Source organism: Scardinius erythrophthalmus (genome assembly GCF_964197995.2).
Source record: "Scardinius erythrophthalmus genome assembly, chromosome: 20".
Lineage (NCBI taxonomy): Eukaryota > Metazoa > Chordata > Actinopteri > Cypriniformes > Leuciscidae > Scardinius > Scardinius erythrophthalmus.
Genome location: NC_138240.1, coordinates 35,265,238 through 35,337,326, shown reverse-complemented (window position 1 = coordinate 35,337,326; position 72,089 = coordinate 35,265,238). Strand labels below are relative to the sequence as shown.

Below are 72,089 nucleotides of genomic sequence, written 5' to 3'. Positions count from 1 at the left end.
AACGCCAGGGAACACAAAGTCTGCAAAAGCCAGGAGAGAGGGCTGGCAAAAAGTAGCAGAAAATTTAAATCTGTTAGAAGTGGCCATGTTAGATGTTTTTATCACTTATTAGCCTTTTTTGTATTTTAATAATTGCATAATTAGGCTACTTTGTTCATTGTAATGTCAGAGTCACCACACTAGAACATGGGAACTAATAAAAGTGAAGTACAAAAATATTCTACACAGCCTAATGGTAATTTTTAGTTATATTATAGTCTCTTCTCTTCTATAAAAGGCACTTAAATAAATGGTGTTCTGTTTATAAAAGCAACCAAGAAAAAGGCTGAAAAAAAGAAAAGATCTTATAGCCTACACTGTAAAATAATTGTACAAATATTGCTGCATTAAATGAAGGCCGCATTAAAAGTAATGATGAATTGCTTTGACTTGTGAAAGTGAAAACTGATAAACTTATGTTAATGTAAAAATATTTTGCCATGAGTTATTGATCACATTTTCCCGAGTGTAGTTCATTGTAATGACATTGTGTTTTCCTCTTTTGTGCACTTTTACATAACACACCAACACTTGTATCTGTTCCCAAGAAAGTGGTGGCTGAAATATGTGCAGTAAGTGGACATTTTCTTTCCAAAGGAAAGAAAGTATAAGACCTTGTAATGTCTTTGTTTCCATTGCACTGGACAGTGAATAAACCCTCTCAGATAACTGTCATATGGAGGAACTAGCCGACCTGCTAGTGCATAAATAACTTTACTTAATTTATACTTGTATGCTTTATGGCTGCAATATAAGTTGCAGGATTCCACATCTACAGAAAGGCCTACAGAAGAGTCTGCACAGACAGAGGAGACATAGGCCTACAGGTGGGCAGTGTATAGACAACTTTTCCTTTTTATTTGTTGCATGAGGCATGTGTCTAATATCTCTTGTTGCAGGCACTTGACCACTGGCTTTTCTTTACAAAGAACAATTGAAATAAAACTCAAGGAACTAAGCATATTTGTCTTTTATTAAACATTTAATGAAAGGTTTTTTTTTTTTTTTTGGCAATGTTGTGTAATATGGCACATGCAACAATGTCACAGGCCCTGTCAGGTGTGCAACCCTCAGACTTTTTTCAGACACTGAAATCTTCCCTTTAGTTAGCTGAAGTTCATTTCATTGTGTGCCCTTGTCCTGGCTATAGAGCTGCATTGTAACTGGTTTGGGTCAGGGAATGGGGTCATAAAACACCTGTCTGCAGGAACATGTCATAATCACCTATGAAAAAATGCAGTTCTGTTAGGATCAATAAGTGTATGTAATACAGTGAGCTTGATATTTAATTGTGGAACTTTCCTTACCACTTTCAAATAATGTGCAGGAATGTGAATCTCTGAAAATTCTTAAGTAATGCACAGATCCTGCCCTTTTTGCTTTCACATTTTGGATTATGGAAGATTTTAGTCAACTGCCTTTTTTTATTTGATATAATATTATTAATCTGGAATATTAAGAATCCCAATTGTAACTGGGCTGCACATTTACATTGTGAGCCCCCTTTCTGTTCACATAATCCCCTTCATTGAGGCCTTGATGGTATAGCCTATAGTCTATTTTACCAATCACGTTAGTGAAGCCTGAGTGACATACTGTAATCGGCATGGTCATGATTGTATGATCTTCATAAAAAATGATGATAGCCTAAAAAAATTGCTTTAAAAAAAACTGCTTTACAACATTGGGTCTTAAGTGGCTTGGAAATGCCAAAAAAAAAAAAAAAACGACAGACAGCACTTTCCCTCAACTTCTCCGCATCTCCAATAGTGTAAAGGAAAGAGCCACTCGCAAATAATCTTAGGGCAATGCAAACAGTTTGTGCTGTATTTAAAGCCAGACTCCGACAAGTCGAAAATAAATGTGCGTTTCCAACAATTTAATAATGTAAACGACAATCTCACGAGTCACGAGAAAAGAAAAAAACATCTCAGAAAGTGCACTATCGCGCTGCGCTGGACTTCCCGTATCAGCTCCGCTTATGAAGCCGCGATCTAATCCTGTTTACATGAAATAAGCCTGCTCCCGAGCAGGTTTGAGCTTGCGCATCTGTTGCTATGACAGCAAGTCCAGGATGAGCTTTGAAGAACCAAACGATCCAAGATCATGCCAAATCGTCAACAATCAAATCCAGCTAACTGAGTTAGCGACGTACGAAGAACGAGCCCCTGGTTTTGTGTTCTAGTGTTTGTTGTGAGCACATGGCTTATCATGCGTTTCCTTGTGCCATGTGCTCTCCTGTCTATTGTCTAGCCCCTCCCATCTTGTTACTAGTTTCAAAGATAAAATATCTTTGAAACTGAAAAAGAATAAATCGCAGGCAAATTTTTTTACTTCGTTTTTAATACACTGCATGTTTTGCTAACTATTTCTCATATTTCAATCGCTGATCTGAACTTACAAATGCGCTTCCAGAGTTTTCATTTGCGCTTCTGAAGTTTTCGTTCGCCGTTCTGACACATTTCTCTCGTGGGGGCGGGGCTAGTGGCAGTGTGTTCTCATTGGCTACTGAGGTTTTGACTGACAGCTGCTTCACCTGGAAGTGAAGACGTCAGTGTTGTGTTTACATGTGTGGATTTAAGCGTCTGTAATCGCAGATTTCTATTTCATTTTAGTGATATTAAAGGGATAGTTCACTTTGAAATTCAATTTTGGTATGTTCTAGCTTACCTCAAGGGCATCCAAGATGTAGGTGTCTTTTTTTCCGCAGTAGTTTCAATTTTGATATTTTTAGGTCAAACCGTTCTTGTCTGTCAGTCATATCATGCAGGTCTATGGTCACGGTCTCAAAGAGCATGCACAGAGAAGTCCAAATTAAAACAATTCCCCATCGTCCAAATTAAACAATTCCCCATCGTAAGTACACATTGATGGCCTAAGACACGAAACGTTTGTGTGAGAAAACGAACAGTATTTATATTGTTTTTATCCTCTTGTACACAACCGCGTCCAAGTGATCTGAAGGCGCGGGTGCTTCGGTCTGCGCAAGCGCCGGAAATGATCTCTCGCGCGTGTATGTCACTCATTGTTTACACAGAGGCCGTTTCTCAATATGCGTTCTTGTCTGTACTTGTGTTCTTGGGGACTTGTGAAACGTCATCAGTCGCTGCCCAAGTACCGTCCCAATACACAAGTTTGCATTTTAGCAAGAACGGTTAAAAATCCCGGAAGTGTTCTTGACACGCCCATTTTACCGAGGATGCATTTGGTAACTTGTGTGAACTTGACGGCAGAAATATCCCAGCATTCATTTCGGCATTCGAGGAAAGAGAGGCGGGTCAATACAGCAAGTCGTTTTTCTACAATTTCGTACGCTATTTCATCACTAAATTCACTTCTGAGAACATTTGATTCGAGAAATCAACTGTATAGATTTAAAATATTGCCATTTTTACGAAAATTTATGGCGAATCGAAAATGTGCTCAAACGTTTTCGGAAGTGAGAATCTCCATAAGCCTAGCTTTATTGTTATGAATATACATTACATTATAGTGTATAGTTGTAGAGTAATCCCTTGAGCTGAGGGTAGGCTTGGGCGATAAAGCCTGGCTGTTATCAATAATTCTCGTTATGTTTGGGCACTGCAGACAGCGTCTGTGCGGGGGTATTATTGCGCAATACCAGCAAGAACACATCGTCTCAAACTGTCAGCGGCGTTCTGTGTGCTCGTCACCTTGTGAGTTCATTCTTCCAAGAACAACTAGCAAGAGCGTTCTCCCCAAGAACACAAGTCCGTTCTTTGCATTCTTGGTTTTGAGAAACACCTAGAGATTTCGGAAGCGTTTCCTTTCACTGTGAAGATCTAAACACAGGAAATGGCAATGGAAGACGATTTCGATATATCAACAGATATAGGGTGTTTCTCAAAACCAAGAACTTGGACTCTGTGCATGCTCTTTGAGACAGTGACCATAGACCTGCATGATATGACTGACAGACAAGAACGGTTTGACCTAAAAATATCAAAATTGAAACTACTGCGGAAACAAAGACACCTACATCTTGGATGCCCTTGAGGTAAGCTAAAACATACCAAAATGTAATTTCAAAGTGAACTATCCCTTTAAGCTAATACGGAAAAGTTATCCTACCATGATACTGTAAAAGTTGCGGCAGCATGTGAGTTATGCTTAACAATCATAAAAGTATAACTCGATATCAGCCGCATTCTGAGTCTGACAATGTAATTCGTTTTCATCCAAGGCCATAGCAAGTGTTATTAGCTTGGGGAAATACATCTAGTGAAAGGAAATTTTAAGTCCATGTCCAGCTCTAAATTGTAAGGAATTTATATCTTTGATTTCATAGTACACTTTACAATAAGGTTAATTTGTTTATTATTCATATTAACTAACATTAACTAATCATGAGCAAAACATTTGTTAGGCTACTGTAGGCCTATTTGTTAATCGTAGTTAATAATAATACAACTTTTAATTGTTTGTTCATGTTATGTCACAGTCAGTGCATTAATGTTAACAAATACAACTTTTGATTTTAATAATGTTTTACTAAATGCTGAAATTAAGATTAATTAAGATTAATATAAATGCTGTAGAAGTGCAGTTCATTATTAGTTCATGTTAACAAAATTAACTAATAAAACCTTATTGTAAAGTGTTACTGATTTCATGATAGCTAACACTTTCATGAATACATACATAAAATTTATAACATCAACATAACTAAACATGAATTCCTCATAATTACCTACTTGATTCTCTGTTTTGTTTGGTAAAGTAAATAATATTTAGTAATATTATCATTATTTCCCTATTTTTGTTTGATGTGTTATGCATTCTAATTGTGTCAACATCTTTTCATTGGGAATGAAGAGGCTCTCTGACCGACTGCTGCTCTCCATCGAGTGAGATATTCCAATTAATTGTGAGGAAGTCATTAAAATATTTTAAAACACAACAGACAGACTGGAACTGCTTTAAATACAGGTGATATATTTAATAAATAAATGTTTTTTTAAAAAGTGCCCTTTTTGGTCCTTCCGCCCCTAACCCGGAGGAGGTCTGTGCACGCCACTGCTCTACACTCACACTGAAGCACGCGTGATGCTCGTGTTGTTTTCAGCGTTTCACTGTATTGAGACATGATGTAGACTACACATGTGAACTTATTCACAGAGCTGCTATGTGTATGGAAGCGGTTTTGTCTCAATTATAATTCACACAAAAAACATGATTCACACATGCACAGACAATTTCACATGCATGAAACCTAATTTACATAGGCCTACACACAAAACAATTGAGAAGAAAAAAAGAGTGTGAAAAAAAATATATATTCACAAAAAGCAATTCACATGCACAAAATAAATTATATATTCATAAAATACATTTCACAAATGCAAAACACAACTCGTAGATATACAACTGTGGACAAAAACCTTTGAATCAGCTCAACAACAACTCAACCTGTAAGAAATCAAAAGGACATAAGTACTCGTTCATTCAACTTTTGACCTATAACTCATGTTGAACTTACAATCAAATCTGAGATTTCTCAACGGCAATCGGTTGAAAGAGAGAGATTTAGCCGTCTAGCTCCATAGACTCCGCAATCGCTCCCAGTGGAACTCTGGTGGAACTACAACCAAAATTCGGTACAATAGGACTTAATAGGGAGTAGCCAGGCTCTCCGTAGACGGGCTCTGGTGCAGTTGATCATTCATTTCTGTGTATTTAGGTTTCCGGGCAAGATGGCATGTTGATTAGTCACTCACTTTAAAGTCGGAAGAAAAGTGTCCCTAATTTTGACTACGTGCTTATAAAAGACACTCCAAATTTCTGTAAAAAGTACAATGAAGTATGATCAAACCAGCTAGAATGATATTCAAAGACGGGAACAGTGAAAGGAAGCAAGTTGCGATGAGTGCTAAGGACGCAAAGATTCTAGAGCAATCTATCGACCACGATTACGCTATGGACGTTAGCACAATCAGCAAAAGAAAAGACTCCATGCCATCAACTCCGAGCAAGATTCCAGTCGGGAAGAAGAGCAAAACTTCATTAAAGGAAAGTAAGGTCTCTAACTTGGCCATACTGGAAGCCATTCAGAGTTTGGAAAAGAACTTGGGAGCAAATGATGCAACTTCGAGAGCAAGCTAAACAGAGTAGAAGCATGGTTGCCAGCCTATAGCTAAAGCTGTGCAGTTCAATGCTGAAGAAGTTAAGGAATGCAAGGGGAAAATAAACGAGCTGGAAAGGTGCAACGAACGTCTGTCCAAAGAAAACAATGAGCTTAAAGAAAGAATCCGGGAACAGGAGTGATAAAAGACGAGATGGTGTCTGAATCTGAGAGGTTTATCAGAAAGAAAAGACGAGAACGTTAGAGCAGACGTCATTCAACTCTTCAGTGAGATCGCCCCTGACATGGAACGGCGGCAACTCGAAGAAGCAATCGACATTGTTCACAGAGTCGGCCGTAAAGAAGATAACAGGAGTAGACACATAGTTGTTTTATTTGTCCGGAGACTTGTCAAGGAGGAGTTGTGGCGTCGATGCAAGGATTCCCTGGTGTGCAGAGAGAAAGTCGGCCGCCTCGCCGAGATGCTTCCGCTAGAGGACAGAGAGGCAAGGAAGAAACTGTGGCCGCAGATTGAACAGGCTCGTCGGGATGGAAAGCGTGCTTATTAACCCTCTGGGGTCCTTCGGGTCCAAATGGACCCGAAGCGTTTAAATAAAAAAATGTAAAAAATCATAGCTTCATCGGAATGGTCCGAAATTTGGTGACTTTGTTGGTACTTGGTATATGAACACCCAAAAAAATTGGGGACAGGATTTGAATAGTCTAAGTGGTTGTAAAAAAAATAGTCACACTCAGGACCTTCGGGTCCAAATGGACCCGCCATAGGAAATGAATGGGAAATTGGCAAAAATGTGACAATACAGAGTTTTTTTGTGCGTACAATCTACAAATCAGCCACGATCCAGAAAAAAAGCACACAACAGTGAAGGGGTGAATCTATAAAACATCAAGAGTGCAAAACAGACACATCCACACACACACACACACACACACAAACACACTTTTATACACATACACACTAATAAATTCAGATTACAAAGATCTGTTTAGAATTTTTAAAAATCACACCTTCATCGGAATGTTACGAAACTAGGTGACTTTTATGGTATTAGGTATGTGAACACACAAAAAATATTGAGGTCATGATCCAAGCATGCTAAGTGGTCATCACACTTCTGCTCTTTGGTTAAAAATGACCCCCATAGGAAATGAATGGGAAATTGTCAAAAATATGAAAACAGTTTTTTTTTTGTGCATACAATCTACAAATCAGCCAGGATGCAGAAAAAAAGGACTCAACAGTGAAGGGGTGAATCTCTAAAACATCAAGAGTGCAAAACAGACAAATCCACACACACACAAACACACTTTTATACACATACACACTAATAAATTCAGATTACAAAAATCTGTTTTGAATTTTTAAAAAGCACAGCTTCATCGGAATGTTACGAAACTAGGTGACTTTTATGGTATTAGGTATGTGAACACACAAAAAATATTGAGGTCATGATCCAAGCATGCTAAGTGGTCATCATATGGAGCGAAATATGTGCCATAATTTAACAAACAAATCCAGCATTTTGCAAACAAACTCAATCTACTTCGCAAAGGAAAACTCGACTCGCAAACAAACTCGATCCGCTTTGCAAAGGAAATCTCGACTCGCAAACAAACAGAAAGCAATGTGCAAGCACAAAGGTCACAAATGCGTGCAGGCAGATTTTCTCACAAATGCGTCCAGGCAGATTTTCTCACAAATGCGTGCAGGTAGATTTTCTCACAAATGCATCCAGGCAGATTTTCTCACAAATGCGTCCAGGCAGATTTTCTCACAAATGCGTGCAGGTAGATTTTCTCACAAATGCATCCAGGCAGATTTTCTCACAAATGCGTCCAGGCAGATTTTCTCACAAATGCGTGCAGGCAGATTTTCTCACAAATGCGTCCTGGCAGATTTTCTCACAAATGCAGTTGAGTAACTTCCTCCTCTAAAACAGTAGATGGCGCTAAACTATAGGCTAATTTAGCGCTAGTCTCCCAGGAGAAGCTCTGATTTGAAACTTACCTTTGCCTACAGCTGAGGAAAATGACCGGTGAACGGGTGTGTTTCTGTCTTATTTGATCTATAATTAACCTTTTTGAGGTTTTCTCTTGCCAAACGTTTATTGCATATCTAGACAGAAATCCACATTAGCACCATAAATTAGTGATTATGTCTACACTTGAACGAATCTATTTCTTTCGTTCTCCATAAATGAATGAGAACATTTTCATTTAATTGAGCGGCGGGTTTCATTTGTGTGTCCAAAATAATAATTTGGGCACTGCATAGGCTACGTCACAGGCAAGATAAGAAACAATTGTATATTATTTTTTTTTTTTGCATTAATTATTTTATTACATTAATTGTTAAGCTGACTGAATTCCAACTAGGCTAAATAAATAAATAAGTGGGAGCCTCCTTTCAATTAAATTAAATGTTCTCATTAATTTATGGAGAACGAAAGAAATAGATTCATTCAAGTGTAGACATAATCACTAATTTAGTAATTTCGCATGAGTCCGATGCAGAAAAAAATGACAAAAAGCAACAAGATGGCAGAGCTTTCAGCTTATAGATTCCCTGATCCTAGAGAGTGAAGTGCTACTAAGTGCTAATGTGGATTTCTGTCTAGATATGCAATAAACGTTTGGCAAGAGAAAACCTCAAAAAGGTTAATTATAGATCAAATAAGACAGAAACACCCGTTCACTGGTCATTTTCCTCAGCTGTAGGCAAAGGCAAGTTTCAAATCAGAGCTTCTCCTGGGAGACTAGCGCTAAATTAGCCTATAGTTTAGCGCCATCTACTGTTTTAGAGGAGGAAGTTACTCAACTGCATTTGTGAGAAAATCTGCCAGGACGCATTTGTGAGAAAATCTGCCTGGACGCATTTGTGAGAAAATCTACCTGCACGCATTTGTGAGAAAATCTGCCTGGACGCATTTGTGAGAAAATCTGCCTGGACGCATTTGTGACCTTTGTGCTTGCACATTTCTTTCTGTTTGTTTGCGAGTCGAGATTTCCTTTGCAAAGCGGATCGAGTTTGTTTGCGAGTCGAGTTTTCCTTTGCGAAGTAGATTGAGTTTGTTTGCGAGTCGAGTTTTCCTTTGCAAAGTAGATTGAGTTTGTTTGCAAAATGCTGGATTTGTTTGTTAAATTATGGCACATATTTCGCTCCATATCATCACACTTCTGCTCTTTGGTCAAAAATGACCCCCATAGGAAATGAATGGGAAATTGTCAAAAATATGAAAACACAGAGTTTTTTTGTGCATACAATCTACAAATCAGCCAGGATGCAGAAAAAAAGGACTCAACAGTGAAGGGGTGAATCTCTAAAACATCAAGAGTGCAAAACAGACTAAATCTGTTCAGGCAAAAATCACTAGATTCGCAAGCCTTTCTACAGAGAGCTGTAAATCCACTAGTGGTAAAAATGTGCTATTGCGTGATAAAAATGCTCAGTGTGTCCACCAGTTGGCGCCCATCTCATTTAAAAAATTGCTTTCATGAGGCCTAGGCTTGACTCTAAAATGAAATACAGCTTTAATAAAAATAAAATAAAAATTATGTATATATAAAAAAATTCTATTATATTCAATGGGAAAAAATGGGTCATAATTATTGCATAAATATTAATTATAAATTATAAAATTATCTCAAAACACCAAAAAAGAAAAGAAAAAATATTATAAAAAACAAGTAAAAAAAAAAAAATTATGATTTCTTTTTATATATATTAATTCCGCCCTCCGGGTCCATTTGGACCCGAAGGTCCCAAGTGTGACTGTTAAACGAAGGACCCCAGAGGGTTAACAGAACTGCATTTTTTCATAGGTGATTATGACATGTTCCTTCAGACAGGTGTTTTATGACCCCATTCCCTGACCCAAACCAGTTACAATGCAGCTCTATAGCCAGGACAAGGGCACACAATGAAATGAACTTTGGCTAACTAAAGGGAAGATTTCAGTGTCTGAAAAGTCTGAGGGTTGCACACCTGACAGGGCCTGTGACATTGCTGCATGTGCCATATTACACAACATTGCCAAAAAAAAAAAATAATTCATTAAATGTTTAATAAAAGACAAATATGCTTAGTTCCTTGAGTTTTATTTCAACTGTTCTTTGTAAAGAAAAGCCAGTGGTCAAGTGCCTGCAACAAGAGATATTAGACAAATGCCTCATGCAACAAATAAAAAGGAAAAGTTGTCTATACACTGCCCACCTGTAGGCCTGTGTCTCCTCTGTCTGGGCAGACTCTTCTGTAGACCTTTCTGTAGATGTGGAATCCTGCAACTTATATTGCAGCCATAAAGCATACAAGTATAAATTAAGTACAGTTATTTATGCACTTGCAGGTAGGCTAGTTCCTCCATATGACAGTTATCTGAGAGGGTTTATTCACTGTCCAGTGCAATGGAAACAAATGGACATTACAAAGTGTAAGGCCCGATATATTGGTCCAATCTGCCGGTTCGCCAATACACGGGGAAGGAATCACGTGTTCTTGTCCTCACTCTTGCAAAGTATTGGTTGGTTAAATTTACAATACATTTAGTTATGTATTCTCTCGTTAATTTCATCTGACTCCATAAATGAAAAGGTTTTAATGATATCTATGGATCATTAATCATGAGTGAATGTTTGACTATTCCGTTTAACTCTTCAATGAAAATAATATCAAAGTCAGTTAGAATAATCAAATGTAACAATTTATTATGTCAGGTAAATGTATCATGCCAATTTCATAATCAATTCAAAGATAATCGATACAAAACATCAAATGCTCTGGAATAGAGAGAACATGCAAACCCAACTTTAAGAAATACGTGAGGCTGAGAGATCTATATCTCTCAGCCTCACGGACCGATCTGAAATACAGAAAAGGCCCTGATCTCCCTGCTACTCCATTAAATAGCCAGACCTCTTTCACATGTAAACATGTGCTAACAAAAGTAAATTTGCATTCGGAGGTACACTGTAGCACCTCTTGGGGGGGTGTGACCATTTGCTTGAGAGACCAACCCCTCCTTGTATGCTAGGTCTCCATAAACCTTCAAAAACCTTATTACCTTGTGTTTTACTTATTCTGAGATGAGAGAATTGTACCAGTCGCACTGTGACCTTTTAAACGATACCAAACATGAATATACTCTGTGATAATCATTCACATTAAACTATACATTTTCTTGGGTGAAATCAGGTAGTCACCTGAGCATGAGAGAGAGGGGGTGAAGGGGAGAGGGAAGGAGATGTAGATTAGATGACTCGGGGGTGAGACCTTTGTCTCGATGGTGCATGAGAGCCAGTTCAAATGCTAATCTCCAGAGAGGTCCTTTTGTTCTCTCAGGGCCTGGTCACTCTCAAAACAGACGGTCTGGAATTTCCTAATTTATCAATTCTTACAAAAGTCTTATACTTTCTTTCCTTTGGAAAGTTAGAAAATGTCCACTTACTGCACATATTTCAGCCACCACTTTTTTGGGAACAGATACAAGTGTTGATGTATTGTGTAAAAGTGCACAAAAGAGGAAAACACAATGTCATTACAATGAACTACACTCGGGAAAATGTGATCAATAACTCATGGCAAAATATTTTTACATTAACATAAGTTTATCAGTTTTCACTTTCACAAGTCAAAGCAATTCATCATTACTTTTAATGCGGCCTTCATTTAATGCAGCAATATTTGTACAATTATTTTACAGTGTAGGCTACTAAGATCTTTTCTTTTTTTCAGCCTTTTTCTTGGTTGCTTTTATAAACAGACAACCATTTATTTAACAGTGCCTTTTATAGAAGAGAAGAGACTATAATATAACTAAAAATTACCATTAGGCTGTGTAGAATACTTTTGTACTTCACTTTTATTTGTTCCCATGTTCTAGTGTGGTGACTCTGACATTACAATGAACAAAGTAGCCTAATTATGCAATTATTAAAATACAAATAAGGCTAATAAGTGATAAAACCATCTAACATGGCCACTTCTAACGGATTTAAATTGTCTGCTAGTTTTTGCCAGCCCTCTCTCCTGGCTTTTGCAGACTTTGAGGTGTTCCCTGGCGTTTTGATTAAACATTAAAATTCCGAATAAACTTCGACTATTAGTTCTTGCTCTGTTGAGGAGAAAAACTGAGCGTGCTCTTTGGCCACGCTGAGCAGCCAATAGCAGCGTTGCTGATCAATGTTTCTACTATCGATACATATCCCCTTTTAACCAGCGCATGAACGCGCAATTATCTCAGATAACTCAATCCAGCGATACTAATCATAAACAACAGGTGAGTTCGAAGAACCCAATTAGCCAGATCATGATTAGCATGATGATATCATCTTGGATGTGTCATTTGATCTTGGATGTAATAAGCAACGTACGAAGAACAGGCCCCGTAAGTGCAGTCTTGGTGTCGACATAAAGATGTTTAATGTTAATTGTGTTGAATTACATTACAACTGTTCTTATCTTCAGCCTGACATGTGGTGCAAGGTTTTGCTGGAGAACTTTGAGATTGAGGGGTATGGTTTGTGAAATGAAAAGTAGTACATTAATAGATACTGTCAAAGTGGGAAAGCATGATGAACATATTTGGTCAATGTCAATTACAGACATGGTCGAAGATTTGCACATTTTACACAGGAAGGCAGGAAGATGGGGGGTGGGAGTCTGCTGCCTGTCTTTCGTGTTCCTAGGAAAGGAGAGGAGACACAGCAGCACTTTGGTAATATTTCAGTAAAAAGTAGTGAAAGTAGCATGTATAAATGTGCAGCTGTTTCTTAAACAATCTGTTTTCTATGTTTTACTTTTTGAAGGTACCTACACTCCCAGCAAAGATTAAAAGGGTTTAACAGGATGGTGGAGTGGCCACTGACATTTTGCAGGCATGTGTTCATATTCACTTTAATGTTGATGAAATGTCTTGCAATGACTCCTCCATATTAAATCATGTTTCATATCTACAGTTGCCCGATGACATTCTCCAGAGGATCCTTGTCTTCGTAGTTCTAGAAGATGGCTGCTCTGCAATCCTGAGGCTGGCTCTGGCCTATGGGCTCAAATTCCCGCCAAATATATAGCGGTCACGTATAAAAAAATAATAAGCGTGAATCAAAAATGAAAAAACACATGTAAAAATATATTGCACAAACTGAAAAAAAAAAGCAAAATGATCAGAATAGCAAACAACGTGGTTACGGATCAAAATATAATAAGCGTGAATCAAGAAACAACAAGCATGAATAAAAACTTTAAACACATTAAAAGTTATTTTGCACAAAACTTAAACTTATGGTCATGCTTTCTTAAAAAGTATGTTTTCCTTGGTTTTATTACTGTGTACTTTCTTGCATTTTCTGCTCATATTTTACTCTTTTGTACGCTTGTGCTGTTTTTCTCTTCGCTCTTCTTTCTATGTTCTGCGCTTGCTTTCCCAAATGTTGCAGTTCGAGTTTCATGTAAATTAGGGCGGGCTTAAGCGTCACCATTGGTCCACTAGTTCTAGATTGACAGCTACTCCTCTAGCCAATCAATCGAAGAGGGGAGTTGACGTCACACCAATGCGACTTGTGGCTACTGATGCTTGTTATACAGGAGAAGACGACCATCAACTCATTTGGCAAATTTTTTTCTGTGGCAGTACACCTTTAAACTGCATGTGTGCCTGCAACTCAACCTGTTGCCGGTATACGTATACCTGGCAATATGTTATCGTTAAATTCGTCATCCTAACGACGACCTGTTACAGTTATGCCTGTCTGATGATCCATCATTCACCTCTAATCAGGCACGTGCACACATATGCTGCGTTCCAGTCCACTTTTAGACACGCACTTGCGAACTTCCCTAAGCACTTCCCCTTGGGGGAATCCCTGCCGCCATTTTGAAGTGTGTTCCACTTCGTGAAGTGGACGAGGGAAGTTTATATGGACAGACCCTCGTTCCCTCGATTTTGACCGAGGGAGCGAGTCTGCTTCAAATGTACACTTCAGGCACCTATATGTCCCACAATGCAGTACGATTGTGACGTCACCACATATCTCATCTAATCACCACCACAACAGACAACTCTATGGTATATTAATTATATATATTTTTTGTTTAAAACAACCCAAACACACATAAACATTTGGATGCTGCATTAAACAAATTCTTAAAGGGAAAAAAAATGTAAATAATAAATCAACTCCACAGCTGATTCCAAGTGATCAAGGGCTTAGGACGTTCCAGTTCAGCCCATTGCAGTTTCCGCCAGTAGTGGGCACTCGCAATGACGTACATCCGAGTGAACGAGACGGAGGGAAGTTTGCGAGTGAAGGGCATGACAGTTTTGGACTGGAACGCAGCAATAGACATCAAAGGGGGCTTGAGCACCTGCCCTTTTTATTCCTGGAGAGAAAGTGCCCTTTTTTCTGGGGTGCTTTTTTCTATTTTTGAAAAATAATATATATTCCTGTTTGCGCACAGCTTCCCTGTCAAACAAATATATTTATTTAATTAATTAATAATAATTTAGCCGTAAATAAAATGACCCACATGATGACCTTTCACCTCATTCCTCACACTGCATTTTTTTTTATTTCGCGCGGCTATGCGCACTACCAGAGGATGTCTTCAAATCTGCGGCTGCTGGTAAGTGGCGTTTCATTCTCAGCGAAGTGATTTTGATGTTCGTTTACTTATTATTATTTTACAAGGACGACGTGAAGAGAGAATGCAGAGATGTTGTTTATATTGCTGTGTGTAACGTTAGGCTATAGAAGTAACTGTTTTCCTGAATGCCATCAAGATTGAAACCGAGACTGATTTCATAGCAGGTCAATAAACAAATAGTTAAAATTAAGTCACTTACATTTTAGACTCAATGACTATTTTTGTTCTGTTTCAGCAGCGAAAATAGTTCCAAACAAAGATCACTGCAGAACCATAGCGCATCTCACAGCAACACTTGTTGCATTACTGAATGATTCAACATTTTGAACGAATCGGTTGAGTCAAAGATTCAATTACCCATTCATAAACTGCCTCATTCTGAATAAATCAGCCGTTTGAATGAATCGTTTGAATGAATGACTCAATGACTCGCTCATTAAGACGGTCGCCTGCCGCCTCCTACTGGCGGTTTAGTTTCATAAAGTATCATTCTTTTCAACATTCCTTATTTGTATATTCAAAAATATTTAAAATAATCCAAATTAATAGTTATAATTTTTCAATGTTAATTATTTAATTTGATTGGTAACAGCCTAGTGTCTTATTATTTTAATTGAATATATTGATCAAATTTGAGAATTTGAAATGAAAGATGGAGCATACATTTAATAAAAATAGTGGAAAAATGCCCTTTTTAAAAGGTACAAAATATTAGTGTTTTCAAAGTGATGTAATGAAACATTGACAATTTAAGTTTGAAGGGAGAAAAGCCTCTGTTTAGGCTATTAAGGAAATGTAATTTTGCCAAAAGAAGAACTTTTATTTTAAATAAATGTTCGTTTTAAATCAGCCTACTTCAGTGTGATATGTTACCATATTAACATGCTTAACACTGAGAATTTGAATAATTGTAATGTGATGATCAGATGCAGATATCTAAATCAGAGAATATGGGCGGTTTTGCGGGTGGATTATTTATTTTAAACAGTGGATTCGGGTGACTCAAAGTGCACCAAATTAATGAATTTATCTTTAAAATGTACAAAAAAAAAATTTACGGGGGGGCATGCCCCCGGACCCCCCTAGAGATACCACACTCCACCATCAAAAATAATGTGGGAGACACATTAGGCTATATGATGATCTACAAAAAAATACTAATTTAATTATCTTATTATTAAAATACATTATTAGGATTTTTACCACCTCCGCCTCATTTTGAGGCTGTAAAAACCCTGTTACTGTATTTTGATCACAGCCCTATTTAAAGCCTTGTTCCATGTGCCCCCTTTTATACTTTGAGCACCTGCCCCTCCAGAGGTCGATCTTCTCCGAGCAGTAACTTCCCACCACCTACTGGCCGTTTTACTTTCATATTTAATCAATAATGGGTAATGTCGGTCATGGGTGCAGAGTTTAGCTCCTTCAACCCTAATCAAACACACCTGAACCAGCTAATCGTCGTCTTTAGGATATTTAAGACAGGTGAGGTTTTAATCGGAGTTGACGCTAAACTCTGCAGGACAGCGGCACTCTAGAAACAGCGTTACCTATCGCTGATGGAGATGTTGCTGTATTCAAATTTTAAGCTTTATTTAAAACATTAATCCTAAAGTAATATGCAATTATGTTGCTATGTAAGTAAACACAATAAGTTTGTAATAAATCACTGTATTAAATTCAACTGGTTTCTGTAGCCTATCTTCTCTGTAACACAATCATTTTCAATAATCTTGTCAAATTTGGCGAGGCTAATAAAAAAGGTAGGCAATGCGTAGCGGCGACAGGTCAAAGTCCTAAAGTCTTTAGACAATGGCCGTTTTAGTTTTTGCAACGAATTGTAGCGTTTCATAACTGCAGGATGTTTTACTTACAGCAGCCTTAGCATATTGACATCATGAGCCAAGTAATATTGTTTAACACCAATTACCAGTGTGCACATTAACATTCTCATGTATCTCAAAAAAGATGAATTTAATTATTTATGTCCAGAGTTAAGATAGCTTTACTGCTTGAAAGTCTTTGTAAAGTTAAATTGAACTGCCGTCTTCCCCTGTATAAGTAAGTGCAGCACTCCTGAAAAGGAGTAAGGATTAAAGTAAAATGAAATAAGAGAGCGCAGCAGTGCTTCTTTGTTGTTATATTTACTCAGAATGAAGTGCATCACGGGCGCGCACCACTGAGAAATGCTAAAGATATCGTTAAATATATCATTTTTATAAGGTTGTGGTTTAAAAATAAACATTCTGACAATCTGTCAGCTACACTGTTTACTTCTGAATATTATAGTTTGGATCCAAAACGTGATAAATCCATTTTGATTAATTTGAGTAAAAATGTGTTTTCTTTACCAAGAAACCAACAATTACTAAAAACACACACAAAAACTGATTTTGCACGGGCATTTTGCACTGCTCCCTGAATCGACACGCTTATTCATTTGTGGATGTAAACTGAATCTGTAAGTCAGCTATGCTGTTTACTTCTGAATATCATATTTCATTCTGGTGCGCTTAACGTTATCGCTACTGTGTAATAGTAGCCTATGCTATTCACCAACTAAACATATCCTATTCAATGCGTTCACAGTCTCTTTCACGGGCATCATTTGTAGTAGCCTATTCACAAACTGTTTACTCAAGCGCAGCGTTTTCTCGGAGTTCACTGTGTGCTTTCTACCATGCACAAAAAAAAAAAAATGTCACTGAACTTTTGCTGTGTAATTGTAACAATGAGCACTCAAACACACCAAACCAACAATTACTAAAAACACACACAAAAACTGATTTGGCACGGGCATTTTTGCACTAGTTTAATAAATGCACATAACAAAGCACAAATATGAAATTGAACAGTATATAAAAGTATTAGAAAAATAACATTTTAGTATATTATAATGGGATTGAAGAAATTGTACTCCTACATAAGCATCAGTTGCCACAAGTCGCATTGGTGTGACGTCAACTCCCCTCTTCGATTGATTGGCTAGAGGAGTAGCTGTCAATCTAGAACTAGTGGACCAATGGTGACGCTTAAGCCCGCCCTAATTTACATGAAACTCGAACTGCAACATTTGGGAAAGCAAGCGCAGAACATAGAAAGAAGAGCGAAGAGAAAAACAGCACAAGCGTACAAAAGAGTAAAATATGAGCAGAAAATGCAAGAAAGTACACAGTAATAAAACCAAGGAAAACATACTTTTTAAGAAAGCATGACCATAAGTTTAAGTTTTGTGCAAAATAACTTTTAATGTGTTTAAAGTTTTTATTCATGCTAGTTATTTCTTGATTCACGCTTATTATATTTTGATCCGTAACCACGTTGTTTGCTATTCTGATCATTTTGCTTTTTTTTTTTCAGTTTGTGCAATATATTTTTACATGTGTTTTTTCATTTTTGATTCACGCTTATTATTTTTTTATACGTGACCGCTATATATTTGGTGGGAATTTGAGCCCATATCTGGCATGCCAGACATTTAACAACATTGTCAGCCAGGAGCATTTTCAGCAGGAGGCACACTTCAGATGGCTTGATAGTGAGTTCAACAAGTGTGGTTGCAACAAGTGTTACTGTAGCTAGGATTGCTTTTTTAGACGATGGAGGTCTTCAACAGTGAAGTGTGTGTGTGCAATGTGTCTTTGCTGTAAATTATGGTCACTAAGTGGTCGCAGTTCAAGTGTGTTGTCAAAATAGTTGTTTTTTTTCTTTCTCAAAAACAAATAAATTAACTGTGGAAATTATTTTTCATTATTTTACTGTGGTTGATTTATTTGTACGTTACTTTGCTTTAAATACAAAATTTTGATTAATTTTTGTTCATATTTTTAATTTTAATATAAACTATTTTTTGCAGTATGGTCACTTGCAGTTAATGTCTGTTGTCAAAATAGTTTAAGATTATTATTTATTTTTTTACATAAAAACAATTAACTTAAATTTCTTCATTATTTTACATTATTTTACTTAATTATCTCAGAATTCTGAGAATTTTTTTCTTGAAATAAAAATATTTGCTCTGTTTTTAATTAATGACTTATTTATCTCAGAATTCTGAGATAATTTTTAATTTAAAATTAAAATTAATTTAATTAATTAATTAAAAAGCAAATTTAATTTGCTCACCAGTGACCAAATGTTTAACTTGCTGCACACGTAGTGTATTTTTAGTGCATACTGAGAGTCAGGATCCCACAATTTACCCATTCGTTCCAGCCTGTATCCACTTTTATGTCCTCAAACGCTCGTTTTTTGGGGGTCGACAGCTTATGAAAACTTATTCCTGGGTTTCTTAGCTTGTTTGCTGTACACCTTGTCACATAGCAGCTTTTAGGCATTATTCTGTCTTTTGTTAGAAGCAAGAAATGACAAAGAGGCAGCCGCTCGCAATGCAAAGTCAATGGAGACCGTTGGACTGTTTTCCCCCTGGGTGGGCGTGGTCTTCAGATTATGACGCGTTGCGCTCTGTCTCTATGGGAGTCTATGGGGCTAGACGGCTAAATTTGTCTCTTTCACCCGATTGCCGTTGAGAAATCTCAGATCTGATTGTAGATTTTTTAAGTTCAACGTGGGTTTTAGGTCGAAAGTTGAATGAACGAGTACTTATGTCCTTTTGATTTCTTACAGATTGAGTTGTTGCCCATAACACGCTAGCATTCTGCTAATGAACGCTGATTGGTCAGTGAAGGACTGATTACGACCAGAGAAACCGCTTGATGGCATCGTGTCGTCCGAAGCGGGACCAGAAACAAACAAAACAAAAACTCTTCTAGCGCGTGTGTTTACCTGTGTCAACTGTGTTGTCGATGCCTCGAGAGAAAAGAAAGTGCAGAGCTAAAAGCACCAAAGTGAGCGAAGGATTGCCGTGAAGCAGTATCTGGTCGTACATGTGTATGACGTCATTGACACTTTAAAAGACAATTTAAAGCAAATAAGTGACTCAAAAAAATCTAACATCCAGCAATGTGTAATTTATTTGCATCTCCTTTCGAATACAACATTCAAATTACTAGACAAAAAATTATATCCTGAGAAAAGTGGATTTTTATTGGTATAGCGCCATAGACCTCCATTCATTCTGCACTCGTCCTGTGAGCGCCCTCATATGGAATCAGAGTGGAACTGCAACCAGTTCAGAAGCCGGAAGTGTACTGAGAGTGAAACTTCTCGCCATATTTAGACATTCTCTGCCGAAACGCAAATCTAGTGTAAAAAAAAAAAACAACCTGTCAGGGACTGGCAAAAACATCTTGCGGCCGATTTTTCGACGAACCCTCTCTGACCAGTGTTGTGATGTGAAAGAAACAGACGTGAATGTAGTATAGCCTATCAGAAGGTAAGTATTTTAAAAATTTTAGAAAACCTGCAGCTGGAGCTTTGAACTACTAGCCTAAATAATCACGGCACAAAATAAGCTTTTGTTGTCCGTATTTTAAAGGCAGTCGACAGCTGACCAAATTATATAAATGTGTGTCTTTATCTTTTATGAGTCGCTTTGATCCTACAGTCCTATATGTGTCATTTCTGAATGTCGTTCACACAAGTTCTAAAGTGAAAGTAGGCTAGTTTTGTCTTCTGCTTCTCCCACTTGTTTCATTTCTGTTAAAATGCTTTTTTGCTTATGTGGTTTTATAAAAACAATTTGGTGATATACTTAATGCTATGGACATAAAATAAGAATTATTGTGTTTATTTATTCCGTACTAATATTTATTATGAAAAAACCATGATTTTTTATAAAGACTCTGCATTTAGAATACTGTACCTATAGCAAAACAAAGATTTGTCTCTTTTATTCCTCAATGTTTAAAAATGTCACTGAAAATGACACTGTGGTGGAAAAGTTTTTGATGTTTTAAGGAAAATGTTAAAAATGATGGAAGTAAACTAATGAGAGATTTCTTTCCTAAATATTATCAAGACAAAAGTGCTTTTATTTGAAGAAACAAATAAAGTTCACAGTGAGCTTATTCATTTCTTGTTCTTGTTTTTCTTTCTGTTTTTAGTTTGTTTGACAGAAATGGATATGTCTGCAAGAGGCCTGTGGGAAATACAGCCTGCACAAGATCTGCATGTTTGAACGGCTGTCTTGAGTCCTGCCGTCAGCGACTCTTAAGGCATCTGACCATGCAGCAAACGACACCGCTACTGTGAAGGCTGAGGACGTTCATGTGGCATGACCACTTTAAGGATTACTCTTCTCATTACTGTTATTCTTCCACTTTACTATGAACTTTGCTTCTGTCGATGTGCTCATGCTGAATATGAGATAGATGGGCAATGCTGTCCAATGTGTGCTCCTGGTAAGACTGATAATAAAAAGTTATACCATATAGTTTACATATTTTACACAATTTGTATAATGTCAAAGTTTCTAACTTTAGATTTTTTTTTTTTATTCTTTATCAGTATGTTTTTTTTACTGCAAGTTTGTGACGTTATTACGTCAGTAATGATAATCTGCTTTATTCTGCATTAATGAATATATTTTTTCTGCATAAAAGCATTTGTTTGGTTTGTGAAAAAAAAAACTAAATTATAAAGTCAGAATACCATGACAGTGCATTTACCATCACATTATTAAGTGATTTCTGTTGAAATTCAATAACAAATTTTATGTGCTGCTTTTTAGGAAACCATGTTTCTTCGCACTGCACAGATGATACCAGCACAACCTGTGCTCCATGCCCTGAATACACTTATATTGATGAACCCAACGGCTTATCAAAATGCCTTACATGTACAGAGTGTGATTTAAGTGAGTGTTTCCCCCTTTACATTTGTTCATCCGAAAATTAAAAAGTTGTAAATCCAAAAGCCGCAGCAGGCTAAGACACGAGGAGATTATACAAAAGACGCGTCACACTGAAGCATTACATCTAGGCCTGTCACGATAACAAATTTTGCTGGACGATAAATTGTCCAAGAAATTATCGCGATAAACGATAATATTGTCGTACTGAGACCATTTTCATTTAATATAATTATAATGGCATAATAATGCAGGTACACCTTTTCAACGATCTATAAACTTTTATTTCTAAAGAATATTAAACATTGAAAACGGAAAACATTTTAAATATCCAAAAAAATGAACAAAACAACCAAAAACAATGAAAGCAATGGACTCTTAGTGTCTGTTAACAAAATAAATGTCTGTTAATAAAAAAAAAATGAAACAAAATTGCACTTCAAAAAATATTAAATATTAGGCTTTAGACATTATTAAATAGTGATACATTCCATAACAGGCAAAACTGACAGTTAGGACCTTTGTAAACAAATAAAAAAAGCCTCAACAAGCCATATCACCCAAATTTTGCACTGTTACTCCTGTTACTTTGTCAAGTGATTGTGTACTGTCGGGAAGACAGAGACGCACTTTATTGCGTGCATGCTACGCACTGAAAATACTTGGTTAGGATTAGGGGTGAGGAGTGCGTGCGTATTACACGCCATAAAGAGTGTATCATATGCACGCAAAAACTATTTTTGGCATATAAATGGCACGAGAAATAACATTTGTGGTATAGATATGCATTTTCATGTGATTGGGCTCGCTGTCGCAACTCACAACTAGCGTCTTCTCTCTCTCCCGGCAGTAGCCGCAAACAGTCCCGCGGCCGCCGGCGCTTTCCCATACAAAGACCATGTGACTGACAAGCGCCGCCTTCCCACACAAAGACCATGCAACTGACAACAAGAGGGTTCACTCCTCCTATACGCTAAAGAACCGAGCGAGAGTGGTCATCCAGTCTCTTTGGTAGAGAGAGAGAGACGAGGAAAACAAACAAGCATGCAAATGGAATTATCGCGGCCGGAAAAATTATCGAGCTCATTTTTTTTATCGTGCGATTAATCGACTTATCGACTATCGCGACAGGCCTAATTACATCTGATGTTATTTTTATTAGCAGAAAGAACAAACACTGGTAGATGCATTCAGTCAAGGGAAGATACATCAAACAGCGCATAGAAACAGATAGTGATGGTAGTAACGTCATTGACAGTAGTGACGTTCAAAAGAAAGTTTTTCCCCTTGCTCACCCTGCAGCCATGCTCCAAACAACCCGCCATGTCCCACAGGTGAACACACACGCTAATATACACACCACACCCCCTCATATGAAGGTAAAACAGTAGCAAAACTCGAGAGCATGTAAATGTGAATTTGAGAACTTGTACAATAAATATTTGTACTTGTACATGAACATTTACACTCACAGCTCCAATGTGAAAACCTGTAAAATAAAAATCTGAAGTTGAATGTTGAAATTTGCACTCGCAAACAATAGTCACAAACCTGTATTCTGAATCTGAAGCTGCAGACAAGTAGACACAAATGTGTAAAATGCCATTCACAGAAATACAACGACAGACACAAACTTGTAATATATATTTTGCGTTTAATCTTACGTTCACATTCGCGGTACTTCCTCAATTAAGCACTAGCAGCTTCTCAAATCCGTCACTGCAATTTCAAATTTCGCGCCTTGACTTTTGCTACTATTTTCGCGATATATCAGGTGCAAAACTAACTTGTGCACTTGAAACTCAGAAGCGGTGAGAGGGAAAGGGGGGCGGGAGGAGTGGGGTCAAAGGAGCCGTTTTATTGGTTGGCACCTAGCCAATGAAATGGGAGTTCGATGATGTCACGAAACCCGCGTGCACTGAAACACTAACAAGGCTTAATGCATTAGACTGATATTAAAATAAATAAACGAAATTATCAAACTCAGTAGACACAATGCTAATGCATACTACAGAAAAGCAGATGAGCACAGAATATGACGTAAAACATATGACGTATGCCATATATATGCCCTATATATATATGGTATATATACCATAGACTGTAAAAGACACACACACACACACACACACACACACACACACACACACACACGTACGTACATATATATATATATATATATATATATATATATATATATATATATATATATATATATGTACGTACGTGTGTGTGTGTGTGTGTGTGTGTCTTTTACAGTCTATGGTATATATATATATATATATGAAGAGTTCAGATGCAAAAGCCTCTAAATGCCATTTGAAATTTTCTTATAGAATGATCATTTTTATCAAGCTCGTATATTTAAGTTCAGTAATTTCACTTAAATGATAATTAATAGGTAATCTTCACTGCCATTTAAGTGAAATTATTGAATTTAAATATACGAGCATCTGAACTCTTCATATATATATATATATATATATATATATATATATATATATATATAAGCAAATGTGTGTTCAGTGCAAATAAACTTGCTGCCTAGTGTTTTATTAATAAAGTAACAAATTATGTGTTTTTTTATTGTTTTTAATTTTTATTTTATAACTGTTGGTCCATTAAGCCTCATTAAGTGTTTTCTTGGGTTCGAGGAAAACGTACAATTAAACGCGTTGCGTTCATATTCTGTGCTCAATTTTTTTCTGTATAGGCTATATGGTGTTTCCTGTTTGGTCTTTTAATACCACTGTCTCAATTAAACGTGTTGCGTTCATATTCTGTAAAACTATTCCAGTAAAACTAATGATATTTCATAAAAATATTTTCCAAGCGTTTTAAAAAATAGCTGATACATATGCATACAAATGTTTGCATTGTGGCTGGCGTTGTTCATTGGTGAGGCATCGACCAATAAAATGACTTCATTCCGACCCCAGCCCCGCCCCCGACTCTGCTCTCTCAAGTCTGCATTTACAAGTGCACGAGTGAGTTTTGCTACAGGCATATCGCAAAAAGAGTAGCAAAAGTCAAAGCGCTAGGATTTGAAGCTGTACTGCCAGATATGAGAGGTTGTGAGTGCCGACTTGTGGTTGTACAACGAAACTGAACGAAAGCACAAAGATAAATGTGTAGTACACAATTGTGCCTGCCATTTTGTTTATGTAAATGACACTTTACACATTTGTAACTATTAATCTGCAACTTCGAATTCAAAACACAGGTGTTCTGAGTATTGTCTGTGTGTGCAAATCGATAGATGCAGCTTTTCACATCAGAGCTGCAAGTATAAATTTCAACTTACAAATACAAATATTAATTTTACAAGTTCTCACATTCAAATTAGCAAGCTCTCGAGTTTTGCTACTGTTTTACCTTCATACCCTCACGGTGCCATAGTTACAAATGACGTCACACCGCACGTGCACATACACAACAGTATAGAAGGAAAGAAGAAATATCACAAAAGACTAATCAAACCCGATGTATGGCTCCTACAATGGTTTCTTCTGACACATTTCTATCTCAGAGCGAGGGTTAAGAGTGAGTAAAGCCTGCACTCGGTCGTCAGATACTGTGTGTGAGCCACTGGAAAGATTCTACTGCATTGAAAGAGAGAAACACTCCTGTAGACTCGCTGAGCAACACTCTGAATGCAGACCTGGACAATACATCAGACAAGCAGGTAAATGATCACATTATATAAAGATGCATGGACCGTGCATGAAATGCTGTTTATTGTTATCTGTGCTGCATTAGTGGCAGTTAATGAATCAAGAGCATTTATTTATTTTATTTTATTTTAAACATCTTTACGTAACTATTGTCCATTGTCTACAGGCACTGACTCCACAGATACAGTGTGTGCCGACTGTAAAGCTGACACATATTCAAACGGCTCTTTATCATCCTGTAAACCACACACAAAGTAAGTGTTCACTTATACACTGTTGGTGTGTGCTGTTGCTCATCATTATACATCTGATTCTGGATATTATTCACAGGTGTGAAGCATTGGGACGTACTGAAATAAATCCAGGAACACAGTCGTCTGACAGTGAATGTGGGAATCTCCCTGATGTTACAGCCATTGCTGTTAGTGTTACAGTTACTGTAATAATAATAATAATTACAGTAATAAGTTTTCTTACTGTCAAACACATGCGAAAGAAGAGACAATCTCATCAGTCAGGTAAGCTTTAATCAAATTGTTCAGAACGTTTTTGTAGTATGAGATATAGAGTTGCTTTTCATATAATTTCTATGCAAATTCAGCCAAATTAAATAAATAAATAAATACACTCATGGAGCTGGAATACTTTTTGACAATCATCCATATACACTATATTTGCTACAATTAGAAAAAAGAGGGTGATGCAGTGAGTAAAATAATTAATTAAATTATAATTTTGTCTCCCTTCTGTTCATACAGGAATACAGGTATTGAAAGTTTATTTCTTTTTTCACATTAAAGAGAAAAAAAGAAAACAAATTACTTTTAATTTGTTTTAAATAACAAAATGTATGTTTATCTGTTTTCTGTTAAAAGGAAATGGGAAATCTCAATGAAAAAGCCAGAATGGGTAAGAGTAGTAATTCATATTGACATACACCACAGTTAATCAGCTCATGTACATGATGAGAAACTTCAGAAACATAATATTAGATTTTAATTGTGATTTATTTAACAATATGTTGGTTTTCTGTGGTTTGACTGTGAGAAAGCAATGCAGAATATTATTTGTGCCTGTGCAAGTTGGAAAATAATGCTTTCATTCACTGTGTTTTCAGCTGTTCATGACCGGAAAAATACTGATCAATTCGGATTGGAACAACCTGTAAACGACTAGGAATAGCTACAGTTTCCAGACTAATCAGAACTGTCTCCACATCAGGACCAGTGCCATGCCATTGCACATACTTACGAACAAATGCAGACTATTCCCCGACTCGCAGAAATACTTGCATCTCTCCTTTGCCCAACACCAATGAAGAGAGAATGCCAACTCCTGTGAAGACCTTTCTTATGATGAAGACTTCAGATTCAACTCTGAATCAACATGGACCAATGCTACATTTTTCTAAATGTCAATCATTTGTTTACAAACAAGTATTTTTTTTTTTTTACAGTTATAAAATTGTTTTTTATTTTTTTTTATTCCAGAATTGATATTAAAATTAAATTGCTTTATTTTTGTCCTTGCTTATAGACGAGGTTAAAGGAGAACTCCGGTCAATTTTAACATTGAGCTAATTTTTTTGTACATTTGGAGTGCTGTCAATACAGAGAACAATCACAGAAATCGGTGTTGCCTACACCGAGTTATTCTATTTGTAAAATTTGCACCCTGTTGACTTCAATGGGGCAAGTATTAAACCTGCTTTTAGGCTCTTAACATCCTTGATGTGTCATTACAAGTGCACAGGTCATGTGAGTGATTCCTTCTGAGTGAACACGAGTGGATCTGACTGCAGTAGATGTGAAAGATATGTATAAAAATGATGTTATTTAAGCCAGCGCAAATACCTGTTTACATCCTGGTTTTCGGTTGAAGTCCAAAGTAGTCGATTGCCGAGTTCACGCGCATAGGTTTAGTTACCTATGATCACGCGCGTGAACTCGGCAATCGATGTTAAGAGCCTAAAAGCAGGTTTAGTACTTGCCCTATTGAAGTCAACAGGGTGCAACTTTTAAAAATAGAATAACTCGGTGTAGGCAACACCGATTTTTGTCGTTGTTCTCTGTACTGACAGCACTTCAAATGTACAAAAACATGAGCTCAATGTTAAAATTGACCAGAGTTCTCCTTTAACAGAAGTTAGCCACTTTTGTTCCAACAGAGGATGAAATGTGTCGTCATCTATCAGTGACGTAATATCCCTATTAAGTGGACGCGTGGAAGAGACGCGAGACTGAATGCACTGAAAAAGCCCTCCCACTACTCATATACTGAGAAAGCGATAATATAGTAGAGTCAGTTAAACTTTGACAAAATCATATAGCAACATTCAAAGCTGTGTCGTCATGAAACAGCTTCACAAACAGTCTTTTCAACCTCATAGTATCATTATTAATGTGATGCAGTAGTTAAAATTATCCTAGATGTACTTGGATAAAAGTTTAAAGTTCAAATATAAACACTGATGTCTACGATAACGATCAAAATCAGCTTTTGATAGAACCTTGGTGCACATTGTTCCGCCAGTAGGTGGCGACAAGTGACTTAATTTTTTTTATTTATGGACTTCCGGTGACGTCATGGTTGAAACAACAGGTTAGAGACAAGGCTGCCTAATAGCTGTTTAAGAATGAAGATGCTCACCAAATGAATAAACTTTTATATATAGCTTATATATATAGCTATTCTTTTATATATATATACTTTTACATAGATACCCATGAAAACATAAATAATTGTCAACACCCAAAAAGTAATTAGAAGAAAAAGAAAAATCACCCACACTAAACAAAACAATGTAATGAATATGTGCTTTGCAGGAATTGATCATTAGGTCGCACAATTCAAAAAAGTGAAAATTGATGTGTGTGAGTCATATCTGATGGTATAGTTCATCAAACAATGTTCAAAGTTGAAGTAGTCCCTTACTAGGTGAATAATCCAAACATTTGCAATAATTCACTCCAAATGATCACAGTTCCCATGCATCAGACTCTTACAAATCAGGAGCAGTCATAAGTAAAGCCAAACGCCACAAGCTTACATCCATCTGGGCTTTAAATCCACATGTAGTCTGCAACATGCAGAGTTAAAGTCACAGAGAAAGAGTCTTTCTAAAATACAAATCAACTGTATCAAACTCTTAGCATCAAACCCAACACAGTATAATATATACACTACATGTCAAAAGTTTGGAAACATTACTATTTTTAATGTTTTTGAAAGTTTCTTCTGCTCATCAAGCCTGCATTTATTTGATCAAAAATACAGATTTTTTTTTAAAAATATTGTGATATATTATTACAATTTAAAATAATTGGTTTTCAATTTATTATACTTTAAGTTATCATTTATTCCTGTGATCAAAGCTGAATTTTCAGGATCATTTCTCCAGTCTATCACATGATCCTTTAGAAATCATTCTAATATTCTGATTTATTATGAGTGTTGGAAACAGTTCTGCTGCCTTATATATAGAAAACGTACTACTCCCAAATAACCTTATACTTCACTACATCCCCTTCACCCTGATAACACTAATCCCACAACAAATCAGTCAGATATATGAACAGCAGTATAATGACATTATATGAACATTAATTATTTTATTTTTTTAACACACGTGAAGTCTCAGACACTGTAACCTCTGGTGTATTTTCACTTTTTTGCTGTCCAACACCATCATCTGGTCCACAAAAAGTTAAAAACTGGCGGGTTCAGGTGATGGCAACAGTTCCTGCAAGGACGTGTCCAACAACACAGATGTTTCCACAGGAGATACAGGTACTGTTCCTCACCTGATCAGTGTGCTGGCGCACTACCTGGCCACTCCTGTTTATTGGATAGATAAGACGTCACTGTGTGTTTTGTTTGATTCATATGGAAGGTCGTTCTTCAGAGGGAAGTTGTTTTTTGTGTGTTTAATGTTTTGGCATTAGCTCACCGCTGAAGATATGCTTCCAAACTTTTTTATTTAATTGTTTTGTCAAAAACAAAAAGAATCACACTATGAAAACAAACAAGAAAAATAGGTCATTAATAAGTACTTGTGTTGCACCCTTACCTAGACCAGGGACAGTAAAAAAAAATTAAGACAAAGTTAAAATCACAAAATTAAAATAAATAACAAAAGCACAGGCTATTATGTTAACTGAGAGGAACACACATTAAAGGATTAGTTCACTTTTTAAAAAACTTTTGCTAATAATTTACTCACTTTTACTAACTCAATTTATGGACTTCAATGGGACCCAAACGGTTCAAGGTCCAAATGACAGTTTCAGTGCAGCTTCAAAGGGCTTTAAACGATACCAGACGATGAATAAGGGTCTTATCTAGCGAAACGATCGTCATCTAAAAAAATAAATAAAAAAGTTTAAGTTTTATAAGCACAAATGCTCGCCTTGCTCTGTTGTGATGCGCGTTCGTGACGTCATGTAATACGCAATTACGTTGAAAAGGTCATGCTTGAAAAATTTCTGTCCTGAAGAAAATTTTCTTTTAGGCTTTTTAATATTAAAGCCCCCAGGATACACACACGAAATGGGCATTTTAAACGATAAACTGACACAAATACATTTGAATATGTGTATATGGTGTAACACGTCAAGCGTGACCTTTTCAACGTAATTGCGTATTACGTGACGTCACAAACGCGCATCACAGTACAGAGCAAGGGCGAGCATTTGTGCTTATAAAACTTAAACTTTTTTATTTATTTTTTAAATGACCGATCGTTTCGCTAGATAAGACCCTTATTCATCGTCTGGTATCGTTTAAAGGGGGGGTGAAATGCTATTTCATGCATACTGAGTTTTTTACACTGTTAAAGAGTTGGATTCCCATGCTAAACATGGACAAAGTTTAAAAAATTAAGTTGTACGTTTGATGGCGTATTTCTGTGCCAAAAATACTCCTTCCGGTTTGTCACAAGTTTCGGAAAGTTTTTTCCGAGTATGGGCATGTGTGACGTCAGATGTAGCGGAATTTCCTTATATGGGTCCTAAGGGCACTTCTCTCGGGAGGGCGCGCGCGCATCCGTAGACCAGAGCGAGAGAGCGAAAGCAGTACCTCATCAAAGCGCTCTGCTCGCTGCAGTCACAGGACTTTGTTTGTTCCCTGCATTTCGACGATGATTGTTTTATAAACAAGGCCCAGTTCGACGCCGGATTTGCAGATCTAATGCTTAAGGATGGAGCAGTCATGGATAAAGGTTAACGGTCGTGCATTGGAACCGTGAGTAAAACTGCTTCAAATGTCTGTGTATTGTTAGCTATCGCCGCGTAAGCATCGCCCACATGCCCCAGCCGCTCGTTTTTTTCCCGGAAAGACTCGGCACAGCCTATCTTTCTTTTATAAATATAATAAAACTAAAGACTTTTTGGAGATATGAAGGATGCAATACTACTTTATAGGTACTCAAGATTAACATGAGATTGACTGAAACTGAGTGTTTCATCCCCCCTTTAAAGCCCTTTGAAGCTGCACTGAAACTGTCATTTGGACCTTGAACCGTTTGGGTCCCATTGAAGTCCATTATATGGGGAAAATCCTGGAATGTTTTCATCAAAAACCTTAATTTCTTTTCGACTGAAGAAAGAAAGACATGGACATCTTGGATGACATGGGGGTGAGTAAATTATCAGCAAAAGTTTTTTTAAAAGTGAACTAATCCTTTAACTAATCTGAGCTGAGTAATTAAGTCTATAGATCTTCTGTAGCTCCGCCTCTTTTCAGCGCTGCACTCGTTCTGTTCTCTCTTCTGGTTTGTGTTTTCACTGCATGAAGGTAAGATCTTACCGATTTATTAAAGGACAAGTTCAGTATTTTACACTTAAAGCCCTGTTTACAGATCGTTTCTGCTGAAATTGAAGTGTTAAGATTAAATTTTGGACAAATGCTGCTGTCCCGAGAATTTTAGGTTTCTTTCGCTTTCCCCCCCACCTACAGAATGGTTGCATAGGTGCACTGGAACAATCCTTCCTAAAACGCATTAAACTTTCGTTTACAAAGACGTGAAACTCACCGAGTGGTCAGGGGTGTTCACACAAAAATCGCTGCAAAAGATGCTTTCCAAAAGGTGTTTTACCATTCGTTGTAAAAATGTGGACCTTTTTTTTTCAAACGTCTCACACCCGAACATTCTTCCGTTGAGAGCTTGAATAATAGACACTCCAGCCCAGTTGGTGGCGATAATGCACCTTTGCAAGCAAACCACTGGTATTTCATTGTTTGCGATCATAGACAGTTTGCGATCCGCCGTAAAAAAAAAAAAAAAAAAACAAGAAGAAGAGGAAAACAACCCCTGAAGCCCATTTCAGTTTCCGGCGGCGGAGTAATACCGTACCTCACAGCACATCCAATGCAAGTCAATGGAGTTGGACAAAAACTACGATAAAACCTGTTGGAAAGCATATTTTGCAGCGATTGTTGTGTGAGCATATCAGTGAACACCCCTGACCACTCGGTGAGTTTCATGTCTTTGTAAACGAAAGTTTAATGCATTTTAGGAACGAGTGCTCCAGTGCACCTTTACACCCAGTCTAACTGGTGTTTGGGAAAGCGAAAGAAACCTAAAATTCTCGGGCCGGTAGCATGTGTCCAAAATTTAATCTTAACCGTTCTATTTCATCAGAAACGATCTGTAAACAGGGCTTTAAGTGTAAAATACCGAACTTGTCCTTTAATGAACCGCTTATTTTAAAATATTCGGTAACGCTTTATTTTACAGTGTATCTGTTACATGTGTTATATGTAATAACCATAGTAATAACAGTAAATTATGCATAATTACATGCAACTAACCCTCAACTAAACCCTAATTCTACCCTAACCCTATAGTAAGTACATGTAGTTCATTAATATTACTCAGTACTTAAATATATAATTACACTGTAACAATGACACCTTAAAATAAAGTGTAACCAAATCTTCTACTGACATTTGTTAATACATCTGCTTCAAACATTACAATGTTAATGATAACTTTCGTTAACTCTACAGTAAGTTAACCCACTTCACCATCTAATTACTCTTCGATGCGAGACCATAGAAATATACAGAGCTAAAAACAGAAAGTTCAAAGACAAAATTCTAGAGATGAACTGAATTTTCACAGGTGGACTCTAATCAAACTGTAGAAACATTTGAAAGATGATCCAGAGAAATGAGATGAATTGCAAATTTCATTGCAAATGGTCTGACTTAAAAAAAAAAAACCTGTAATGTTATCATAAATCTGGGTTTAGCTGTCACTTGTTATGAGTTATGGACTCTAGATTAATTTAAAGCATTTTAGCGTAAGGTTACAGCAGAGCAAAATATAAGAAATTAAAATAAAAAGGTCTGAATACTTTCTAAATGCACTGTAAATACCCCCCCCCCAACAACAACATTTAAACTCCACATCAGTATAGAATTTAATAAAATTCATAAGCTAGTTCATGCACAGCTTTTCTTATCGTCTCACAGATGAAAACAGAATTACAACATGGCTTTACAACACCTATAAACCAGACACTGATGATCGAAATCAAAAACTTGAGGCATCTTAACATACATCCACAGTTTTGTTTAAAACAATTGTCTGCCAGTGCTAAAAGCATATAAAAAACGGGTCATGCTTTTCAAACAATAAATATTTTTTTTCTTTTGGACATAATCAATGAAACCAAGTAGCGATGAATTGTAAAACAACGATAAACCCTTGTGTGAAACAAACCTCTCCTGTTATAGAGGTCAGAACTGGATTCATTTTGACATTGCTAATGATTAAAGTGTCAATGTTTGTATGCTCATTGAATACACTCTCTTTATTATAATTATATACTTGTCAATGGACATCAGAAGGCCGAAGTATACTTCACTCTTTACGCGTATGCGAAGGTACAGTGCCACGAATATCATCATTAGGGGTTTCATTTCTAACCGTGGCACAGAACAGGCCCTGATAGAGCCGTACGCCACTTCACACACATGAGATGTGATTTAACAAACATACGGGAGAATGTGCATCTGTGAGTAATCTCTGATCCTGCGTACCAACATCTGGAGACGTTTGGAGACACCGATGGAGATCTGAGGGACTGATGAAGGAAAACCACTTTAATATTCATAATCATAAATACAGTGCATGTGCACAATAACAGTTTAAATAAATAAAAGGATTTAAACTATGTTTAACATCTGATATACATATTTAGATTAAATATTCCATTCATTAATGGAGTTAAGCACTTAAATTACATGAAATCATTACCAAGAAGTTACAAAAAAAATCATATTCTAATAAATAGAAGTATTAGTAGTGGATGCGATGCTTTTATACACTTTTCCTGTGGCATGCTGTGTTTTAATGTTTGCTAAGCGCATGATAATAGCAGAACGTGATGTGAACGTAGCAGAAATACTCAATAATGCACAGTAAGGCCTCTCTGTTTCCATTAAAAATATAAAGCAATTAAAAATACTGTTTGTCCAGTGGAAAAGATATGAATTTAAGAAATGTATTTTATACTATTTGATTTATTAATTCAAAAACAAGATAGGCTACTAAATGATTTTTAGCAATGTAAAGTGACGCACATCAATATCTCATATTTTCCTAATGTCTTGTACCGTTAAACATGGTAACACGAAGATGAATATGCAAATGATATGCAGATGATGATATGCATAGTAAAACGATGCATTATAGGCTCCATATATGGTTATTTCGGGGATAAAGACGCATGTGCCACATTCTTCCTCTGACTGGGGTTTATAAACTTGACTTGACTTTATAAAGGGAATTTTGCGCCGCTTTTATAAGTCTGAATATTTTTTGCTGTACGCCATTTTTGGTTTTCAGACGCAGGTACACTTTTAGTAAGGATCCTTCGTACAGTTTTATAAATGAGACCACCGAAGAGTATGTGGCGCGTACCTTAAACCCGCATTTAATTTGTTGTTGTTGTTGCAGTAATTAGTTTATCTACAAGGTGGCAACCCTGCCCTGAGGGCGTCGATTCACAAGATAATCAAAGAAAAACCGCATAAACATAAACAGAACAGACCAGAACAACTACAGCGACACTGGAGGCCTACAGACGAGAGATTGTGCGAAGAGGTTAGAAAGTTAGTACCCTTATTTGTACAACTCTAGCATGAAATAAAACAAAGATATTCACATGGCGAGAGATTTCGTACGCGTAAAAAAACGAAGTATACTTTCAGCTTTATTCAACAGCAATTTTTTTTTTACTTGATTCACAATAAATTTATTTAGACTCAAACATGTTCAGAGTTAAGCCCAAAATGGTCTTGCTTGCATTAGCAAAGCATGCAGATGCAAAACCACCAGTTTAGTGAGTTTTCAAATACACAAGGAACATTTTGGGCAGATTTCACCTCACAAGTATATGGCGTTAATGGTTAAATATACACTGACCTGACATGCTTCACCATGTCACAGTGGGAGTGTGTGGTTTATCTGTTAATAGTTAGTTTGGACATAAAAAACAATGTGACTAACCAATAATGTGTCAGGCTAACATAGTCTGGAAGTTCAAGTATATTTACTTTTTCTGCTGATTTTAAACCCAAATAAATATAGCCCAGGTGAATATAGTTCTGTCTCAGAAGAATCCTGTTAAATAAGTGCATGTCAATCGCTATAAACCGGGACAAAATGACAAAGTCTATGTGCACAGATCTGCAAATTAAAGCATGTTAGTAATCTAATTGCATTAAACCATCATGGTTGTGCATATATCACATCTGAAACCAGAAACGACACCGTCTGTACATGGCAGCAGCGGTCGAGTGCTATAAAGATACAGATCAAATATGTCATTTAATAACACAGATGATTTCTGATCTACATTTGTATGGACTTTAGAGTTGGACTCAGTGTAATAATAAATAAAGGATATTGAGGAGAAGCTGATTGTCATGACGGCAGAAGTGACAGTACAGAGCAAACATGAGCAGAATATTCCCATTCATATCAATATCTGCATTATGATGGAGAGATATTAAACCAGATCTGAACTGTAAAATGTGACCTAGATTCAGGGATCCAGTCTTGATATCAACGGTTACATTCAATCGAGGATCGCGTCTTCCACGGGAAAGGATCGTTCAACAGCCCATGGCTGTAGATATTGTCTCATAAGTCATAAAAAAAATCAAAATAATTGGAAAATGTCGTCTTGGATTGTATCCAGTGGAATCATCATGAAGTGCTCGACTGTTTTTAAATTATGGTTTAAAAAAAGAAAGGCATTTGTTTAATTTTTGAGGCAAATGTCCTGTCTTTGGAACTCAAAGTCCCATAATGCACCTTTCTGTAAACTACAACACGATATGTCTCGGGTAACGGTCGGCCACGCACTGAAAGGCTTTCACTTGTTGCAGCTCCTCTTGAGGTAGAGCTTGTTGGTCGGTTGTATGCGAGGGGTGATGATCACACAGCGAGGCCTGTCGTTTGGCTGTTGTAGTCCGCGGTCTCCATTTTAAGGATATATGGGATGATGCTGTCGATCGGTACGTTGCCGATAAGGCCTGTAAAAAACAGCTCCTCGGTTATGCTGGAGCTCATCGACCGCAGCGCTGGCAGACGCAGCAGGATTCGGGCCAACCTGACACATCAATCAGCAGTTAATGAGAGACATCAGCAAATCAGACAATTAACACACACTACGTCTACATTAATCCGGATATCTCTGAGAATATCCACAGACAAGGTAGAGTATGTTGCCTGATTTCATGAAAGTGTGATGTATTGTGACATCAGAAACGAAGAAAAACTAAATAATGACTATTGTAACGCTTGACGTAAAGCAAGTCAAATTTGTAGTTTTCTTATGTCTCATTAGAACTACAGAAACGCGACCCGATCTGAATCTTACAGTGTAGTTATAGCAGATAAAGGACCGCAAAGCCGTTCACCGTTACTACTTGATGAACCACTGAAACGATTTTGGAAACATTATTTTAAGGTAAAAAATGTTACATAGTGTTGCTTTAAAGGGGTCATATAATGGTACATGCACTTTTACAAGTTGATTGAACTGAAATGTGTGTTGGCAGTGCCTGTACACAACCATCATATAATGATAAAAATCCATCCAGTGGTTTTTTTTTTATCTCCTTATATGTTTTACCCTCTCTCAAATCAAGCCGGTCGGACGCCCCTCCCACGATTATGATTGACAGCAGCGTTTCAACACAGACCCGCCCTCGCTCGTGAGCGAGCTGTCTGTCATCATAGTGCATTGATATGCTGGAGAAGAATGGCGTCTAAGCGATTGTGGCGTTCTGTTCTTGGGTGTAATAAGGAACACAGCAGTCATATTGATGTTTTGATGGAATATTCCCAAAGCATTGACGCGGCGGTTCCCCACGATCAACGTCCATGCTTTCATGTTTGCGCGAATCATTTCACACCAGACAGCTTTACACACGAGGGTCAGTAAAGCTGGTTTTACTAAGAAGCTGTTCCTGAAAAAAGGATCGGTACCAACTATTCGTGTTCCTGCTGCACCTCCAGAAGAACTGAAGCGAGTGTAACGTTTTATTAACCTTTATATTAATATGTATTAGGGCTGTCAAAAGATTAATCGCGATTAATCGCATCCAAAATAAAAGTTTGTGTTTACATAATTTATGTCTGTGTACGGAGTATAATTATTTTCTATATATAAATACACACACATGCATATATTTATTTAAGAAAATGTGTTATTTATATATAAAATATTTATATATAATATAAATTATATATAATATAAATATATATACACAGTATATACATGCAAATATTTCTTAAATATATACATGCATGTGTGAGTATTTATATATAGAAAATAATTATACACCATACACACATATGTATTATGTAAAAACAAACTTTTATTTTGGATGCGATTAATCGTTTGACAGCCCTAATATTTATATTAATCTTTGCAAATCACTTGCTGCACGCTTCACGATGAATGCGGCTAAGGTTTACACTCAGGTACATTACGGCATGTTTTCTATGTACGACGTTCTCAATATAATTCATAATCCCACGTTTATAATGAACAACGCGTTATGGTTATTGTGTTAGAAACGGTGTCCGCACAGAACAGAGGGGTGAGCAAAGCTCATTTTCACTTAAAGACACATGCACTTAAACGGCGTGCTGAAAACAGAGCTGTTTTTGACCAGGTAAAATTAGTGTTTTCTTACAATACTAATGAGAATTTTTAATTAAAGTATATTACAAACTTTTCATTTAGACCCTAAAGAATCATATAAGCTTGTACAAAAATGGCATTATATGACCCCTTTAAATCAAGAAGCACTTTCTAGATAAGTAAAATCAATTAGCAGACACCCTCGCAGACCTGCTGGTGATCAGTGCGCAAATAAGTAGGTCAAAAATTCTACAAAAAACAAAGAACTCCCGCACACTATCACTATCAGTACTTGCAAATGAGTATCACAATTTTATTAGCAACATTTCGCTCTCACGACATTCATCACGACCAGCATATTAACCTGATCATATGTGCCTGATGAACGTCGTGACGGAAACGTTGCTGATAAAATTGTGATAGGCCCACTCATTTGCAAGTAGTGAGAGTGTGTGGGAGTTTCCACACACTCTCAGTTTCAAGTAAAATGACATAAATTAATAAAAATGATGAAAATAAACAAGATTATTTTTCTTACCCCATTGCCAGATAATTTAGCTTGTTTTAAAGTCGTTTTTCAACCTTCATAATATATTTCCAAGACCCTTGTGATGGTACATCGACTTAAAATAGGTTGAATGACACGTCTGCCATAGCCTGACGGGGTCTGTATCGCTTTTACTCGTACTTTTAAACTTCGGGGTTTGGGTAGTTACCCGAGCACAAAAAGAACTACAAAATTCCACTGCTTTACGGCATAGGCTACCTCACTTCCCCCAACAAGTCCTCACATGCTGATGGACTTGTAAGTATATTGCTTATATTGTATGTCACTCGGACAAGCTTTCACTCGTTGGTGTGAGCTAAAAAGCACCTGGAGTTCTTGTTGATGGATTAGTAACTTAGATCTTCTAGATTAGTAGACATCTTCGGAGGCTAGCTGTGCTTGTTCGATGTTCGACAATTTGTAACGCGTTGTGTTTTTTCCCCAATTGAACTTGTGTAACTGTCTGTCACATATTCTACCGTCCACAGCATTACTTGATAGACAAAAATAGGACAAGAATGAGCATCAAACAGAAACAACCCGCTTACGAGGTGTTCAAGGCGCACATACAATACAGACTGCTGACAGTTCAACAGGGCGCGCGCAGCTCTTAAAGGGGCCACACCTTATTTCCACTCGTTACAGCTTCAGACTGAACAGGGACCGGTATAGAGGGCGGAAGGGATCAGGCCGTCATTGAAGAGTCTGCTCTGTGTGAATGGTATTTACGACAGTAACGTTAAATACAAGTAGTCCACAGCAACTCTGGTTGGTTGACCAAAACGGAAATCCTACATAGTGGGGCTTTAAGCGAAAACTCACTCACTTTTTATTTGTTTGTTTTTTATCGGAAAGCAAGATATAATTTCCTTTGTCATTTTCCTCATCTAGTAAATGCTTCTTGATTTAAGAATGTTTCGATATTTGGACTGAAAACAAGACAAAAGTACTAAGTAAGAGAAGCACTGGAGGCCAGAAGAGGCATTTCCTCTGTGGAGGAAATATGGAGCAGACCTGTAGGTGTCATCAGGATAGGTCTTCTGCACATAATCCTGGAGCTCCATCTGCGCTTTTTCCTGGAACTTTTCAATCTGGCCACAGCTACTCAACCCTGGATGATCTTGTGCAGAAAGAGTTTATAAGTGTGTATTACAACTGCTTCAGATGCTGAAGGGCTGTGTGAAGCTGAGAGCACCTGTACCTGGACTGAAGAGGACGATGGCTTTTAGGTAGGCGTATTCGTACCCGTCAGTCTGTAGCTTCGCCATGCTGTTGCAGAACTCCTGCAGCTTCCATATGTGCTCCATCACCAGTTTAATGCGTTCACTCGATAGCTTGTCTACTGAGAGGAGATCCGCTGTTAGTTCAGTTCCAGCAACATATTAACAGAGGAAACTTATTCCTGCAATGCTCCTGACATCAGCCATTTTAGATTCACAGACGTTTCTTAAGAACACACTAACCATTTTAACCCATTATACACATATATTATGACTGTATTTAATGCCATTTTTTTTTAATCTAATTGTAAGTTTGAAATAAGTGTAAAGAAACAGGAAATAGAAATTCCTTTAAACTTTTCAGTGTAAATGTTTGAAATGCGTGGCGAAATTTACCATTGCAACTGCAGTAGCTGCACTAATTTCCACTTATTTCCACTAAAGCTTCACTCATTTCTGAATTTATTTCTTCTATCCATTTACCATCTATCTATCTATCTATCTATCTATCTATCTATCTATCTATCTATCTATCTATCTATCTATCTAGATTTAGATAACAAAATTCTATTTCTCTTATAAACTTAATTTCTTTGCTTTTCATTACTGTAATTCTATTAAAAAAATAGTGCAATCTACTAGATTAAATTACGTTGAGCGAAACTTTTCTAAGATACTGGGTATTTTTACTGGTTTCTATGTACTTTCTCGATAATGGAATTGTGTTAATATTTATTGCAGCTTAAATGTTATTGAAACAAACAATTCAAAACGGCTAAATTTCCAAAAGAGTTGAGTAGCTTGCACCACTGGATATTACTGTCAGTCGCTGAAGATTACTACTGTAAAATAGTTGTCTACATATCTCACCAAACACTCTTTCACTGATCTTTAGACATTGTAGACATTATGCCAGTTATCAGACTCTTGGAGCTCCACCTGTGCTAGAGTTACACTTGCGATCATTAATTTCAGCTGATGACCCCTGATTGCTAATTCATCAACAAAAGGGTGAATGTGTGTTGCAGAGTGAGCACTGAAGATAGCAATGTGCCTAAACGTTTGCTCCTGTTCACTTGTTTTTAATTCACTTTGCACTTTCTGACCTATGCAATCCAGAAAATAATTTTTAATTTTGATGTTTAAGTGAAGCATACCGTCCTGGATACTGGACTGCAGATGATTGACGATGGCAGCGAGAATAGTGGACAAACTCATGATCTGAGCGCACTGACCCAGACCCAGAATAAACAACTCATTCCAGCACGCTCGTACCAGAGCCGTGTTACACTCCTGCCTACACACACACACACACACACACACACACACACACACACACACACACACAGAGAGAGAGAGAGAGAGTGTAAATGTATTTAAATTAAAGTTATGTTATAATATTTTCTTCTATTATTTTGATGTTTTTTATTATTATTCTAGTATGTATTCCAAGCTTTGGAAAATATTATTTACAGTCGTGCCAAAAAAGCAATTTTGAAGTGACTTGAGAGAGAGAAAAGACATACTCTTGAGAGATCGCACGCACAAGTGTAAAGATGAACCCTGCGATATAAATCTCACCCGAGAGCAAGGAATGCTGGGATAGAGCGCGCCCAGTGCATGGAGAGGAAGAGCAGGCGTGACGCAGACTCACAGATGTAATGCACGTTCAGATACTCCGGCATCGGGCTTGGCATCGTCAACTACAGAGAGAGAGAAGAATCAAACTCGTGTTTCTCTCAGCGTTTACAAAAGCAGAAGGGTATTTTTATCTTAGAATAGCAAAATCTGCAATTAAGAAACTTTATATTTTCACACATACTATATTTATTTATTTATACAGCACTTTATAAAATACAGCTTTACATTATAAAGAACAAGAGTCAATGTTGCATTATATTATAAATGAACAACTTCAACAACTATAAATCAGCTCAGTCGTTATTCAGCTCAGTTCAGTTAACCCTCGGGTGCTCTTCGTTTCGGAGTCACACGCGTTATCTTCCCCGTCAGAAGTGACCGGACACCTAAAAATGAAACTTCCTCCACCCTAAAACCCAATGCAATTTATTTTTGTTCAATAATATTTTTTCTTTTGTATTTTGAGAGGATTTGATGGTACTTAATATTTAATTATAATAATTAATATTTATGCAATATTTATGGTTAATTTTTGCCATTGAAAATAATAAACAATTTTTTTTCTCTATTTTTTTTATATTTCTTCAAGTATTGCAGTATTTCAGATTAATATAGAGACTGGGCCTTTTAAATCCATTTTTTTGAAGTCAGATTAGCGCCATCTTAATTTAACATGTTATTGCATGGGTTTACCACTAGATGCCTGTATAGCTCTCTATGGAGAGGCTTTACTTACTTTTAAGATGAGGATTTTAATGTTTTTTTTTTTGAAATTCTCAAATAAAACTTTTTGCCAAGGTTTATACATTTTTTTTTTTTTATAAATTTGATGTGAAGTGTATAAGTTTTTGCATTATTACTACAGTTAAACCTGAATTTGTTACAGGTAACATTATGCAAATAATAAGTGCAAATGTCTAAAGATTCTCAAATCAAGATTCATTTACTGGAGATACAAAACGACATCAAATATGAAGTCTTGTTTTCTGTGAAACTGATCAACATGAGGTGAGTTTATGATTAAAACAAGAACAATCAGCTTTAAAATCAAAGGAACAGCCTGACAGAGATCTGTTCCTGTTTTAATCATAAACTCACTTCATGTTGATCAGACTTCCTTTCACATTTGCTTCTCAAGTACATGTATCTTGATCTAAAGATGTTTAGATATTTGTATTGGAAAACAAGAATATATACTTTTTTTATAAACAAACAACATTTAATGCCATGATTTTATGACAATCTGCCCTGATTTACGACCTTTTTAAAGGCCCTAATTTGCATGAAGGGTGAATTAAGACCTGCATAAAGACATTTTTTTCTTGAAGTGCACTGATGGATCGAAGATCTGGAACATGGACTAAGAAAGTAGTTTTTGTAACATTTCTACTTCTACTAACATTCTACTAACTATAAGTAATTTTGAACCTACATGTCAGCTAGCAGTCATTAGAGTATTAGCAGACTGTCTGCTTGATATCTGCTAACACTGTATTGCTGTGTGATGCTCCTCAACAGACTTATTACTGACTATAACTAACTTTGCAAGTACAACCCAAACCTAAACAGTCTACTAATAGTCCCTTGAGAGTTAGTTGACATGTAGTTGTAAAATGTCTAATGTGAACTATCAAAATGAAGTTTAACCTTTTTTTAATTTAATTTCGACTGTTAGCAAAAGAGTGTGAGAATGCCGTGTACACACCTTAAAGCTGACGTGTGTGTCTGTAAGCAGAGGTCCCTCGACTTCTATGAGCGGTGTGATCTGGTCCCTGCTGATCACCTGTATTGTAGCTCCGCCCCCTCCGTCCACCTGCGACAAGCTCCGCCCCTCCGCCACATCACTGGGGTTCAGGGCTTTGGCCAGCGTGTCGAAGGCACTGCAACACCAAACACATCACACTCAGAAACAACCACAAACATTAAATGCATTCTGACCTTGTTTTAATGGTACAGTGAGAAATGAGCTCTTCAACTCAGTCCAAAAACATAGGAAGACAAAAGAGCAAACGAATGGCAAAGGAACTGGAGTAAGCGTGTATAAAACAAAATACATAATGGTAAAATTTTGTGTAAACACTGATTTTTCATTTTGCACTGCAAACAAATGCTTTTCTTACTTTGTATTTTTGCCTTGTTTCCAGTCCAAATATTTAAACATTCTTAAATCAAGAAGCATTTACCAGATAAGTAAAAAGAGACAGAAATCTTGTTTTCTAAAAAAAGAAGAAAAAAAAAGTGAGTTTTTGCTTAAAACAATCAAGATTATCTGGCAATGGGGTAATCAAAATTATCTTAATTCAATTGGAAAACAAGATTATTTTTCTTACCCCATTGCCAGATCATTTTGCTTGTTTTAAGCGAAAACTCACTTATGATTTTGTTTATGAAAACAAGATGGAATATCTTATGTCATTTTACTCATCTAGTAAATGCTTCTTGATTTAAGAATGTTCAGATATTTGGACTGGAAACAAGACAAAATCATTTTTTGCAGTGTGAGGTGACATTTCTTTAACGAATACTATAATTTCACATCTCTTGACTGTGCAAACACATACACTTGTATAATCTGCATTAAAAACACACCGTGTGATTTCACTGGGTGAATCCTCCAGCTGAGCGTCTGTCGATTCTCCGTTACTAAGCGAGTCGTTCAGGTTTGCTAATGACGAAACCACATTCGCCAGCGTCCCCAGATCACCCTGTCCCGACTCCGCCTGATCAACAAATAATAAAACATAAAGATACAGCTCCTCTGAATGTTTATAATATGTGACCCTGGACGACAAAACCAGTTACATGGGTCCATTTTTTAGCATCTTCTTACATCATCAATAAGCTTTCCATTGATGTATGGTTTGTTAGGATAGGACAATATTTGGCCGAGATACAACTATTGAAAATCTGAAATCTGAGGGTGCAAAAAAAATTAAACATTGAGAAAATCTCCTTTAAAGTTGTTCATTTATGTTCACGATTGTGCAGCATTCACTCACAAAAACAAATGTTTTATATATTTACGGTCGGAAATTTACAAAATATCTTCATGATCTTTACTTAATATCCTAATGATTTTTGGCATAAAAGAAACATCGATAATTTTGACCCATACAATATATAGTTGGCTATTGCCAGAAATAAACCCGTGTGACTTATGACTGGTTTTGTGATCCAGGTTCACATATGTAAAATTATAATACTTTTTTTTTACTTCATAGCAATAAAAACCCCAAGGTTTGCTTGGACTGGACTACACAAAACCCATAAGAAAAGACTGACAGACACAGAGAACTTATGTAGATGTTTTTACTTTGTCTGTTGCTAATAGTAATGTGCCATCAGCCTGTATTAAAGGTTGTTGGATATTGACAAGCATCCCAGAGTCCAACAGCCTGGACCTGCACAGAGGATGAAATCATGATCAAAACACACGTCTTCATTTAGCAGATGCTTTAATCCAAAGTGCCTAAAATCCACTAATAAGAGTAGCACTTTATTTTGATGGTCCCTTCTGTTGAATATAAGTAACTTTGCAACTACATGTCAACTTATTCTAACCCTTCCAGTCTGCTAATACTCTACTAATACTCTAATGAGAGTTAGTAGACATGTAGGTGCAACGTTACTTATAGTCAACAGAATGTGTTAAAGGGAACATCAAAATAAAGTGAAACCGAAATAAGTCATCAAATGACATAAATACACCTACTGTGCCGTATTGAAGTACTACACTAAATCCTTCATTCTTCTTTGAATGATCTTCATGTAAGCTTTGTTTTGAAGCTAAGCCTCTGGTGTAAGTCTCACCGTGAAGCGTCTTTCTCAGAGATGAAGGTTGGTGTTGCGATGAGGGGACTTCGCAGGTCTTTCCGGATGTAGATTTTCTCAGTGGACGCTGCACAGTTGGCCGGTTTTTCTCTGGGAAGGTCGATGGGTTTCCTCTCACTCTGTACAGCTGTAGGAGTAACACATAACACGCCGTCAGAAGACTCAGGCACCGAAGTCATTATGAAACATTCAGAGGCGCCACAATCTACACATTTGTGCCATTTTATTTTTGCCCTGAAGTCCACTTGAAGACTATTATGCTTTTTCTCCATGTTCAGCTCTCTATAGTGTGTGATGTTGCTGTTTGAGCATGACAAATTTCTGCAAAGCATGATATAGTTCTTCTCTATATCAGTGTCAGTGTTTCTGAACTCCTGAAACGCCTCCATTGTAGTCTTGAGTTTCTTCCGGGAACACGTCGCAATATTCCTCATTATAATAATTAATGCGCATAATAAAGGGGCGGGGCCTGGTTGAGTGAGTTAGTAGTGTGTTAAACTGGGGGTTATGGAAAGGGGCGGGACATTTCCCAGACACACTCGAAGCGCTCGACCAATCACAACACACTGATCCAGCCGACCAATCAGAGCACAGTGTGCTTTTCAGAAGGAGGGGCTTCATAGAGACAGGAAGTAAACAGAGCGTTACTGACAGACTGGGAAGAGAGGAGCCGCAACAATGGAGAATATGAGGAAAATAATCAACATTCAAGCAGGAAAACCTGTTCTAGTAGAGCCCAAAAACAAAACCAAGACTTTGAAAAGGGACATAATAGGTCCTCTTTAAAATGTATTCTTGCACCACAAAAGTCATAATTTATTTCTTCATGATAACAATACGCTCGAAGAGTACTATGTTTGTTTGTGGGAAGGTTTAGCATCATAGTCATCAAACACAGACTGTACATCAATGTTTGTCTCACATTTCTGTAAACATGGCCAGTTCTGAGATCAGTTCACAGCTCCAGCACAATTTTGATGGTTAACGCCCGTTTCACACATACTCCGTGTGCAGTGCATATGCGGTGCGTGTTGCAGTGCGTATGCAGTGCAGGAGCAGCACACGCAATAGTGCTTTCACATATGCTGCGTTTGCAGTGCGTAACTGATTCGCTGCTGTTATACCACAAATACATACTCACTATTTGTATTTCAAATCCAGAAGTTATCAGCAACTTTTATTTTAAAAAAAGTTTTTTTTGTCAGCATTGCGATTCTCTTTGTACACATATACACTGTTTAATAGACGTATTCACGTTTAAACACAATTTAAACAACATATTATTAAATGCATTACTTCTATATAATTATATATTAAGTTGCTCAAGCAATAAGTGGTAAAAATATTTTACCATGTAGGCTATACTATTAAAATCGCATAGCCTACATTTTAAATTAAAACTTAAAATTGACAAAAACAGCAGACTCATACCCTTGCCTTTTTTTGCATAATTTAAAGGTCCCGTTGCATGCGATTCCATGTTTCAAACTTTAGTTAGTGTGTAATGTTGCTGTTAGAGCATAAATAATATCTGTAAAATTATAAAGCTCAAAGTTCAATGCCAAGCGAGATATTTTATTTAACAGAAGTTGACTACAAAAAACGGCTCGATTGGACTACACCCCTCTACATCCTGCATTAGTGACATCACCAGAACCGTTTCTTGACTAACCTCCGCCCACAGGAATGCTCCCTCAACTCTACTGGCTACTTGCGCACTTCTTATAACTTAGCCTACTGTGTTTACTCAGCTCTTACGGTGATTTTCTGAAGTAAAACTGACGCTTCATCTTTTGTGTGATGTACAATAAACTTTATTAAACTCATCAGTACATGTTTGATCATCATTCAGACAGCAGACTTGTGGGCTATTAATAAATAATGGATACATAGCCTACAAGCAGATGACAAATACGTTATAATAACCGTAATTAAACTACTAAACTATACCTGTTTCATCTCTATACAGCAATCTGACTCTGTAGGCATTATTGTCCGACTCGAAATGAACGCTGTTACTGAGAGTTTCTGATATTATCATCATTCCGTGAGGTGAATTTGTCCTGACAGACTGAGCGCGAGCTCATGAAGCTCCGCCCCCTGTGTCGTCCAGCAGCACCTCATTTGCATTTAAAGGGGACACACTGAAACGGCTCGTTTTTCTGAGCCCCAAAAAATGTCAATTTAAACATGCTGTAAAAAATGATCTGTTGGGTATTTTGAGCTCAAACTTCACATACACACTCTGGGGACATCAGAGACTTATTTTACATCTTGTGAAAAGGGGCATAGAACGGGACCTTTAAATCTTTATACAATAAATCTTGCATGTGACTAATAACTTGTTTTTCCACCTCCACGAATGAGACGAGTGTTGTTCATTATGTTGTCTTATTGAAGTAAATGGTATTTTCCCTTGATTTACCCCGGTCTTAACGTATCAGCATTCCGATTGTCTCTGTACGCATATACACTCTTTAACAGACGCACGTTTAAACACAATTTAAACAACGTCAGCCTATTATTCAATGGATTACTTTTACTTATATTAAGTTGCTCAAGCAAGTGGGCAAATATTTAACCATGTACTTTATATTAAATCGCAAACATTTTAAATTAAAACTTAAAATTGACAAAAACAGCTGACTCTCATGCCTTTTCTTTTTCATTTAAATTTGAATACAATATCAATCTTGCATATCACAAAGAACTTGTTTTTCCACCTCCACGAATGAGACAAGTGTTGTTCATTATGTCACCTTGTTGAGGTAAATTGTAGCTTTCCTTGCTTTACCCCGGTCTTAAAGTGAAAAAAAAAAGTATTTAAATACATTTATGTTGAGATTACTACATTTTATTTAATTAATCGCATTTATGGTGAAATTGCTACATTTTTAGGTCAATCTGTTCATTTTGACCACGAAACATGCACTGTCACTTTAATTCAGCGCGTGCAGCACAGCAAAAATAGACTCGGTGCGGAAACGATCGCTGCACTGCTGTATACGCACCGCAACTGGAACGGATCGCCGGACTGCATCCGTGAGCAGTGTGAAAGCTCTAACCTGTTAACATGGGTACGGAAAAAAATACGCACCGCATACGCACTGCAAACGGAGTATGTGTGAAACGGGCGTGAGGGATGTAAAAAAAAAATCAGATCAAGTTAATGCTCTCAGGCACACGATCATGTGGTCTAAATTGGTTTTAAACACTCACACTCCATCTTCATGCCCATCTCCAAGCATTTGCGGAGACGGCAGAACTGGCAGCGATTGCGATGGTGTTTGTTGACCACACAGTCCTGGCTACTGCGACAGCTGTACGTCAAACTCTTGCGCACACTTCGCTTGAAGAAGCCTTTACAGCCTTCACAGCTGACGGCCCCGTAATGCCTCCCTTCAAATACACAAACACACACACAGATGAGACGGGTGAATGAAGGTTTTGAGTATTGTGTGTGTTTTAAGTTTCACTGAAAATGGACTGGAGTAAGGGTGTATAAAAAATGTTAATGTTGAAGATATGGTATATATATATATTAAGGTGATAACTTGTTGAATTTTTATTTATTTTTATTAAGTAATAAAACATACATAATCAACGTTTTTTTATGTTCTTCCAGGGAAAATAATGACTATAATTTAGAATGTTACAAATCAGACAGTGACATCAATGTAAAAAAAAAAACATCAAACATCATATACATATATAATATAATCCAAAACTCACATGTAAAAACATAGTTTGGCCCTGTTTACAGCTGTATTAAGATGTGTTTTGGTCGATCAGATCATGGGTGGACTCTAAATACAGGAGTAAACGGGTCTAAAACACTTTGAGCTCGTCCAGTTTCTCCACTTCCAGAGTTAGTAGAAAACACATTCGACCGGATTGCTTTCGTAGTGTAAACGCTCATGTGATCGAATGTGTTCAAACAGCCACTAAAGACCGTCTTCTCTCCGTCTACTGATCTAATGCGGGAACATTATGGGAAGAGTGATAGAGCGGGATTTAAACTCTGTCGGCTGAAGACTCAAGTTTGGTTTGAAGATGAAAAACGTATGAAACTCAATGTTCTCTCATCATTCCTGATTTCTAACACACACTCACAGCGTTCGGCTGATCTCGCGTCTGTCAGAGCAGAAACTGAAGCTGATGCTCTCCGTGTGTTTCTCCGTCGTCTCCGTGTAAATTACGTGTGCTTATTGTCCATTAGATCGTAAGATCTGGAAAACCCAAACATTTCCTCACCCATAGACTCTCCCCTCGAAGAAATCAGGACAGAAGTGTTTGAAAGTGGACAGAAGAGACGGATTAAAACACCAGGTGTAAACGGGAATGTGTTTCCCTCGTCTACTTGTGATCCGATCGGCCGAAACACATCTTTATACCAGCTGTAAACAGGGACATAGTTATGGTCAAATCAATCTGTAAACTAGAAGATCCAGGTGAACAAAAGCACCTGAAGCAGAGTAGGGTTTCTAACTCCTTTTCCCCTGATCCCATATTATTCCCTTAATATTTGATTAAAACTACAGTGCTTCCTTGTTTAGCCACTATATCGTTGGCAGATGACATTGTGACACTCGGGTCGACAAATCTTATCATTGCGCACTAGATATTGGCATTTAAAGTGACCAACAAAACTTCCTTTTGTTTTCGCATGACCTTTTGAGGTGTGATGTAAATCTTTATTGTCTTGCACCTGAAATCAGACATAGACATCTAAAAGCATGAATGATCAAGCAGTCTACTAGAAAAAAAATTCTTTCAAAGATTCAGTATGAACCTCACATACTTGCCAAATCCAGAGATTAGTTCGGTAACACTTTATTCTACAGTGTCCTTGTTACATATGTAACATGTAATTACCATAGCAATAACAGTAAATTATGCATAATTACATGCATCTAACCCTCAACCAAACCCTAATCCTACCCTAACCCTATAGTAAGTACATGTAGTTGTTTAATATTACTCAGTAACAATGACACCTTAAAATAAAGTGTAACCATTTGTTCTTTCTCTGTAACTTTTGTTTGCAGTCAGCCAATAAGATTATAACTGGCCTAGGCTGTGTTTCCCAAAAGCATTGTAAACATCAAGAATGGTGGCACTCATGGTCTTTACAAACTATTTAGGCTTGCAATGCAGGAAAATGCACATTCAGCATCAGAGGTGTGCAGTGTGAGAATGAGACTAATATAATAAACCTCTCTCATATGTAATGTTGTGTAATGTGTCATTATTTACACTGAACGTGTTTGTACCTGAGGCTTTATCTCCACACACCAGGCAGTACTCGACAGGCTGGGCTCGGCTCACGTCTGCCCCTTTACCCAGAAGCCTCTCCACTGACACGGCATCTGTCACAAACTACCAGAAAAGGCAGGAGGATTAAGGTCCTTGCACACTGAGTCCATATTCGTCATTCAGTGGCTCTGAATTGTCAAAACATCATAAATGCTTGGTACAGATGCGGAAAATACAGCAAATCGAATCCGATCCGATATTTTTTATGACGGATGAAAGTTGCAGTGTGCAAACGTGATTGACACAACATGAGGTCGTATTTATTTTTTATAAATGTATTTTTTATACGTGAATTTCGGACTCAGTGTGCAAGGGCCATTACTTACTACCATTCAGGGTTAGGATTTATAGAGCACAATTAGACACCCACAGATCAACCCAGGGCACAGATGAGAGTACATTATATATCCCACTGTGCAACAGTAGAAATGTGTGATCTAGTACAGATTGTACTCTATTTTCATGAGAACTAGACATAATACAAAAATATAATTTTTTTTATTCACAACAACAAGCATTAGCACATGAATATTTAATATATGAAGCATTTTCTCAACAGTTAGTTCTGGTCCTCTGATTTGCATTCCAACAGATCATGATATTTAGTGTAACATCACAGGAATGATTATAACATTTGCATCATCACAGCGACTGCTTGTTCTCCTAGTGTTATAAACCAGTGGAGTTTGTTTTTGATCTGTTCTATTCATGTCTGTGTTTGTTTTTCATCAACTTTATTCATCACCTGACAATAAATATTTCACAGACTTTTTTACATTAGTGCAATGACAAATTAAAGCAGTTATTTTATTTTAGAAGCAAACATGTATTCGCAATATCGAGTTTTTTTTACGAGTAATATGTAAATATGTCAATTTGGTGGCTATAAAAATCTTACACAAGAGGGCAGCAGAGTTCATCACATGTAAGGTAATTGTTCACATTTTATTAAAACACATTTAAAGGGGAACTATGCAGTTTTTTTTAGCTTAATTTACCTAGCTTTAACTGAATAGCTTTGCAGTCATTGGAATGGTTATATGACTTTTTTCCGGTTGAATGGTGGCCGTCTCGCTTCCCCCTAGCGCCTTTGAGCGGAAAAACCACCCTTGCAACTTTGGGCCGGTGTGGTGCACTAATGAGTCCTATTGAAGAGATGAGTCCGAGCTTAGGACCCAAACAATCCGATTGGTTCAAAGCACGTTTTATGGGTAATCGCTTTAGTGCCTGGTTACAAATCATACAAAATCACTTTATTATAGAAGCCGTATGTACTACGTTATAACGAGTCATTAATGTATTTAAACGTATGTTTCATATACTACTATTTAACCGAAGCTATAGATTGTGAAATTAAACATTTCTCGTTGTTAGTGTGTTTTTTAGTTAGCTTAGATAGTAGCATACAGCTAACATTATCCGATGATCGTGCTGGCTGAGTTTTACCTGAGCTAATACTAGCTTTTTAGCCTTGAGTAAAAAGAACAGGCGCTATCTGTATAAACAAAAAACATATTTGAGCTTAAACAAATACATTCTCGACTGAAAAACTCTTAAAACTACATTTCATGACACAATAACAATAGTGTTTTTAAATTTTGTGGTCACGTTAGGTACAAGTTATCGCGAGAACAGATTTAGATCAGGCATACTACTAGCATAGGGTCCTAAGCTCGGACTCATCTCTTCAGTCGGACTCCTTTGTTCACCGCACCGGTGGGGAAGTATCGCATGATATCAGGTCTTGCGATGTAACAAATTGCTTTACGGCACTGCACACATTCATTTATAAATTAGCCTTCTGTGTATCATACATGCCTCAGTGGACATGGCTCTGTGCGTTCCCCGGCTTCTTTGAAAACAAATGCACATGACCAGAGGGAGAAGATGGGAGGGGGGAGAGTCGCAAATGAGTTTTGACGACAGTGTTGTCAAATATCTACTCTGAAGCTGTAGGGGGAGCTCTATAGAGAAACCTGCGAGCAAACAGCGAGAAAACAGTGAAGAAATTGCCAAAACTGCATAGTGCCGCTTTTAAGTATTTTACATGTTTTAATTACAAGATTTGTTGGTCATAATATATATATATATATATATATATATATATATATATATATATATATATATATATATTTTTTTTTTTTTATATATGTTACTTTTTACATCCTTGTTTTATTCAATTGTTTTCTAAGTGTTTTACAGCTTAATGTTCACTTAAGGTAGCCTATGTCTAAAGACATTGACTTAATAAATAAACCTACGCTAAAAAAAAAGTTACTGAGTGATGATTGCCACAACTATTTTACATTACCGCTCTCTCTATGTTTTATTGAATTTATTTTTACAGGTCTACCATTATTATTCTTATGTTTTAAATGACTACGCTGAGAAAACGACAAAAAACAAACAAAAAAAAGGTTGTATGTTCCAGTATGTTATTTTTCTCAATACTACACGAGGTAATAAAACATTGTTAAGTTAGTGAATTGATCGGATTCTGTGTAAAAATAACGCACGTGAGAACGCGAACATGTGAACGGCTCTAAAGCGGCTCAGATGAAGTCGGTTATGCAATATCATTATCAATATCATATGCAATATCATTGCAGCACCAAAGGACCATATACAAATATTAATATTTATTTTATACAATACAACTATTATGGCATTATATGCGTTAAATAGGAATACATTGTAATAATGTTAATCTCATGGGCACAGTATGCAATACCTGCCCTTCATCTCATCTCCATCACAATATCTCTTTCTTCTTCTCGCAGTCTCCCAAAGCTGAGCTTTATTGATAGTCTTTGCAAACTGATTGTTTCTGTCACTCGTTTAATAGTTTTATCCTCAACAGTTGTTTGGTTTAGCTACTTACATCTCGAAGGCTCGCACTTCAAGGGCCGTTAACGCGAGCGAGCAACGTGAGCGACGCGCTCCCTTTCATCTATGCTCTGAACGCCCGTCTATTTCGCTTCAAACGCTCGCTTTATACGCGCGTCCTATTCGCTTTGGACGCGCGAATGGATTCAAAATGTTCAAGCGTCGAACTAGACGCGATAGACGCGAATTTGACGCTCTATTCGCGTTTGGTGTGAACGCAGCATAATAACAGGCTGCGATGTCAAGATTGCGATGCTGGAATGTGTGTGTGTGTGTGTGTGTGTGTGTGTCAGAGAGAGAGAGGCACGGGCGCGATCGAACAGTGGAAACATAAAAACATTAAATCGTTAAAACTGCTAAGTGTTTAGCCTACTTATATTTGTGTAAAACACAACATACAACATGTATTATAATTATAATTTTAAAATAACTCGAATTAATATGAAAAAATGTTATTTTCTAAATACTGTACGTACATTAAAACAAAACCTAAACAATGATGTACATAAAATAAAAAAACCTGATTTATTTTTAATCTAATTCCCTGACATTCCCCGCTTCTGATTTGCAGACACACTGAGGGGGCGGGGCATTACGTAAACAAGGACAAACGAAAAGGCCAATCATTTCGCAAGAACGCGGGTATTTTGCATATGTCTCAGAATGCTTGTCCCAACAGTAGTAAACCTTCTTAAAATGTACGTTTTTTATTATTTTTTATGTGCTCAAGATTTCTCATAAACAGCTCTGCGATATAACCAACTTGTTTAACTTACAGTTCTTATCCTTAACTTATTCTACACTTTGTAGCTACCGTCATGCACATTGATAGCCAGTATCGGGACTATAAATACAGGTCCATCTCACATTGTAAAAGTGCTGTTGAGGCAGTACAATACAATAATTGGAGGCGACAGACGAATATTAGCACTTCCAATTTTTATTTTATGTATTTACATTTCTAAATGTTTTCAATGATTTAAAACATCTTTATCAACTGTCATAAAACGGATTTACTGCTAAAGGCACGAAATTAGGAGGGATCAACTGATCATCTGATCGTTTGATTGATTTAAGCCAAATATTCACCTCCATATATTGTACACAAATTATGAAATGAATTGTATGTTTTAGGTTGGTTTTCAGTTTGTTTATTAGCTAAGTTCTCTCACTTTTCCAGTGTGTTTGTCACCATGGTAACTGATTGGTTTAGTTCTGTTCAGGTTTGTTTAGTTAATTAACCCCTCTAGTTTGCTGTCTTTTTAAGCCCTGTGTTGGTTTCAGTTCTTTGTCAGTTCTACGTCATTTTATGTTGGTTGTTCTGTTCCTGAGATTCTGTTTTGAGTTTATTTCTAATAAAGACTTCTGCACTTAGATCCTTAGAGAGTAACTCATTTAAAGTGAACAGTAAACATACAGAAAATAATTGTTTAATTTGAATGATATAAATTAAATACTTTTTTAACAAATAACTTAATGACGGCATTTATTTATACAATTTACAAGCCTCGTGAGATATTAAAATTCCTAAAAAATCTATCTAGGCTGTTTGTGACACTGAAAATAAAATGAAATAAAGTTTGATGAAAGAGTGACGACAGCGATAGTGTGTTGCGCTGACTATAGATAATCAGACCTCATGTGTGTTGAGCATGGCAATAGCTATAAATCTGTTGACCTGCCTTTTATAAACTTTAGATTAAAATAATAACAATATTAATCAAATTACTTACCGTTCCAATCGGAAAAAAATCAGTAATGCATGTTTTAACATGCTGGTAGGGAAACTTAAATCACAATCTTCTGTCAGAAATGGGAAATGCATCCCGTCTGACCAGAAGCGGTGATATAACGGGGAAGAAAAAGAAATGACCAGATTATCAAAACGTGCGAGTATCTATTTACACCGAGTACACCAATAGCATGCCTTGTTGACGGATGCTATTTACACTAACTCCGCCCACCAGTAGTCTGATTAAGCCAGAAAAAAATACATAAGAATCCCGCTGATAACAGGATCAGTGGCGTGGATATTAAAACGGTAACACTAACTTTTGACACTTTTGCCTTTTTCCAAACTCATTATTCTCCCTTGTTCCACAGCATATCAGTTTATTTTAAATAAAAATTACAAAAAAGTTAGAAAAAGTGGAAATAAAGTGCCTAACAGGTATAGAATAGTGTGTAAGGGTAAGGAGAAGCATCCATTTATGATTTTAATAGACACTGAATATGTTGTTATTATTTGACTGTTTTATAATATATCGGGCTTATGCTTTTTATATATCCTGTTAATATTTACCGGGCTTATGCTACTCTGAACAATGCCTGAACTTTGTATTTTGAGCACTTCTTGCGTTGTTTTTGCCTCTTCACAAAGACTCGCTTAACTTAGTCCTAAATTGTAAGTCGCTTTGGACAAAAGCGTCTGCTAAATAACTAAATGCAAATGTAAATATACTACAATACACTGGGGTGCGAATAGAACCTGCCAACTAAATAAATAACATCTAACAACTATTTGCACTTAGTGCAAAAAAATTCACAGTGTAAACATCATTTAACACTCAAATGCACTCACATGTAAAGAAAGCATTTTTTTCCTCTTTACACTCAGTATAAATAGCATCTATCATTTAGTTAAAATAGCGCTGCCTTATCCAAAGCAGAAGCAGGGAAATTCCCCTCGGCCAATGGCACTCTGCGTGTGACAATTCAGCTTTTCATGATGGATTTTACTATTATAAAGTCTGGGACAAGAGTAGAACAATAAAAAAAACATTCACTTTACAGTTTCACTTGTAAAGTAGCATAAACAAAGGAAGATGGTGAAAAAAAAAATGTATATAATAATAATTTTTATGTCACCTCCATATAGTAAAAAATAAACGTGCCCACAGTTGAAGTGTGTGACTTCATACCTGGATTCGTCCGGGCACCAGACTGTCAGCAGTGGCAAAGATGAGCTGTTTGGCACTAGAGCTCTCCGGTGATGCCAGGATAAACTGCTGTTTGGGAACCGTGTTTGAGTCCAGTGCCGTCACTATCTGAATCTTCTGACCCGTCTGCTGGTCAGTGACTATCTGTGGGAGAGACAGTGTGTGTGTGAATGTGTCATCATCCATGACAAAGCATGCATGTGTGTGTGTGTGTGTGTGTGTGTGTGTGTGTGTGTGTGTGTGTGTGTGTGTGTGTGTGTGAACCTGTATTCTCTGCGGGGTCGTGATGGAGGGGTCAGTGGAGATGATCTGAATGCGCTGAGGAGAGTTGCTCATCACTGAGCTGTCTGATGGAGACGACTGTACCTGCAACACACACAGTACATTCATCTTCATCTGAGAGTCAAAGACAGTGTGTTTCCATGGTAACCAAGTGGTTCGCTTCAACAAAGAGCCCAACAAAACAATTGAAAAATAAAACATATTTTCATTCGCTTGCTAAATTAAAGGCATTCACTGAAGACAGTTTGTGCACTGAAAATGAGAATGAAACATTTCCCACTGTTGTCTGTACATGTTAACATTAATGGCTCAAGATTTGTACATTATTGGCATCTGTTGAGCAGCACTGCGTGGGTATATCATCACACAAAATCACTTTCCCGAACATTTCCGTTCACAGTTCCACACTGTGCGATATATAATAGTCCTTTACGAGTGTTGCTTGTCAGACTGTACGAACGTGATCATCGCTGTAAGCCATGACACACTGTAGGATCTCAGTCGTCATTAATGTCAGACTGTACGACAGTCAAGACGTGTTACGCACGCGAGAAAACTCGTCTGGAGTTTTACATCATCAATGACACGTTCGGTGATGTGAGCTTCACTACACGCGGGACTGAAATGGTGGCTACAAAGAAATATCTAACGCTAATTATGGTCATGGCTTGCCTTGAAAAACGAAGACAATGTGACGGTGGTCGTAGGAGAATCACTGCAGGACTGAGAGTCAAATCTTCTGACACAAATCTGTGACACTATATTAGGGCTAAGAGATATACACAAATATACCTTATTTTACCAATGTGAGGGAAGATAAAATACTGTAAAATATATATAGGGATGATTTAATTGGTTTCAGGCCCTAGTTGAATTTATTTCTCTGTCTTTTTGTATGTTGGACTTTTATGTTTGGTGGAGAAACATCCTGTAGTTGGCAAAATGGACTTTTATTTTGACAGGAGAGCACCTTGGGGAAGGAAGGCCTTCTTTAAGAGAAATGGCCAAGCAAGTTGAGGAAAGGGAGGCTTGTGATTTGATCCTGTTTGAATCAAACAGATTGAGGCTTTGAAGGCGTTTATGGATTAATTACCCATCGAGATTCAAGAGAAGACTTGTTTTTTGGGGGTGTTTTTGCCATTTCATCACGTTTGGAGGATTATTATAATTTTTCTTGGACATTTTGATTTGTTTTTTGGGGCTCAAGGACTAAGGATTCACACATAAGGACAATACTTCTCAAGCATGGACTATTTGATCAAGGACTCTCGGATAAGTGTTATTTTTTCTGATTTGACTATTGAGTTATCAATATACTTTGTTGGTTAACCTGCTTATGCCTATCTTTGTCTGATTACAAGTGTTGATTCAGTTTTTCCCCTTATTAATTAATGTCTTGTGAGTACCCTAAACTTTTAAGTGACTACTGGTTTACTTAAATTGCAAGTCCAGTTTGTTACAACTCATCAGAGGTCAAATCTGATCGCAACGCTCATTAATCGGCTGTCGGTGAACACATCAAACTAGTGAAGACTTCAGATTTTAGCCAAGGATCAGAGGAATCTTTTAGGATTTGCTAAATTTGTCTCAGACGACCAAATCGTGGCCAAAATCGCACAGTGTGCACGACCCGGCTTAAGGCTACCTAGACAGACAAATCCCTGACAATATTTAACCCTTTATGGTACATTGTTGCCATATGGCAACTATTAATTTCAGAAAAAGTACAATATATTGCACTATGAGAATTAAAAGGGCAGGCCTTGAGGGAGTCAATGATGTGCTGTTTTTATGTCACATGACATTTGAATGTCCCTCCAAAACCTTTCCCACCTCCCATAGTTTTACTGTAAATTGAGAAAATATCAATGTTTGTAGAACGCTGTACCACAGTGGAAATGCTGTAATGTATTTCCCCATGGGATTCATTTTTTTTATTTAGTAGCATCAACAATATGATTGCAGTTATTTATTTATTTGAAGTGTTAATTGTAGTATAGTTGTATTCATGTATAAATAAACTGATTTCTTCTTTTCAGAAAATTAATACAGCAATATTTCACGCAAAGGCCATTTGTACGATTGAAGCTATTTCATGTATTAAGACTTATTTGAAAAAATATTTAATGGTTAGAACATAATGCATACCATAAGACTTAGTTAAGACTACAAAACCATTATATTCAAAACTACTTCTTTGCTTTCACTATTTCTTAAAGTGCCTCTTTTATACTTTTTTTCTGATATTACCTTTCACGTATGGCGTAAAAGCGGTTTATGAATGTAAAAAGTCTCAAAGTGCATGACGGATGGAGTGATTTTCATCCACAAAAAACAATTCTGAATTGCCTGAATGAGTCGTCAGTAATTCCAATCTTATTCCTTATTCCAATTCCTGCTCGAACCTGCGTAAGTTTGAAACTAATTTGCATAATTCCAGCCTGTGGTCTTGATTGGCTGATCAGCGTCTCTTAGCTCCGCCCTCAAACACTGTAGTGTATCTGAGACTGGAAGAGTTTGGTTCGTGTTGTTCATGTTGAGAAGACGCTGTTTTCTGAAATTGATACGGTAAAACCCACGCCATCGTTACTGTTCGTATCACTGTGTGTCAAGAGCTGAGAGTCAGATATGATAATGAATGTTTGGTTTCTGACCAATCAGAGCAGAGCAGCTGTCAGAGAGGCGGGGCTTAGAGAGACTGAATCCTTGATCGAAGCGTTTCAGACACTGTAAGAGCTGATGCTGCAGTGGAGATAATGAGAAATGTTGTTTTTTGTATGTTTTTTGACATTGGATGCATGTAAACCTACAGAAGGAGACTCCAAAACAAAATTAGGAGCCTGTAAAATAGCATAAGAAGAGCACTTTAAATCCCTCCTTGTTCTAACCAGTACAATTTCAGAACTTTTTTATTGTTAGTGCTTCTTGTGTTTTAGCAGAAACAGTATCTGTGAAGAGTTTCATTCAGGATTCGGGCGCCATCATAGCACAAAGACTGCACTTATTACAAATTACTTGCTCCTATCATCTGACCACGGCTCTTTAGCTATATCTCTCCTTTATAGTGCTTTTAGAACTTAGTGTTGACTTTGACACTATAAACCATGACATTTTCTTGGATAGGCTCGAGAATTGTTACATTTGTGGGCAGACATTAGCATGGTTTAGGTCCTACCTATCCAATCACAACTAGTTTGTTAGTGACGAGATGTCAGACCAAACACAAGTATGAGTGCCACAGGGCTCTGTATTCGGTCCTATACTTTTCTCCTTGTATGTGCTTTAGTGAAGGACATTTTCAATCAATCATAACTAACATTCCTTTTTTCTTGCAGGATTAACATTTATATGCTTTTGAAGGCTAAATGAATTCTGACAATATAGGTATTAGTTACTGAAAACAAGACAGTTGTCTAAGATGTCTACTATAACTTCAATAAAAAAACTTTTCAAATGGTTCAAATTTTAGCAGTGCTTACTAGAGCCAACAAATACGATTATATCAACCCAATTTTAACATCACTTCATTTTAAAATTCTTCTCATGAACATAAATGTCAGGTTTGGGTGAAGGGATGAAGAGAGGACTCGAGATGCAAAACAATGGGCTTTTATTTGTTATAAAAAATTACAAAAACTACCCCGTGGGGTAAAACAGGACCGGTCAGCTTGACTTGGCAGGACAAGACTTGGTAGCAGGAGACGACATGGCTTCAGGGATCAACACACAAGGAATGTATGACAACGAACTGGCACAGGACTGCAAACACAAGGAGAATAAATAGGGCAGATAGCAGGTAACGAGGGAGGACAGGGGGGGTAAATTAATCAATAATCAGAAAACAAGAAGGGCACGGTTAGACAATAGAGGTTATGCGTGTGACGTCACTGTCGGCTGGAGTGACTGCAGTAACACACACTGAGTGACAGAAAGACGAGCTTCAGTATTAGTTTTCAGCGTGAATGCTGACACACACAAAACGCATCTAAAACGAGAAAGAGCTTAATTGAGATTAACTGTACAACTAGATTAGTATATTAGGTATATATGATATAGGTATATTCTTAGAGACTGACGAAAGCTACAGAACAGAGAAGCAAATGGATCGCTGCAAATCACAGAAACAACTGGATTACAGGGAGCGAAAGCTGGATGTGCAGTTTTCATTTTGTGTCAATATGCTGAATTTGGGGTAAAATTGATACCTTATATTGTATTGTTATATATTGCATTTACAATCGTATATTCTGCATAATTGGACGTTTTTAAATTAACACTGACAAAAAACTAAACTTTTTAGGGCTGGATGATATGAAGATGTATATAGCATTGATGTCAGTGATCACCCGGATTTAGACCTGCCGATATTGTATTTATATAAAGCGTTCACAAGCAAATTTGCTTTATTTCTCCGTCATCTAAATCAGGCTCATATAAATGTCAGGAAACATGATTCCTGCGGCATGTCAATATCTGTGGATCACTGGATCTTTGGTAAGTTGTAAGGAACACTATATCGAGCTTTAGTTTAAACTGATAATAGTTTGTTCTACTCGTGTTTTCACAGTTTCCTCTATTAACTCCAGTCACTCAGCAGCTCTTCTGCCACTCAGTCCGGCTGAGGGAGTGTGTTCCTGCGGGAAAGTGACGTCAATGCAAACCCTCAATAAATAGGAGAACACATGGCACATAGAAACAAACATGACAAGCCATGTGCTCAAACAAAACATGCAGCCAATCAGAGCACTCACCGACTGCGAGTCACGCAAAACAAGACAACAAGAAAGCACGTGGCTGAAGAGACAATAAAGCTTTAAATGTCTAGCTCCCGCAAATCTGTCCGTTGATAGATCCTAGAATATCAATGAAGTAGGCCTAGATCCTTTTCCTAGAACTGTCCGGGGCTCTCTCATTTTGAGTATAACCTAAAGACCTATTTTGTTTAGTCAAGCATACCTAATATGTAGTAATAGACTGCACAGAGGATGAGCTGATGCTGATCCTGGGGGGACACTACATCCAGTAGTGATGGGTCGGTCATGAATGATTCGTTCATTTTGAACAAATCTTTAATATGACTCGGGACTACCGAGTTATCTCAGAGAGTGATTCGTTCATTTTGTGTTGACTGCGCATGCGCAACATCCTATGGGTTCTGTATTGGAAACAGAAACGATTAGTTCATCTCTCGAGTCTTCGGGTCTGATTCGTTTGAGTCTTTCGTTCTTTTGTCACGTGATGAACGAATAACTCGAACCCGAAGACTCAAAAGATGAACTAATCAATTCTGTATCCGGTTCTACAGACTGAACAGCTCAGGTTATGAGGATGTCACGGGGTGAACGGACGGCTCAGATCGGGAGGTGAGGCAAACTAACAGACTGCATAGCCTGAAGACCCAGAGAAATGAATGAATCGTTTCTGTTTCTCACAATTTGGCCTTTTCCTTGCCTTGCAAATCTTTTTCTTATTCTAAATGATGCGATCAACATTTGATGTGTTTGTGGAATTTGGCTAACATGTAACATTTTTAAATACATTCTGCTCAAATGAATGAAATGACTCGATGAAAAAAGAGTCGTTCATCTTGATAAATGAGATTCAAAGATCCGAGTCCGTAAAATGATCCGAACTTCGCACTACTAACATCTGGTCCTTCTCTCTCTCCCATGATCACTCACCTCTGAAATCTGCTCAGTGGTCAATATCTGCTGAGCCAGCACCTCCATATTGGTTGTCATGGTCATGTGAGGTCATTAGAAGTGTCTGATTGGACCAGTTCTGCATCTGCCAACAACACCTCCACCTATGTGCCAATCAAATATTGATTATGTTTCGCAAGCACAACATTATCCAATACTTGAAATGGACAGTAAATTTCTGCATTTTTCTCAAAGATTTTATCTAGGCAGGAAAAAAAACACTTTAGTCAAATAGTTCGCATTTTTAATTCCAGCACAGATATGCTCATCGTCCAGGAAAGAAAGAAAACGCGTGTGTATCAGTATCAGAATATATGATCCGTGCATTATGTCTTAAAGTGACAGTAGCCTAATATTCCTGCTGCCTGTGTTTTTAATTCTGCTAAAAATCACTCACTGCTCTTGACTGAATAACTTTTGTAACTGTCATAACGATTTATCTATATTTAATTTATACAGTGAATTATTCAATTTCTCTACCTAATCTGAACTGTTAGATTTACCTGAAAAACAGTGTTTATTTCAATTTCATCTTTGTTCTATATTGAGTTTATCTGTGCTTTTGCTTGTAGTTTGATTATTTGTTCTAATTTGATTACAGGCTTATTTATCTTTAATAGTGTTTGAAATTGATATTTTATATTATACTTGTGTAGAATTTTTTATTTTGCATTGTTCTTGCATTCCATGTCTGGGGTCTCATTTATAAAACTGTGCGTAGGAACCTTACTAAAAGTGTACGTGCGCCGAAAGCCAAAAATGGTGTACGGCAAAAAATATTCAGACTTATAAAACCATGCGTACGCCAGAACCTGCGCAAAATTCACTTTATTAATCCCAGTCAGCGGAAAATTGCGCACACATGAGTCTCCACCCAGAAATAACCATATATGGAGCTTACAACGCATAGTTTTACTATGCATATCCTCATTTGCAAATAATTTGCATATGATTAATCATCCAAGTGATACCATGTTTAACGGTACAAGACATTAGGAAAATATGAGATACGGATGTGCTTCACATTACATTGATCAAAATAATTTAGTAGCCTATCCTTGCCTTGTTTTAAATACATTTCAGAGAAAGTTTTTCTCAATCTTTTCCACTAGATATACATATATCTTTTCCACTAGCCAAATTGTATATTTAATTGATTTATATTTTTAATGGAAACAGATAGGCCTTGTTGTGCATTATTTGCACGAAAATATTTTCTCAGACAATCTGCTATTATCATGATATGCAATTATCTCTGTAGTTCAAGGATTAAAACACAACATGCCACAGGGAAAGTATTCAAAAGCATCGCATCCACTACAAATATTTATTGAATATTTATTTAAATGTAATTTAAGTGTTTAACTCCATTAATAAGAATGGCATATTTATTCTAAATGTTTAATAAAAGCCAATGGCGAATCGAGCTTCAGTGTGTCCGTAGAGGTTGGAGTTTATAACATTTTGCGGACAAAAAAAAAAAATCAGAACAGTCAGATAAAAAGTCACATTAACCTTTTTTATTTTTTATCCCATGGCGAAAACAAGCTTCCATACAACTGATCATATTTTATTTTATTACATGCAGTCATTGCATATCTTATAGAAACCATGTTGTATTTAGAATGTTGTTGGATGACAAGAAAAGCTGCATTTTTTTCATCAATGCAATGTTAATTCTGGATAAATTCTTTATCACTTAATATAAGTGTAAAGACAAAACCTTATTTCCTTGTATTTAAAAGTGATGTAGATGTTTTCCGTCATTTTTTTATTCAATTATTTGTGTGCCTTGCTTTATGTTGTCTCCTTCTACACTTACAAATGTCATTATAAATGTATATATTCGTTTATGTTCAATAAAAAAGCACCCTACCGCCTCATAGCGGAAGTCATGTTCAAAACACAAAACAAAATGGAGATTCTGGCGCAAGGCCAAGAAAAAAAACACAACATAAAGGCTTGGTTAAACGTCCGTTAAAAAGAATTAATACTCAAAACATAAATTATTCCTCATGGCAGCAATATTAATGTCAAATCGACCAAAATGAGTGAACACAGGCGAAATCCTCCGACTGAAGGACCCGCGGTGGCAAAGGTAAAAGGGTCGAGTTCATATGTTAGCTCTCATGCTAACCAGCTAATACTTCAAAATGTATTAACCATATCAAAATAATTGATTTAATTATACTTGTATACAGCAGTTGCTGTAGAATAAGAGGAATATACCGGGCGATCTAAAGCACACTATGCTCGGGTTGGGCTTTTGTCGTTAAATAAACCCACCAGCTCGCTTGTTGACAGCTCGGATGAGTTGTGAGGACAGCTCGGGCCTGTTTCTCTGCAGCCACACAACAAAGCTGCACAAACGGGGTTATTATTATTTTTCACGCGAACGTTTTGACCAACCATTGTGCGACATGCAGAAATGAAAAGCTGCTTACCTGTGATATGAACAGACGTGTTTTTTAATGCCCTCGCGTTTATTGCACATTATTTGTTATTGTTTTTACTCCAGTGAAAGGTCATAGTTCGTGACCCCGTTTGCCAGCGTGCGAGAGTTTCTTCTTGTCGGGCGCGTTCACGTGCGTCTGGAGCAAGGCGCCGCTGACGTCATCGTGTCTGTCTTCAACACGAGCGCTGATTGGTTGCTTGTTTTAGACACTTTATTCACAAAGATTTGTAGTTAAGATAACATGTGAAAAAAAAAAAAATAATAATTATACCTACGGCAATCCTAAGTTAATTATGGGCTTCTGTTTTTCTTTTAATGCTTCTAATAAATAACAAACGGGCTTCTTGACCTTCATAAACACATTGTCATTGCACTATTTCTTTCTGCCTCCACACAAGTAATAATCTTATGTTTAAAAATCATAATTAATGCATTTCCTGTATTGTCAAATTTCTCATTCAACCTGTAGATCTTGATTTGGAGCCGTTGCATGTAAAACATTTTTATTAACTGATAGCAAGAAAGAATAATGAGAGGTATTAATGCAACTTTATGAAATAAATGTTATATGGTTATTCTATAGCTGACTGCACTTCTGTTTTACAAAATAATTATATTTCAGACAAGCAAGAGATAGGGGTGATGGTGATGAACTATAGCAAATGATTTTGTTTTTACAACACATAGCCATGCAACATGGAATAAGGATTTGTACATGAAAGTATAAACATATGATATAGTTATTCTATACTTTTATCAATTCTATTGAAAAACATGAGAAAAAGGTGAATAAAGACTGAGAGTCAATGTTCAGAGATTATTTATTATTATTATGTTTTGAACTATGTTGTATAGCTGTGTTTTAAACTAAAAAAATATATATATATTTTTTTAATTATTAAAAAATTACATTATTTTATATGAAAAAGTTAATAATTGTATTTTATTGAGCAAATATTTTAGTTTGTCTTGTATATTTTTTTATTAGATCAGATAACATTTTAATCTGTCATATGGTCATGTTATAATGTACATGACTACTATGAATTACGATGGGGCATGTTGTCACAGTTAACTTCCATTCTTTCGGAGTATATCAAGAATAAAGTATACACTGTATAAATAAAACAAAACCACATAATTGTACTAGACAGACATGTGGGAAATTAATGTGGGAAAAAATAAATACTCTGAACCCCCTAAGTAGATTTACACAAACTGAGAAAGTCAAACAGTGTTAGGTTGTGCCCGCTCTCCCTGTGGGCTTCAAACGAGCTGAGCTTGATCGGGTGTGTTTAATAAGAGTGACAGCTAAACTGACATGTTGTGGTCTCATATTTGTCAGTGTTTGGTTTTGCAAAGGGACATATTTCTGTTTAGCCAAAGGTAGCAGAGATGCCTCGTACTCGTGTGAACAGGGCCGATAACTGAACAGAGCCCATCAATGCTTGAAGACTATTGCTGGACAGTGACAAGAGATGCTCCACTTAATCATTACAACAAGACACAAACCAAGAAGAGCCGAGTAGACAACTGTATGTGCATATTAGTTTTTTGCCTTTTTGTCATAATACATTTGATTTATATAACCATGTCGCTCCTTTTCAAAGTGTTATAGCTGTTAAATCTAGGTAGTTTTTACTTAAACTATGATGTGATGAATATGGTTACCTTGATTTTTTTTTTAACCTTCATCCTTCGCACTTTGTAACAAATCTTTCCCTCGCGGGTCAAAATGACCTGAAGCCCTAAAATTATACTTACATTTTTTTTTTGTCCAGAAAGCTTTTTTTATTTCATTTTGATACTATTTTTACAAAATTTTAATGCAAATGTTTTTGGTTATTTTTTTATTTTATTTACCTGTAAATTACTTGATTTGATCAATAAATAATAAAATGTATAGTAATTTAAGCACATTCCTTACATTCTTTCAACTTAAATTCAAAATAACTCACAATTTCATGCATAACCCTTTTAATTCAGCTCAAAATATCTTACATTGGGTGTCTTTGCCCACCTCTTGTGAAAAACAAATAATATAAGATGATATTTCATGCCTGCGTCCCAGTGTGCATACTATCCATCCTAAATAGTATGTGGCATTAGTAATTGTCAATACTATTTAGGGCAGATAGGGTGGATATTATGCATATTGGGACGCAGGGCATGACTCTTGCCTCTAGATGGCCTTATAGCTCTATATGGAGGAACGAGGTGTTCCGCTGGGTCCTAAAGTCCGTTCTTCAACATTCAGATACACATGTAGACGTTATAAAATATTTTTTTGGTAAAGGTTTAGCGCATGAGTTTGAATTTGGAGCATTTTTAGCTTTTGTCTATGTACTGAAGCATTCTTCGCTTTCCATTCATTCCTGACGGATGTGTTACTTTTTTAAATTTCAACCATAAAACTCCTCGAATATAAACAGGAAGGTACTATATATAGTGGGAGACGTGGGATGGAAGTAAAACATTTTGTTTGAGCATCAGTAACTCAGTGGTTGTTTGTGCATTATCTCTCATAATTTGACACATGGTAGCCACATTTGTCTGCTAAAAATAAAACACACTTGGACACGTACAATCACAGATTATGTGAGTTAATGTCAAACACAATGACTACAAGGGTGAGTTGTAACAATGAGAGCTAAAGGGCTGAAATAAGATCCACTATCTAAATGTATGCAAGAATGTTTTTGATGAACAAAGAATAATCAGTTTTGAATAAAGTGAAACAATTTAAACTCACAAAAAACATTGTACTGTATTTCTTTAAGAACTTTAAATTTAGCACAAAAACAATTGCCCTGTGTGTGTGTGTGTGTGTGTGTGTGTGTGTGTGTGTGTGTGTGTGTGTGTGTGTGTGTGTTGTCTGTACTGTATTCCTGTCAAATAACAGTACAGTCACTACATGTTTCTATCCACCTGTTTTATGTGAATTTTGGGATATCACATTAAAAAAAAAACGCTGGATGTAAACGCAGAGATGCACGTACATTCTACAAATCTACACAAAAAAAAAAAATCGAATGTGCTCAACTGACAGCACGATTGCAAAGCATCAAATCAGACTAGAGAAATAGCTACTTTAGATTATGCAAGTCAAATAACTGTATAATGATGGCTGGGCAAAAAATAATCTTAATGATTTTTTTTACTTCCTGAAAATATTTTTTTTGGTCACAACATGTACAGTGTTGCTCACAGTCACATGCCGCTTCTCCTGTGAGCTCCAAAGGGTGATGCTAGTGTATGATATTGATGACATAACCACAGCTCTTTTCTGACTTGTCAAACTGACCACATGATACAACAACACTCCCTGGTCTCCCCTTATGCATAGATGTAAAATGTAAAAACTTATATGTTTTGGAAACAGTAGCCAGTCAATTGTTTTAAAGGGGTGGTATAATGCCCCTTTTTACGAGATGTAAAATAAGTCTCTGATGTCCCCAGAGTGTGTATGTGAAGTCTTAGCTCAAAAAACCCCACAGAATTTTTTTTTATAGCATGTTAAAATTTTCCATTTTTGAGGGTAAGCAAAAACACGTAGTTTGGTGTGTGTCCCTTTAAATGCAAATGAGCTGCTGCTCCCGGCACAGAAGGCAGAGTTTAAAGCCCAATTTATACTTCTGCGTCGAACTTACGCCGTAGCTACGTCGTAGGCTGTGTTTAGCGCACGTACCCTTCGGCGTACCCTGACGCGCACCTCTCCAAAAATGTAACAATGCGTCAATTCTACGCAAGCGCTGTGATTGGTCTGCTAGAACCCCTCCCTCGGGTTTAACATGGTCCCTCTGCATGAGTAATTGTGCGTCAACGCGGACAGTGACGCAGAAGTATAAAACGTAGTGGCTCCAGCGTAGGTCCGACACAGAAGTATAAATTGAGCTTAAGAGCTTGTGTGTGTCTGTGTTTGTTAGCAGCTCCGATAACCTCACACAGACAAGCACTAAAATGTCAGAAACTGTTCTACCTTTTATGTTTAAACTGAATTTGGAAAAAAAGGAGAAGATACTTGTTTTTGTTATGATACGTAAAACCATAGATATCATATAAAGGCTAGATGGCTCAAGGCGGAGTCACTTCCGGCATCACCGGCGGCCATCTTAGGACAGGGCTCTGTGAATTAAGGTGAGTGAGCAGCACGCACACAAATCCTCTTATCTCGCTGAAATCTGGACGGATTTACAAACGGTTTGGTTTCTTACAAACGTTATTAACGTGGCTATAATTCTGAATGCTTAAACATTTTGAACATAACTATTCATATGTATGCAGTATAATAGCTACATCTCTGACGTTTATAACAAACCAAACCGTTTGAAAATCGGTAGAAAATTGAGCAAGTTATGGTTATTTAAAAGTACATGCACCATGTTATGAGTGAGCGAGCACCCTGTCGTAAGATGGCCGCCGTGTGCGGATGTCGAGCTCCATTGGCCAGCAGCGCGGACGAGCCATCTAGCCTTTATATGATATCTATGCGTAAAACATGTGTACGTAATACGCCATGTGCGTGTACCGGAAGTGTATGTGATATTGAACATGTGAATCCCAAGAAAAGATGTTCTTATCCACCTCTGATGTCGTCGAGTAATACTTTGTGGTGGCAGCGGTAAAACAACTATAGTATCATCCGCGTGAGTGTTCGTGACCAGTGAAGCGAGCCCAATCTGTGTAACGTTATATGGCTGTGTGGAACGCCGTGGGAGACCACTCCGTGACGCGCTCTCTTGTACATGTGTGGGATCGTAAAAGAGCATTGTCTGCGTGATAATTGCTTATCAGTCCAGAGAATACAACAAAATACGGAAAAGAACGACTACTTTTAACGTGAGTACAAGATAAATGCGCTAAAATGGCAATACATCTACCAATGATGAACTGGTCTGACCCCGATCTGAGTGAAGCAATGTCTTTATTTAAAGGGCACCTATTATGCAAAATTCACTTTTACATGGTGTTTGAACATAAATGTGTGTTGGCAGTGTGTGAGCAAAACCACTCTAGAATGATAAAAATCCACCCAGTAGTTTTTTTACTATATCAATAAATCATAAGCACTGTCTCAGAACGCCCTGTTCTAGATTTCCCTCACTGTGACGTAGAAATGAGCTAAGCCCCACCGACGTGATTTGATTGACATCTGGTTTTGGCATAGACCCCGCCCTCGGTGATCTGTGTACACCATCCTCCATTGTTTCAACGACAGCCGGTAATGTCTCCTAAGAAGTGTAGCAGTAGGTGTTCTGTTGTGGGATGTAAGAATGGACATAGTCTTCACTGACATCAGAGCCACTGAAAACGCAGCGGATGGATTTTATTTATGAAGAAAAGGCACCACTTAAACTTCCTAAATACGAGATTCATTTTCTGACTGACTGTTTATAGTGAACGAGGGTCAAAGTTAATCCTCAAGTGTGGATCGTTGCCTACTGTTCGCGATCCAATATCACCTCCAGAAGAAGTAAGTGTATTTTATGATTTTTGAGCAAATAGTCATTTCAATCGATGTCAGCCAGTTCAACAACAAATGCGTCTAAAGCTATTTATTGTCGCCGTCATAGGATGTCTCAACAAACAACGTCAGACAGTTTTATGTCACGTAGGCATTTTTTTTTTTGCAGCATTTACAAATGTAAATAAATTAAGGTCTGCTCTATCTCCATAGGCAGTAGGCTATATAAACGTCTATCTCCCTCCCCTTAAGAAATAAATAAATAAATCGTTTGTACTTAGCAAACGTTATCACAGTAGTGTGTGTGTGTGTGTGTAGTTTCAAAAAATTGCGCGAACGTTATCACAGTTCGTGTGTGTGTGTGTGTGTTGCACATCCATAATGGCAAAGGGGACGCGATTAAAACTTTGTAAGTACATAAATGTATCAAATAACCATTCCGAGACGTTTAGTCCATTCTCATTCGTGTTTATTCTGTGCCGGAGTCTCTTCATCATCTGGGTCCAGCAGCAGGGCGGGGATATGCAGCTCATTTACATTTAAAGTGGTAGACGCCAAAACAGCTCTTTTTAAAACAGGCCCCAAAAATGACATTTTCAAATGGTTATAATAAATTAACTGTGGGGTATTTTGTGCTGAAACTTCACAAATGCATTCTGGGGACACCCAAGACCAATATTACATCTTCTAAAAAGGGGCATAATAGGTGCCCTTTAAACAAAAAATTAATTTGCACCTGGAAGATGAAGAAATAACGGCTGCAGGAAAACAAGCTGGGAAAATATGTAGAGGATTTGGAGATTAAAATGACTCAATGCAAGTGGGCTTAGCGATGCAGATAAGAGAGAGCCTGACACCTTGTGGAATTTCTTTGACGGACAACTAAAGTTAAATGTGAACGTCAGAATCCACAGCCTCCATCTCAAGCATCAATGACTTTGTGACTAGAGCCAGAACTTTAGCACTGAAATGCCAGTTCACTGACGATGAGCTCAATGAACGTTTAGTCGAACTTATCATTGCCAGTACTTCTTTTGATGCTTTAAGAAACGACCTATACAGCAAACCTAAAGGTCACCCCATTGCCGAAGTACTAGCAGAGAGGCGAAAGTACGAAGCCTTAGCAGCTGGTAATGAACAGATACAACAACTTGGTATGTCACAGACTGAAAATGTCCATGCTGTAACAAGAGGGCGGACGTGTCAAAACTGCACCACAAGCCAAGGCAGTGCCTTGCATACAGCGATATATGCTCTATATGCGGTAACAGAGGCCACTGGGCAAAGTGCTGTAAAAAGAGCAGACGACGGTGACAGCTATCCAGCCAGAACAGAAGAAGTAAGTCACAAACACGCCACAGATACCAAAGCCACGTTCAACCCATGCAAAGACGAGTCCAGCATTAGCACTGTAGACAGCACTAAAGACGATGAGTATGCATACCAACAACACTTTTACTCCATCACCGTCAGTGCAAAATGCATGCATAGCATCCATGTGAAACCACCCAGAGATGAGGCATATACAACTCTGAATATTAAACCACCTCTCTTGCAAGGACATGGATACACGCTTCGCCTGCTATAGATACGGGGGCATCTGGAAACACGCTTCCACTGCGTCCATTTAAACAGATGCATGGTGCATAACCACAAAGCATGGGACATCTAAAATCAGCATCCAATGTAAAATGAACATCATACACTGGTGATGTGATCCCCTGCTTTGGATCCATCAACATGCCATGCCAGCACAAAATGTCCAGGTGGATAGATGCAAAATTCTATGTCATTGACGCACCTGGACCAGCCGTTGTTGGACTACCCGCAAGTGAGCTCCTCAGCCTTGTGACAGTAAATGTTGATGCAGATGCAGAAGCCAAATGATTCTAGCTGACACTCTCAGCCGCCTGCCAAACCCCAAAAACTATGAGTCATTGAACTTGATGAATGCATTGATGGGCTGGATACCGAATTTGAAGACCCTGAGCATCATACTGTTGCAATTGTAAACTTCTCCCCAAACAAACAGGAGATTCTCAGAACTGAGACTGCAAACGACCTCAAGCTCAGCACGCCAAAAGAAATCATCCATCAGGGATGGCCAGGCAGAATTCAAGACCTGCCAAAAGACCTACGCAGCTACTGGCCTTTCTGAGATGAACGTGCCATAGAATCTGGAGTTGTATTTAAGGGCAGACAGAATCCATGACCAGCGACATTGCTCCATGCAGCCCACCAAGGTATTGAAAAAACACGCAGGTTGGCTCGAGAAAGTGTATATTGGACAAAGATAAACACAGACATTGAAAGAATGTACAGCAGTGCAAAACATCAAGATGCACAACCAAAAGAACCTCTCATTCCACACAAAACACCCACAAAGCTATGGCAATACCTGGCGTCGTATCTATTCGGGTACCTACGTACC

The 72,089-nt window shown here is 37.2% G+C and overlaps 2 protein-coding genes across 4 annotated transcripts; one reads left to right on the top strand and one right to left on the bottom strand.

The window, feature by feature from the left end:
- Positions 1-19,915: 19,915 nt before the first annotated feature.
- On the top strand, positions 19,916-26,929 carry LOC308680629 (tumor necrosis factor receptor superfamily member 14-like). The gene is made up of 8 exons (XM_081348847.1): positions 19,916-20,118; positions 20,789-21,085; positions 21,415-21,540; positions 25,064-25,219; positions 25,375-25,462; positions 25,539-25,726; positions 26,084-26,117; positions 26,326-26,929. Exons 2-7 carry the CDS (start codon positions 20,959-20,961, stop codon positions 26,101-26,103), a joined length of 705 nt encoding a protein of 234 aa, XP_081204973.1. The 5' UTR covers positions 19,916-20,118; positions 20,789-20,958; the 3' UTR covers positions 26,104-26,117; positions 26,326-26,929.
- Positions 26,930-32,610: 5,681 nt separating this feature from the next.
- nr2c2 (nuclear receptor subfamily 2, group C, member 2) lies at positions 32,611-64,363 on the bottom strand. Of its 3 annotated transcripts, none has more exons than XM_081349909.1 (15): positions 64,184-64,332; positions 61,719-61,843; positions 56,020-56,121; positions 55,738-55,899; positions 49,888-49,993; positions 47,834-48,013; positions 44,594-44,741; positions 44,097-44,184; positions 43,373-43,503; positions 42,489-42,663; positions 40,724-40,845; positions 40,300-40,439; positions 39,124-39,261; positions 38,937-39,042; positions 32,611-33,298 (listed from the first exon to the last, which is right to left on the bottom strand). In XM_081349909.1, the coding sequence occupies exons 2-15, from the start codon at positions 61,782-61,784 to the stop codon at positions 33,181-33,183; spliced, it is 1,782 nt and encodes a 593-aa protein (XP_081206035.1). In that variant the 5' UTR covers positions 61,785-61,843; positions 64,184-64,332; the 3' UTR covers positions 32,611-33,180. The 3 variants fall into 3 exon arrangements, with proteins under 3 accessions (XP_081206035.1, XP_081206034.1, XP_081206036.1); XM_081349908.1 differs by having other exon boundaries at positions 32,618-35,833; positions 64,184-64,363; XM_081349910.1 differs by lacking the exon at positions 61,719-61,843 and having other exon boundaries at positions 32,618-35,833; positions 64,184-64,363.
- Between the last annotated feature and the right edge of the window lie 7,726 nt (positions 64,364-72,089).

What these genes read in the sequence shown, in the direction of transcription:
- LOC308680629 (XM_081348847.1), top strand. Translation starts at nt 20,959, where the DNA reads ATGACCACTTTAAGGATTACTCTTCTCATTACTGTTATTCTTCCACTT. An exon ending in ATGTACAGAGTGTGATTTAA is followed by an intron (nt 21,541 to 25,063) that starts GTGAGTGTTTCC and finishes TTTCTATCTCAG; the next exon opens with AGCGAGGGTTAAGAGTGAGT. An exon ending in GAGACAATCTCATCAGTCAG is followed by an intron (nt 25,727 to 26,083) that starts GTAAGCTTTAAT and finishes TTCTGTTAAAAG; the next exon opens with GAAATGGGAAATCTCAATGA.
- nr2c2 (XM_081349908.1), bottom strand. Translation starts at nt 61,784, where the DNA reads ATGACCATGACAACCAATATGGAGGTGCTGGCTCAGCAGATATTGACC. An exon ending in TCACCCAGTGAAATCACACG is followed by an intron (nt 42,664 to 43,372) that starts GTGTGTTTTTAA and finishes TTGGTGTTGCAG; the next exon opens with TGCCTTCGACACGCTGGCCA. An exon ending in CCAGCATTCCTTGCTCTCGG is followed by an intron (nt 40,440 to 40,723) that starts GTGAGATTTATA and finishes GTGTGTGTGTAG; the next exon opens with GCAGGAGTGTAACACGGCTC.